The sequence below is a fragment of the Amblyraja radiata genome, chromosome 27, assembly GCF_010909765.2.
Source record: "Amblyraja radiata isolate CabotCenter1 chromosome 27, sAmbRad1.1.pri, whole genome shotgun sequence".
Classification (NCBI taxonomy): Eukaryota; Metazoa; Chordata; class Chondrichthyes; order Rajiformes; family Rajidae; genus Amblyraja; species Amblyraja radiata.
The window spans coordinates 2,040,759-2,112,185 of record NC_045982.1 but is presented as its reverse complement, the minus strand read 5'-3'; the positions used below and the strand labels follow the sequence as shown (position 1 = coordinate 2,112,185).

General features: G+C 48.6%; 2 protein-coding genes across 3 annotated transcripts; one reads left to right on the top strand and one right to left on the bottom strand.

Annotated features, from left to right (window-relative positions):
- The first annotated feature begins 25,653 nt into the window (after window positions 1-25,653).
- ctps1 (CTP synthase 1) lies at window positions 25,654-61,307 on the top strand. 2 transcript variants are annotated; one of them, XM_033044873.1, is made up of 20 exons: window positions 25,654-25,887; window positions 32,609-32,788; window positions 34,668-34,838; window positions 36,149-36,249; window positions 36,909-37,025; window positions 38,867-38,893; window positions 41,091-41,174; window positions 42,316-42,396; window positions 43,407-43,558; window positions 45,095-45,227; window positions 45,642-45,730; window positions 47,061-47,155; window positions 48,851-48,913; window positions 50,205-50,248; window positions 51,466-51,562; window positions 52,456-52,511; window positions 53,867-53,963; window positions 55,938-56,082; window positions 58,966-59,059; window positions 60,531-61,307. In XM_033044873.1, exons 1-19 carry the CDS (start codon window positions 25,725-25,727, stop codon window positions 59,051-59,053), a joined length of 1,983 nt encoding a protein of 660 aa, XP_032900764.1. In that variant the 5' UTR covers window positions 25,654-25,724; the 3' UTR covers window positions 59,054-59,059; window positions 60,531-61,307. The 2 variants fall into 2 exon arrangements, with proteins under 2 accessions (XP_032900764.1, XP_032900765.1); XM_033044874.1 differs by lacking the exon at window positions 38,867-38,893 and having other exon boundaries at window positions 25,673-25,887.
- Window positions 61,308-62,131: 824 nt separating this feature from the next.
- On the bottom strand, window positions 62,132-66,851 carry slfnl1 (schlafen like 1). Its single transcript, XM_033044759.1, is given in 4 exon segments — window positions 62,132-62,686; window positions 63,553-63,687; window positions 63,689-64,231; window positions 66,516-66,851. Coding segments are annotated over 4 exon segments (1,200 nt in total). The 3' UTR covers window positions 62,132-62,500.
- Window positions 66,852-71,427: the final 4,576 nt, after the last annotated feature.

The following is a 71,427-nucleotide window of genomic DNA, read 5'->3' as shown; positions in this document are numbered from 1 at the left end:
AGATGTATAACCGCTGTTCCAGGTGTGGGCTCCTATATATCGGCAGGACCAGGCCATCGTTTCGCTGAACACCTCCGCTCTGTCCGCCTTAACCTGCCTGATCTCCCGGTTGCCCAACACTTCAACTCCCCCTCCCATTCCCACACTGACCTTTCTGTCCTGGGCCTCCTCCACTGTCAGAGTGAGGCCCAGCGCAAATTGGAGGAACAGCACCTCATATTTCGCTTGGGCAGCTTACACCCCAGCGGTATGAACATTGACTTCTCTAACTTCAAGTGGCCCTTGTACCTTGCCCCTTCTGAAGAGTCCACCGGGGACTATACTGGAATGTGGACAATTTTATACAGGATAATTAAAAACATTTTTTTTTACATTTACCAAGCCAATTAACATACAAACCTGCACGTCTTTGGAGTGTGGGAGGAAACCGAAGATCTCGGAGAAAACCCACGCAGGTCACGCGGAGAACGTGCAAACTCCGTACAGACAGCGTCCGTAGTCGGGATCGAACCCGGGTCTCAGGCACTGCATTCGCTGTAAGGCAGCAACTCTACCGCTGCGCCACCCTGACTGCCTCTCTGTCCACTCCTCCCCTTCCCAGTTCTCCGACCAGTCTGACCGCCCCCGATTACATTTTATCTCTCTTTGCTTTGTTGTCATCTTACTGTTTTCACATCTTACCGTTCCGTATCTCTGTGTCTCCCTCTCCCCTGACATCAGTCTGAGGAAGGGTCTCGACCCGAAACGTCACCCTTGCCTTTTCTCCACAGATGCTGCCTGTCGCGCTGAGTTACAATAGACAATAGACTATAGGTGCAGGAGTAGGCCATTCGGCCCTTCGAGCCAGCACCGCCATCCAATGTGATCATGCCTGATCATCCCCAATCAGTACCCCGTTCCTGCCTTCTCCCCATATCCCCTGACTCCGCTATCTTTAAGAGCCCTATCTAGCTCTCTCTTGAAAGTATCCAGAGAACCGGCCTCCACCGCCCTCTCCAGCATTACTCCAGCATTTTGTGTCTATTTTCGGTGTAAACCAGCATCTGCAGTTCCTTCCTACACGTAAGCCATTGGATCTAACTTGCATTTTAAAGAATATCCCAATTAATCTCTCACTAATCTAAACGACGCTGCCTATTTCTGCAGCTTTCTCCGGCTCTTGAAAGTGCAGAACAGTGACAATTAATTTCCACAACCAGGATGTGAGAATAATTATCAATGTGGCTCCAAAGCAGGCTGTCAAAAGGAATTAATTCTGACGTGCAGAAGATATGCGGACTGCTGCAACATGCATAGACTACCTCCAGTTCCCCTCCCCTCTACATTAAGTCTGAAGAAGGGTCCCGACCCGAAATGTCATCCATCCTTTTTAGTTTAGTTTAGTTTAGAGGTGGGTGCAGCATGGAAATAGGCCCTTCGGCCCACCAAATACAGCGGTAGAGTTACTGCCTCACAGCGCCAGAGACCCGGGTTCGATCCTGACTACGGGCGCTGTCTGTAGGGAGTTTGTACTTTAACCAACAAATCTGTACGTCTTTTGAGTTTGGGAGGAAACCGAAGATCTGGGAGAAAACCCACGCAGGTCACGGGGAGAAGGTACAAACTCCGTACAGACAGCACCCGTAGTCGGGATCGAACCCGGGTCTCTGGCGCTGTGAGGCAGCAACTCTACCGCTGCGCCACTGTGCCACCCACAATTCCATCCACTCATCATTACACTCATGCTTTTGCATATACACCAACTGCAGTGCTGAACTGCCTTCTCTGAATTTTTGACTCATAAAGTTGATGGGATGCCAGGTATCTTGTCTCTCTGGTTACATGCTGTCACCTGTTCACACAAACAGCGTTGATACCAGACACCCCCAACTTATATATTGTTCCCCGTCTGACAACGGGAAAGATATATGATGCTACATGTTTTATTTCATGCTTCAATTAACAGTTGAAATATCTTAATTTGCCAAAAGAAAACATGCACCATCTTACTTACACCAGGGTCTTGATATAGCTTGTGTTGGAAGGAGCTGCAGATGCTGGAGTATTGTGTGCAGTTTTGGTCCCCTAATTTGAGGAAGGACATTCTTGCTATTGAGGGAGTGCAGCGTAGGTTTACAAGGTTAATTCCCAGGATGGTGGGACTGTCATATGCTGGGCTTGTACACTCTGGAGTTTAGGAGGATGAGAGGAGATCTTATTGAAACAAATTAGATTATGAGGGGTTTGGACAAGCTAGAGGCAGGAAACATGTTCCCGATGTTGGGGGAGTCCAGAATCAGGGGCCACAGTTTAAGACTAAGGGGTAAGTCATTTAGAACGGAGACGAGGAAACACTTTTTCACACAGAGAGTTGTGAGTCTGTGGAATTCTCTGCTTCAGAGGGCGGTGGAGGCCGGTTCTCTGGATACTTTCAAGGGAGAGCCAGATAGGGCTCTTAAAGATAGCGGAGTCAGGGGATATGGGGAGAAGGCAGGAACGGGGTACTGATTGTGGATGATCAGCCATGATCACATTGAATGGCGGTGCTGGCTCGGAGGGCCGAATGGCCTACTCCTGCACCTATTGTCTATTGTAACTCAGCGGGTCAGGCAGCATCTCTGGAGAAAAAGGATGGGTGACATTTAGGGTCGGGACCCTGCTTCAGACTGAAACAGAAGACGGGTGCCGACCCAAAACGTCACCTATTCCTTCTCTCCAGTGACGTTGCCTGACCCGCTGAGTTACTCCAGCACTTTTTGTCTAACTTCAGTATAAACCAGCATCTGCAGTTCTTTTCTATGCCCGTAGTTTATGGGTGTGTTCAGCTTTGAACAGATTACGTGAGAAATGCCACCTTGTTACGTGTTGACCCACATTGTGTAGGTGAAGCTCAACCAGGGCTAAACTGCTCAGGTTCAGTAATGATGTGATCACATTCTGAAGAATCCATCAGGTAATAACTGCAGTAACGGTGTGATAATTGTATTCAGATTTAGACCTGTCCTGTGCTGTCAGTATCTATCCCACTGATACATTAATGATAAGTATTAAATACTGTGCCAGGCAATTAATCTTCTCGAAGTTTGAGGAGCAGATTCAGTTCAAGGTCCCTCTTCCTCTGTTGCATGTTCAAAGAAAAATGGAGTAGCGTTGGAACTGCAACTCTTAAAACTTACAATGGCGTGCGGCACGGTGGCGCAGCGGTAGAGTTGCTGCCTCACAGCGCCAGGGACCCGGGTTCCATCCTGACTACAGGTGCTGTCTGTACGGAGTTTGTACGTTCTCCCTGTGAATTCTATTTATTGATGTGTGTATATTTTTATACAATGGTATATGGACACACTGATCTGTTCTGTATTCATGTCTACTATGTTCTGTTGTGCTGAAGCAAAGCAAGAATTTCATTGTCCTATCTGGGACACATGACAATAAACTCTCTTGAATCTTGAATCTTGACCTGTGTGGGTTTTCTCCGGCTTTAACCTTGCACTAAACGCTATTCCCTTTATCCTGTATCTGTACACTGTGGACGGCTCGATTGTAATCATGTCTTTGTCTTTCCGCTGACTGGATAGCACACAACAAAAGCTTTTCACTGTACCCCGGTACAAGTGACAATTAACTAAAGCAACTAACCATGACATTTCCACCTTGGGAATAAGATAGTAAGATTAAACGAGAACTTACCAGTTTGAAGTTTGATCTGTATTTTATGAGGAGTTACGATGAGGGATTACGTGAAGAACCCGCTCAGTGCGCAGGCGCGGCATACTTCCAAGCAGCGGTGTGGAATCACAGATAGACACAGTTATTTTGAAGTAAACATAGTAAAGATAAGGAGACATCAATTTATTAGTTTGATCCATATAATGAGGGTGGGAGCGGAGGGCACGTAATCCCTCATCGTAACTCCTCATAAAATACAGATCAAACTTCAAACTGGTAAGTTCTCGTTTAATCTTACTATTTTACTTCGGAGTCACGTGAGTGACTACGTGAAGATTTCAAAGCTCTGTGATTTCAAACCGTGTAACAGTTTCATTTCACTCACTGCCGAAGTTCTTGAGGGAGGAAGTGTTATCGTAATGAACCAATGAGTCTATTTGTAGAAAAACACAATGGTATTTTTTAAACAATAACAACAAAGAATTAAGTTGCTCCCCTGGGCTTAAATTAAATATTTGCAGTTCGTAAATCTTTACTGCAAATAAACCAGGTTTTGCCAACGGCTTATTATAAAATTTCTGAACGGTCTTTTCCCTTCCCACCATCCTGCTGTAGCCAGGATGTGGTGTATAGGCATGTCCATTCTTTAGCCGTCGACATGGATGCTGCCCTGGTGGAATAAAATTTGTACATGTTAGTGTTTATCCCAGCAGTTTCTAGCACCTGCTTGAGCCATCTCGCAATGGTTTGGCTCGTACCCCACCATAAGGTTTTTGTGACTGACCCACAAGGCTTTTCATCTCCCTCGAATATTCTGGTTGTGTCTATGTAGGATAGTAGGTAGGTCATGGCACATAACCGTGGTTCTGGTGGGTAAGCCACGACTGGATTAGGTGTTCCTGGTCTGCTCTGTTTGACCAGTCGCTGGATAACGACAGATCTGGTCTGGAGCTGTGATCATGTTGTCCAGTCGCAATAGGTGTAGTGACTGGACCCTCTGAGCAGATACAAGTGCCATCAACCTAAGCGTCTTTAGTGTAGCTTGCTCGAGGCCGGGGGATCTGGCTGGTGGCCATTCCCTGAGATATGTCAGGACCACACTGATATCCCAAATATGGGTATACCTGGGCTTAGGGCTTGATATTGTAAATGCCCTTCATCAGTTTTACCACCAGTGGATGGGATCCCATCGCCTGTTGTCCTGCCGCTGGTTTGAGATAAGCAGAAAGAGCACTGCGCTGTGTTGATGGCACTGTAGCTGATCCCTACATCGTGGTGTAGATGGCCAGGAACTCCAGTATGTTGGTGGCTGTAGCTGTTGCGTATGTTGTCCATGTTTCCTGGCAGTACTTCTCCCTTTTTTGATGCTGGTTAAGTACTGCCTCTTGGTGGATGTTCGAAGGGATGCCGACATGGTGGTGATGGTTTGTTTGGACAATCCCAGTTCCAGGTAAGGTCTGTTCAAACTTGCAACCCAGACGTTTAATTTTCTCATGGCATGGGTGTTTAGCTTACCTGGTAGGTAAGTAGCTGATAGCCAAATATGTCTTTCGACATACCATTGCCAAATCATGTTGACCAATTTGTCGCATGATAACGATTTTATGCCACCCATATGGTTAATATAAGCCATCACCGTAGTATTTATCAATTTGTAACCGAACATGCAAGTGCTGCATATTAGATACATATGCTTTTAAACCATAAAAGGCGCCCAACATCTCTAGATAGTTAATGCCCAGTGTAAGTAGTAATGATGACTCTAGTTTAGTCCATCTACCACTTGTGCTGGATATGGAGTTAGTCGCTCCCCAGCCTTGAGCACTGGCATCTGTTTGAATAACTAAAGTAGGGTTAGTGATAAAGATAGGGCTGAAACTATGCCAAACGTTTTCTGCCCACCACTGTAGCTCTGATATAGCTTCAGTGGGTAAGTTCATGACACGATCATAGTGACCTGTATGTCGTTTTATTGCCCGTACCTTTGCTCTCTGTAAATTTTTTGATAGTGCAAAGGTCCGAATTGTGTAGCCGGAAATGCTGCTACCATTTCCCCAATTACTCTTGCTACTTGTCGAATAGTTGGTCGCTCGTTGACCATTAATTTGTTGCATGATTGTGCTAATTCAACCATTTTTGCCTTTGGCAAGGTAACAGTCATATGGACTGAGTTAATTGTGAAGCCCAGGTAGTCCATGATAGTGGATGGCTTCAACTTAGATTTATCTGGATGTAGGACGAACCCCAGAGTTTCGAGGAGCTGTTTTGTAGCTGATACTGCTGCCACAGCCAATTCCATCGTTTTACCTACTATGAGAATATCCTCCAGATATGCCATGACAATATGTTTTTGTTTTCTTAGTATTGCCATGGCTGGGTTCAATATTTTGGTGAATAATCTTGGGCTGAAGTTCGCCCATAGGGCAATGCTTTGTACCATCCAGATAAATTTTAGGTATCTGCGATGATCCTTGTATATGGGTACTAGATAGTAAGCATCTTTAAGATAAATGCTTGCCATGAAGTGTCCTTTGGAATTCAGTTGTTTGGCAGTAACATATGTCTCCATTTTGAAATGTATATACTTAACAAATTTGTTTAGTGATGTTAAGTCAATGATGATGCGACAGACACCATCTTTTTTGGTTTTAGTGAATATATTCGATACAATTTCCAAAGGTTCATGTTTGGTCTTTTCGATGACCCCCTTTGTGATAAGTCTCACCAGTTCAGCTTGTCCCTCACGTTTCTCTTTGACGGAGAAATACCCTTTGGGGCCATTGTTGAACTGGCGGCGTTTTTTCTGACATGAATTGTATTTTATATCCTGTAATGTTGTTGAGTATATACTTGTCACTCGTGACCATACCCCATGCTTCTTTAAACAAGTGTAATCTCCCCCCTGTTAATAAAGCACCCTTATTCTCTATATGCTGGTAGCGACCAGACCCACCTACCTCCATGGTTATTGGCGATTCTGTTTCTTCATTTTCCTGAAGATTTTGTTCTGACGTGCTGGCGATGTTGGGGGGAGGCGCATTTTCCAGAGGGTCCGCTGCGGGCCCTGATCTGAAAGATCTTTGGGGATAATGTGCGGACCCCAAGCGTTCACCAGTCCCATATTGCGGACGTCGATGGTGGATGCCGTGGGGTGCTGCCACTTGGGTATCGGAGGTCTTGGTTTGCTCGTCCCGGGGCCTGCCCTCATTAGGCCGAAGGTTTTTGATGCTTCCTGCATCTCCTTCAGTTTTTATTGAAATCTTTCCCAAATAGCAGCGCGTCCGTCTCCGCAGCTGGGGCTTTACACAAGCCAGCAAATTTGGGATTGAGGGCAGGTCTTATGTTTCCCTCCGGAGATTGTTGATCTCAAATTGTGTGGTACACATTAATGCCAGCACATCCTGCTGGCAGGTATCCATCTCCGTGGTCTCCACGGAACGAGCAAAGGCTGTGATGGCTGACGTCAGGAGCCTTAGGATCCGCTGTAGCTTGAGTTCTTGGGTCTGTATGTGTGACCCACATGCCCCCAGATTTGGCTGTTGACACTTTTTACTTTGAGGGCCTCACCGTTTTCTGGTGCTGTGTTGTTTCAGCACCTCAGCGAGCACCTTTTCCAGTAATGGTTGATGCTGGCCGCCATTCTTGGTTCCAGCGGTGCTCCAGCCCGTGGGGTTGCTACAAGCGGTCCATCACACCCAACAGCTCTTCATGTTCCTGCACCCCTGGCATACTCCCGAATTCGTCCGCCTGCCCCTGTTCCAGACCAGCCCAGCCCTGGTCACCAATGCTAGCCTCCAGTAATGAGGGAGCAGAGGGCAGTGCATGAGGCACTGTGGAGGGGGTGCCTGACCTCCCTCCGCGAGAGCGCTCTTTCTGCGCATCTCGCTGGAGCTGCTCCAATTGCTGTTGGATGCAGCTCAGGCGGCTGTCTCTCCTCCATTTAGGTGGAGACATGTCCCCGTCCGACGAATCGGACGCCACCGGCCGGATGCCTGTTCGGATGGCTAGACATCCAGCCCGCAGTTCAGGCACTAGCGGGACTGGGCTCGGCGCGGTGATGGGGATAGCGGGGCGACCGGTAATTGTTCCTACCGCCTGTTGCTGCCCCCCTTGCAATGGAACGCTCCTCCGCTGGAGTCGAGCGGGGGACAGGTTCTTCTGGAGCTTTTGTGCCTTGTGTAGCGAGAGCGCCCCTCAAGCAGCGCGTCTCGCAGGCACTGCTCCGAGAGCCGCTCCAGCGGCTCAGGCGGCTCTCTCTCCCCCCGTGCGGGGGGAGAGACGTCCCGTCCGACATTGGGAAACACCTGCCGGATGCCTCTCGAGTGGCTATGCGTCCAGCCCGCTGCTTCAGGTACTAGCGGGCTGGCCTCGGCACGGTGTCGGGGAATTACGGAACACCGGGTAACGCTCCTACCGCCTGTTGCTGCCCCCCTCCCCAACGGGAAAACGGGGGACAGTTTTATCCAGAGCCTTTTTCTCTGCCTGTAAAACACAAGCAGAAAAAGGCTCACCTGTAAAGAAAACCCGACCTCAGGATACTCACCTGACGGTCCGGTTCATCCTGTAACGGGACAGCCTAACTCCCGTGGCAGCCGCTGTTGCACTGCTGGCGTAATGCCGCGCCTGCGCACTGAGCGGGTTCTTCACGTAGTCACTCACGTGACTCCGAAGTAAAATTCTGACTGTCTATTATGTCCATGTTTACCCTGAATGTGGACAAGAGAGCTGGTGGAATTCCTTCTTAAATGTCTTCAATTCATATTCCAAATCTTCCTCTGAGCAAGATAGAAATTTACCATTATTGCCTCATTAGAATTCAGAGATACAGCGCGGAAACAGGCCCTTCGCCAACCGAGTCCGCGCTGACCTGCGATCAGGTAATAAGATTGAATTTCCCGCCATTCTCTTTCCCACTGTTGCGAGCGATGTAACTATGGAACTAAAATATTTAACAGATTATGATTAATATCTCATCTCAGTTCAGTTTAGTTTCAGTTCCATTTATTGCCATGGTCTATTGTTGATCTGGGCCCAATCCTTGGCTTTTGTGAAATGCAACCAAGCTAGGTTTTAGATGGACACAAAATGCTGGGAGTAACTCAGCGGGTCAGGCAGCATCTCTGGAGAGAAAGAATGGGTGACGTTTCGGGTCAAGACCATTCATCAGACCCATTCCTTCTCCCCAGAGATGCTGCCTGTCCCACTGAGCTACTCCAGCATGCTGTATCTATCTTCGATTTAAACCAGCATCTGCAGTTCCTTCCTACACAAATCGGGTTTTAGTTCACTACTGGGCCCGGCAATATATTTCTGTTCTACAACACGTAAATACATTTGCAAAATCCACAATGCGGTTACATTAAAGGCACTTGTTTATATCTCCCCACACCTCGGTTCCTATACTTTAAAGACAGTAACAGGAGCCCCCTGAGATTTTTGCCAGGAACATCAGTGACTTCTGTCAACATTTAGATGTCTCAAGAACCGGGCTCGGCAAATAGATACTAATTGTGTGAAACGGCCTTTTATGTACCTGAAGCCTGCGTTGTTTTTTTGATCAGTTTGAAGCCGCTCGCTGCAGACTATTGAAAGGAACTCTGGCTGTAAGATAGGAAGGGAGGACACTACATCAATTGTACCTCTTCAACACACAGAGTACACAGTCACTCACATCAAAGCAGAGAGAGCTTAAGGTGGAATCTAGAGAATGGCGATCATTGAGTTTGCTTCAGGGGAGAAGAGGCTTGCTGTGGATCAATGAATAGCGAGAGTAATTGATTGTTCTACGCAACCTCGTAACGTCATAGATTGGTTTAAATCAATGATACATCTGCGCCTTCTTTTAAAATTCCATCAACTAATGGTGATCTTTCCAGAGACGAACATTAAATGTTTAAAATCTGCGTTTTGTAGTGAGACCAGGCAGGTTGAGCGAAATATTCTTTATTAACACAAACAAATGCTCGAAACACCGTGTACCTAGCCTAGAACTAACACTGTGTATCTAGTCTAGAACTAACACGGCGTATCTAGTCTAGAACTAACACCGTGTACCTAGTCTAGAACTAACACTGTGTATCTAGTCTAGAACTAACACGGTGTGCCTAGTCTAGAACTAACACTGTGTGCCTAGTCTAGAACTAACACTGCGTGTCTAGTCTAGAACTAACACTGTGTGCCTAGTCTAGAACTAACACTGTGTATCTAGTCTAGAACTAACACTGTGTGCCTAGTCTAGAACTAACACTGTGTACCTAGTCTAGAACTAGCACTGTGTGCCTAGTCTAGAACTAACACTGTGTGCCTAGTCTAGAACTAACACTGCGTACCTAGTCTAGAACTAACACTGTGTACATAGTCTAAAACCAACACCACGTATCTAGTCTAGAACTAACGATCACAGCTCGTGTCGATGCGAGGAGCGCTAACTAATGATTACTCGCAAAAGCCCGCGAATGAACCCCCGGTCACCTGACCAATGACGAGGGTTCTGAACACCTAGCCCCACCACTAGGTGCCACCGCAGTTTGTTATTTTTGATCTGGTTGGTCCACATCCACCATCTCCCTTGCCCACTGGACATGCTGCCGTGTAAACACGAGCAACAGCGTTTGCTAGTTTATCAAAGTAGATACAAACTCAGTGGGTCAGGTAGCAGAAGTTGATAAGTGATAGGAGCAGAAGTAGGCCATTCGGCCCATCAAGTCTACTCCGCCATTCAATCATGGCTGATCTATCTCTCCCTCCTAACCCCATTCTCCTGCCTTCTCCCCGTACTGATCCACAGTGTGGGCCAAAGGGCCTGTTCCTGTTCTGTACTATTCTATGTGTGGGAAGGAACTGCAGACGCTGGTTTAAACCAAAAGATAGACACAAAAAGCTGGAGTAACTCAAAGGGTGGTGGGTGCATGGAACGAGCTGCCGGAGGAGGTGGTTGAGGCTGGGACTATCCCAATGTTTAAGAAGCATTTAGACAGGTACATGGATAGGACAGGTTTAGAGGGATATGGGGCAAACGCAGGCAGGTGGGACTAGTGTAGCTGGGGCATGATGGTCGGTGTGGGCAAGTTGGGCTGCAGGGCCTGTTTCCACACTGTATCGCTCTATAACTCTATGGGTTCATGAATCTGGTGGTACGTGAGTGAACGCTGTTGTATCTTTTGCTCGACAACAGATGGGTGAAGAGGGAATGGTTGGGGTGAAAATGGTCCTTGATGATGTTGAATCAAGATGCTACTTAACACAAAAGGACAGAGAGAAGAAGTGAAGGTAGACACAGAATGCTGGAGTAACTCAGCGGGACAGGCAGCATCTCTGGAGAAAAGGAATGGGTGACGTTTCAGGTCGAGACCCTTCTTCAGACTGATTTACTGCAGATGCTGGTTTACACCGAAGATAGACACAAAAGGCTGGAGTAACTCAGCGGGACAGGCAGCATCTCTGGAGAGAAGGAATGGGTGATGTTTCAGGTCAAGACGGGTCTGAAGAAGGGTCTCGACCCAAAACGTTACCGTTCCGTCTCTCCGGAGATACTGCCTGTCCCGCTGAGTCACTCCAACTTTTTGTGTCTATCTTGCAATCCCTTATCATCGATCAATCAAGCTCCTGTCATCTCTGATGTTCTTATCAAACGCTGCACTGATGGTGCAAGTCGCAACTGCCAGCCGCCAAAGTCTATCTGGAGATTGTCAACAGCGGGGATTAAAATGTACACCCGCCCCAGTGGATCATCAGCGAGTCAGCTAATCACCGGCAGGCATTTACTCAAACGCCTTGTCACATCTACAATCATTCCGCATCCCAAGATGTGAGGATTGACACTGGAGAAAACAAATAAAAGAGAGATCTCTGTGCCAGAAGACATTTAAATTTCATGAAACAGATCCGTGTCTCGCACGTTAACCAACTCTGGACAAACAGTAGCGTCCAGTCCTTGCAGAGGGACCCTTTCTGGCTTAAGTCCTCCATCCACCACCAGTTTAAATTCCAAGCTTATTGCATAGTAGACTGAAACTACACAACCGTGGCAAAGTTGTGCTGTAAAAAGCACAGATTTCTTGGCCTGGAGATGCGATACGGCCTCATTGTAACTAAAGACTGCGATTATGGGAGTCCCACTTTTTTCTGGAGGGGCGGGAGGGAAAATTGACTGTTTATTAGTTTCCCTGTTTCTCTTTAATTTACAGATATATTTGTATTTAATGCATTTATTTTTCTTTAAAAAAAAAACGAAATCCTGAGGTTGACTATTGGTCCAAATACACAAAAATGCTGGAGAAACTCAGCGGGTGCAGCGGCATCTATGGAGCGAAGGAAATAGGCAACGTTTCGGGACGAAACCCTTCAGGAAGGAAATAGGTAACGTTTCGGGCCGAAACCCTTCCGGGTTTCGGCCCGAAACGTTGCCTATTTCCTTCGCTCCATAGATGCTGCTGCACCCGCTGAGTTTCTCCAGCATTTTTGTCTACCTTTGATTTTCCAGCATCTGCAGTTCCTTCTTAAACAAGATGACTTTGAAGCCAGTAAAACGACATTGATGGGGGAGAGACGGAGAGAGAGGGGAAATCAATATTCATATCGCTGGGTTGTAAGCTGCCCATAATGATATGAGCTGTTATATTAAGCATTCAGTGCAGAGACAAAGTGGGTCTGATGGTTCGGTTTCATGATATTGCCTATTTCCAGAAGGGTTTCGGTCCGAAACGTTGCCTATTTCCTTCGCTCCATAGATGCTGCAGCACCCGCTGAGTTTCTCCAGCATTTTGTGTCTGTCTTCAGTATAAGCCAGCATCTGCAGTTCCTTCCTACCCATTATATTTTAACTGGGGACATAATTATTGGTCTGTTGTGGCATCTGCTATCTTGTTATGTTTTGCAAATACAATTTGTTATTCTTGCTTTTTGCATATCTTTCATTTCTTTGTCCTAAGTTCCGTCCCGCAGAATTACTCCACCATTTTTGTGTCTATCTTAACTACGATCTACCTCGCTGGAGATCTTCGGACTCTCCTTGATCGGACTTTGCTGGCTTTACCTTGCACTAAACGTTATTCCCTTATCATGTATCTGTACACTGTGGACGGCTCGATTGTAATCGCGTGTTGTCTTTTCGCTGACTGGTTAGCGCGCAACAAAAGCTTTTCACTGTACCTCGGTACACGTGATAATACACTAAACTTACGGGCGGGCACAGTGGCGCAGCGGTAGAGTTGCTGCCTTACTGCGAATGCAGCACCGGAGGCCCAGGTTTGATCCCGGCTGCGGGCGCTGCCTGTACGGAGTTTGCACGTTCTCCCCGTGACCTGCGTGGGTTTTTTCCGAGATCTTTAAGGATAAGGGGAAATCTTTTAGGACCGAGATGAGAAAAACATTTTTCACACAGAGAGTGGTGAATCTGTGGAAATCTCTGCCACAGAAGGTAGTTGAGGCCAGTTCATTGGCTATATTTAAGAGGGAGTTAGATGTGGCCCTTGTGGCTAAAGGGATCAGGGGGTACGGAGAGAAGGCAGGTACAGGATACTGAGTTGGATGATCAGCCATGATCATTTCGAATGGCGGTGCAGGCTCGAAGGGCCGAATGGCCTACTCCTGCACCTATTTTCTATGTTTCTATGTTTCTATCTTCAGTTTCCTTTCACACACCAAAGACGTACAGGTTTGTAGGTTAATTGGCTTGGTGTACATGTAAAAAACAAAATTGTCCCTAGTGGGTGTGGGATAGTGTCAGTGTGCGGGGATCGCTGGTCGGCACGGACCCAGTGGGCCGAAGGGCCTGTTTCCGCGCTGTATCTCTCCAAACTAAACTAAACTGAAGTGAAACAGGATACACCTCTCCCTCCAACAAGGGTTAAAAAACAGGAGGTTTGTACCATTTGTCCCTTTTTTTGGGGGATATTTGTCGAATTCGGGAATGAAATCACCAGTGTCAGTGATTATATATAGAGAGTACAGAGGAGATTTACTAGAATGTTGCCTGGGTTTCAACAACTAAGTTACAGAGATAGGTTGAATAAGTTAGGTCTTTATTCTCTGGAGCGCAGAAGGTTAAGGGGGGACTTGATAGAGGTCTTTAAAATGATGAGAGGGATAGACAGAGTTGATGTGATCAAGCTTTTCCCTTTGAGAATAGGGAAGATTCAAACAAGAGGACATGACTTCAGAATTAAGGGACAGAAGTTTAGGGGTAACATGAGGGGGAACTTCTTTACTCAGAGAGTGGTAGCGGTGTGGAATGAGCTTCCAGTGGAAGTGGTGGAGGCAGGTTCGTTGGTATCATTTGAAAATAAATTGGATAGGCACATGGATGAGAAGGGAATGGAGGGTTATGGTATGAGTGCAGGCAGGTGGGACTAAGGGTAAAAAGTTGTTCGGCACGGACTTGTAGGGCCGAGATGGCCTGTTTCCGTGCTGTAATTGTTATATGGTTATATGGTTATATTAAGTTGGAAAAGACGGATCATGTACAAGTTTGAGGAATAATTGTCTGTGCATGTTTCAAACAAGACACCTTGAGGGATTTTTTGCAACAGAGCTGGAATCTTAATTGGCTGCTAACTTTAGCACCAATTCACAGAGCAGCTTTTTCAGACTGACTGCGCAGAGTAAAGCACCAGCATGTCATTTTCAGATGGAATCAATTTGGGAGGATTCATGCAACAGTAATTGACCCTGAGAATGAAATATCATGATACCGAACCATCAGGCCCACTTTGTCTCTGCACTGAATGCTTAATATAACAGCCCATATCATTATGGGCAGCTTACAACCCAGCGGTATGAATATTGATTTCTCTAACTTCAAGTAACTCTTGCATCCCCTCTCTCTCCGTCTCTCCCCCATCAGTGTTGTTTTACTGGCTTCAAAGTCATCTTGTTTAAGAAGGAACTGCAGATGCTGGAAAATCGAAGGTAGACAAAAATGCTGGAGAAACTGGCCTAGAAACAAAGTTACACAAAAGTGCTGGAGAAACTCAGCGGGTGCAGCAGCATCTATGGAGCGAAGGAAATAGGCAACGTTTCGGGCCGAAACCCTTCCGGGTTTCGGCCCGAAACGTTACCTATTTCGTTCCTGAAGGGTTTCGGCCCGAAACATAGAAACATAGAAATTAGGTGCAGGAGTAGGCCATTCGGCCCTTCGAGCCTGCACCGCCATTCAATATGATCATGGCTGATCATCCAACTCAGTATCCTGTACCTGCCTTCTCTCCATACCCTCTGATCCCCTTAGCCACAAGGGCCACATCTAACTCCCTCTTAAATATAGCCAATGAACTGGCCTCGACTACCCTCTGTGGCAGAGAGTTCCAGAGATTCACCACTCTCTGTGTGAAAAAAGTTCTTCTCATCTCGGTTTTAAAGGATTTCCCCCTTATCCTTTAAGCTGTGACCCCTTGTCCTGGACGTCCCCAACATCGGGAGCAATCTTCCTGCATCTAGCCTGTCCAACCCCTTAAGAATTTTATAAGTTTCTATAAGATCCCCTCTCAATCTCCTATATTCTAGAGAGTATAAACCAAGTCTATCCAGTCTTTCTTCATAAGACAGTCCTGACATCCCAGGAATCAGTCTGGTGAAACGTTGCCTATTTCCTTCCCTCCATAGATGCTGCTGCACCCGCTGAGTTTCTCCAGCATTTTTGTCTACCTTCAAAGTCATCTTGTTGAGTCTCATTATCTGTAACTCCTTTTCACCTAGCTCACAGCTAACATTGCCCTGTTTCCTTTATCATTGCTCCATTTTTGCATATCTTTCATTCATTTGCTCTATATCTCTCTACATCATCGTCTCCATCTCCCGTTTCCATTTCCCCCTGATGCACAGTCCGGAGAAGGGTCTCGACCCGACCTATTCCTTTTCTCTGGGCAAGAGACTCTGTGTGCGTCTACCCAACCTGTTCCCCTCATGATTTTGTACACCTCTAGAAGATCACCCACCCCCTCATCCTCCTGCGCTCCAAGGAGTAGCGTCCCAGCCTGCTCAACCTCTCCCTGTAGCTCAGGCCCTCGAGTCCTGGCAACATCCCGGTAAATCTTCTCTGCGCCCTTTCCAGCTTGACGACATCTTTCCAATAAGTTCCGTTTATTGGCACTTGTACCGAGGTACAGTGAAAAGCTTGTTGTTGCGTGCTAACCAGTCAGCGGAAAGACAATACATAGACAATAGAAAGCGAATGGTATGTTAGCATTCATAGCAAAAGGATTTGAGTATAGGAGCAGGGAGATTCTACTGCAGTTGTACAGGGTGTTGGTGAGACCACACCTGGAGTATTGCGTACAGTTTTGGTCTCCCAATCTGAGGAAAGACATTCTTGCCATAGAGGGAGTACAGAGAAGGTTCACCAGACTGATTCCTGGGATGTCAAGACTTTCATATGAAGAAAGACTGGATAGACTCGGTTTGTACTCGCTAGAATTTAGAAGATTGAGGGGGGATCTTATAGAAACTTACAAAATTCTTAAGGGGTTGGACAGGGTAGATGCAGGAAGATTGTTCCCGATGTTGGGCAAGTCCAGGACAAGGGGTCACAGTTTAAGGATAAAGGGGAAATCCTTTAGGACCGAGATGAGAAAAACATTTTTCACGCAGAGAGTGGTGAATCTCTGGAATTCTCTGCCACAGAAGGTAGTTGAGGCCAGTTCATTGGCTATATTTAAGAGGTAGTTAGACGTGGCCCTTGTGGCTAAAGGGATCAGGGGGGATGGAGAGAAGGCAGGTACAGGATACTGAGTTGGATGATCAGCCATGATCATATTGAATGGCGGTGCAGGCTCGAAGGGCCGAATGGCCTATTCCTGCACCTATTTTCTATGTTTCTATGTTTCCACATGATTACAATCGAGCCGTCCACAGTGTACAGATACATGATGAGGGAATAATGTTTCGTGCAAAAGAATAATGAATTATTTCCTATCACCCTACTCAGTACATCTGTGGCTGTTTGCGTTTACTGCTCGTTGCATATGTATCAATTTGAGTAGCGAAGACAAATTTCTATCCATGTCTCAAATTACCGTATTTAAAGGGATATTTTCTGAAATAAATCTATCTGATTTACGTTTTAATGAATCAATGCTAATCACTTGCATTGTCTGCCTGTTCGATCTATTTTATAGATTGCCCTTTCACTCAGCGAATATCATGACTGCTGATTAGTAATGAGATTTGCCCTGGCCTCACCATTACTTCCGATAATTGACTCCATTATTATACTTGGAATTAAAGCAAGACGAACGGCTCTTTAATTGCCTTCAGCGAAAGGTGGGATTTACCCCGAGTTCCTTAAAAAAAAATTCTCTTCCGGAACAAAGACGGCTCGGTGGCGCAGCGGTAGAGTTGCTGCCTCACAGCGCCACAGACCCGGGTTCGATCCTGACTACGGGTGCTGTCTGTACAGAGTTTGCACTTTCTCCCTGTGGTGGATGGTGTATGGATCGAGCTGCCAGAGGAGGTAGTTGAGGCCAGGACTATCCCAACGTTTAAGAAACAGTTAGACAGGTACATGGATAGGACGGGTTTGGAGGGATATGGACCAAACGTGGGCAGGTGGGACGAGTGCAGATGGGACATGTTGGCCGGTGTGGTCAAGTTGGGCCTGTTTCCACACTGTATCATTCTATGAGTCTATGACCTGCGTGGGTTTTCTCCAGGTGCTCTGGTTTCCTCCCACACTCCAAAGACGTGCAGGTTTGTAGGTTAATTGGCTTCTGTAAATTGTCCCCAGTGTGTAAGGTAGTGTTAGTGTATGGGGTGATCACTGGTCAGCACAGACTCAATGGGCCGAAGGGGCTGTATCCACGCTGAAGACACAAGAAACTGCAGGCATTGGTATGTTGTGCAGAACACAAAAGGAACTCAGCGGGTCAGGCAGCATTTGTGGAGGGAGTAGGCAGATGACGTTTCATTGACTAATCGAAAAATATAGCATGAAAACAGGCCCTTCGGCCCACCGAGTCCATGCCAACAATTGAAGGAACTCGGGGTAAATCCCACCTTTCCCTGCTGATCTATCTTTCCCTTTCAACCACATTATCCTGCCTTCTCCCCATAACCCCTGACATCCGTACTAATCAAGAATCTGGCAATCCCCGCCTTAAAACAGATTCACCACCCTCTGACTAAAGAAATTAATCTATTCCCCCCCCCCCCCCCCCCCGGCCCCCCCCACCACCACATTCCTTCCTTTCTCACACTTTTTTTTTTCTCACCTCTGGTTTTGTGCATCTGCCAGAGATGCTGCCTGTCCCGCTGAGTTACTCCAGCATTATATGTCGATCTCACTCACTGTGGGACCCAGAGGCTGGGGAGATGCTGTTTCATTGCCTTGTATCCGACTGCCACCTGCTGGAAATTATTTTCCACAGCAAGTGTCCGCAAGCTGCAGGACAAAGAACATAGGCCAGTACAGCACAAGGACAGGCCCTTCGGCTCACAATGTCTGTGCCGAACATGATGCCATAGGATAGACACAAAACGCTGGAGTTACACAGTGTGTCAGGCAGCATCTCATAGAGTCGTACAGTGATACAGTGTGGAAACAGGCCCTTCGGCCCAACTTGCCCACAACGGCCAACATGACCCAGCCTCACTAGTCTCATCTGAGAGGGAGAGAGAAGGAGAATGAACCTGCCTCCACTGCCCGCTGAGGCAGAGAATTCCACAGACTCACCATTCTCTGTGAGAAAAAGTGTTTCCTCGTCTCCATTCTAAATGGCTTACTCCTTATTCTTAAACTGTGGGCCCTGGTTCTGGACTCCCCCAACATCGGGAACATGTTTCCTGCCTCTAGCGTGTCCAAGCCCTTCCCAATCTTATATGTTTCAATGAGATATCCTCTCATCCTTCTAAACTCCAGAGTGTACAAGCCCAGCTGCTCCATTCTCTCAGCATATGACAGTCCCGCCATCCCAGGAATCAACCTTGTAAACCTACGCTGCACTCTCTCAATAGCAAGAATGTCCTTCCTCAAATTAGGGGACCAAAACTGCACACAATGCTCCAGGTGTGGTCTCACTAGGGAAATAGAGAGAGAGAGAGACCCGAAACTTCACCCATTCCTTCTCTCCAGCAATAAACAAAATGCTGGAGGAACTTAGAGGAACAGAATCTGTGGGAAGGAACTGCAGATCCTGGTTTACACTGACCATAGACACAATGTGCTGGAGTAACTCAGTGGGTTAAGCAACATCTCTGGAGGATAAAGGAATAGGTGACATGAGTTTCAATGAGGACCCCCCCTCCATTTATAAAATGAAGACTCATTCGATTGAAATATATCTAAATCTATCCGTGCAAACTGCGTTCAAGCAAGGAATTCAAAGGATTGCTATAAGTACAGGGCGGCACGGTGGCGCAGCGGTAGAGTTGCTGCCTCACAGCGCCAGAGCCCCGGGTTCGATCCTGACTACGGGCGCTGTCTTTACGGAGTTTGCACGTTCTCCCCGTGACCGCGTGGGTTTTCTCCAGGAGCTCCGGTTCCCTCCCACACTCCAAAGCCCTACAAGTTTGTAGGTTAGACAAAATTGCTGGAGAAACTCAGCGGGTACGGCAGCATCTATGGAGCGAAGGAAATAGGCAACGTTTCGGGACGAAACCCAAAGGGTTTCGGCCCGAAACGTTGCCTATTTCCTTAAGGGTTTCGGCCCGAAACGTTGCCAATTTCCTTCGCTCCATAGATGCTGCCGCACCCGCTGAGTTTCTCCAGCAATTTTGTCCACCTTTGATTTTCCAGCATCTGCAGTTCCTTCCTGAAAAAGTGTGTAGGTTAATTGGCTTTGGTATCATTGTAAATTGTCCCTACAGTTTCAGTTTAGTTTATTGTCGCGTGTACCGAGGTACAGTGAAAACTTTTATTGCGCGCTAACCAGTCAGCGGAAAGACAACACATGATTACTACCGAGCCATTTGTACTGATAAGCGGTTAACGTTTAGTGCAAGGTAAAGCCAGCAAAGTCCGATCAAGGATAGTCCGAAGGTCCCACCAATGACGTAGATAGTCAAGGGCCTGTCCCACTTACGTGATTTTTTCGGCGACTTGCCGGCACCCGTTATAGTCTCAGCAGGTGGCCGAAAATTTTCAACATGTTGAAAATCCAGAAAAAGGTACAACTCCTTGGGCGACTACTCACGACTACTCACCCCACGTAGTCGCCCGAAGAGTCGTACGTTTTTCTAGTCGCCGCTGGATTTTCAAAATGTTTGAAAATTTTCGGCAACCTGCCGCGACCGTGATGTGTACCGACAAGTCGCCGAAAATATCGCGTAAGTGGGACAGGCCTTTTAGTTTGTAGGACAGTGTTACTGCACGGGGGGGGGGGGGGGGGGTTCGCTGGTCGGTTCGCCGAGGGGCCTGTTTCCGCGCTGTATCTCTAATCTAAACTAAACATTTGTGAATAGTGTACCTTGTTGAAAAGACATGAATCACACTCCTCACTGGGAGATCAGAGAACAGGGAGCTAACGTCAATGGTACACAAAAATGCTGGAGAAACTCAGCGGGTGCAGCAGCATATATGGAGCGAAGGAGATAGGCAACGTTTCGGCCCAAAACCCTTCTGGAAATAGGCAACGTTTCGGGCCGAAACCCGGAAGGGTTTCGTCCCGAAACGTTGCCTATTTCCTTAGCTCCATAGATGCTGCTGCGCCCGCTGAGTTTCTCCAGCATTTTTGTCTACCTTCGATTTTCCAGCATCTGCAGTCCCTTCTTAAACAAGCCAATGTCAATGGTCGCTATGCGAATGTATTTATGTTGTACGCGTTGGCATGCGTGGCAGTCATAACTCTGTAGTCAATACTTCTTTAAAAATAGATTTGTGTGTCAGGCCAACAATTTGGGATTCCAACACGACCCTGACATTAAAACAAGACTATTATCGCGAGCAGCAATTTCGAATTAATTCTTGACAGCTAATGATGCATCAATTTGGACTAGAAATGAAAAAGTGCGATTTCAACGCCAGTAAGTATTATTGCTGTGACTAAATATGGAACCAATTAAACTCAGGTTTAAGAAGTTAATCACTTTGCAAAATGGCTCGCGCAAACAAATGAAAGCAGCTAAACGCAGCTGAAAGCGAGCAGAGCACTAAAACTCCACTTTACATTGCCAGCCTTAGCATTAAATGAATCAATGAAAATAAGTCATAAAGAAATCCCAGGCCGAGTGGTGAGATGAAAAAAGCTGACTAAATATATGATCAACTATATAGGTGTGGCACGGTGGCGCAGCAGTAGAGGTGCTCGCTGCATTAGGTCATGAGTGGTAGGAGCAGAATTAGGCCATTCGGCCCATCAAGTCGACTCCGCCATTCTATCATGGCCGATCTATCTCTCCCTCCTAACCCCATTCTCCTGCCTTAGTCATGGAGTCTCAGTCATAGAGTAATACAGTGTGGAAACAGGCCCTTCGGCCCAACTTGCCCACACCAGCCAACATGTCCCAGCTACACTAGTCCCACCTGTCTACCTTTGGCCCATATCCCTCCAAACCTGTCCTATCCATGTACCTGTCTAAATGTTTCTTAAAAGTCGCGATAGTCCCAGCCTCAACTACCTCCTCTGGCAGCTCGTTCCATACACCCACCACCCTTTGTGTGAAAAAGTTACGCCTCAGATTCCTATTAAATCTTTTTCCCTTCACCTTGAACCTATGTCCTCTGGTCCTCGATTCCCCTACTCAGGGTAAGAGACTCTGTGCATCTACCCGATCTATTCCTCTCATGATTTTATACGTCTCTCTTCTCCCCATAACCCCTGACACCCGCACAAACACTCTGCAAACCACTCATTGCAAGGCTGATCAAATTGGATGTAGCTTCCAAATGACAGCACCTCGAACAAGAGGACACTCCCAAAATCAAGTAGTTGGGGCCTGGAGGCAATTTTATTTTCTGACACTAATCCAAGCTGGCATGTTAGCACAAAGAAATATGATTAGCATAAGAATTATTATATTGCTGATGCAACTGCCTTGCTTTGAACAAACACATATGGAAATGTTTCATATTCAGGGCAATCTGTTGGCCATTTGGCACGGTGGTGCTGCCTCACAGCGCCTGAGACCCGGGTTTGATCCTGACTACGGGTTCTGCCTGTACGGAGTGTGCAGGGTGATCGCTGGTCAGCGCGGACTCGGTGGGCCGAAGGGCTTGTCTCCGCACTGTATGTCTGACCTAAACAAAATCCCCCAAAACACACGCTGTTATTCTTACGTTTGTACAATCTGCTTTCAAGGGCATGGCTAAGATCGTTACAAGGTGCAGGTAAGCAGAGCTCATTCTCAACAGATCTCCAGGGATCAACATGACAAGCATCACGAGGCCCTTTGATGATTGCTGGCGGAGCTCTCTAGCAGAATGACCTTCGTCCCATTACGACAATGTCATCTTTGTACAAGAGGCTTAACCGGTTTTGAAGAGTAGAATTTATTGCCTTATGTCTGCTGCTTTCTCAGAGTTTTGATCACAAAGACATATGTTTTATTGTCACGTGTACCGAGGTGCAGTGAAAAGTTTTTGCTGCGCGCTAACCAGTCAGCGGAAAGACAACACATGATTACAATCGAGCCGTCCACAGTGTACAGATACATGGTAAAGGGAATGACGTTTAATGCAAGCTAACGTCCAGTAAAGTCTAATTAAAGATAGTCCGAGGGTCCCCAGACAGGGGATTCACGGTGGCGCAGCGGTAGAGTTGCTGCCTTACAGCGCTTGCAGCGCCAGAGACCCGGGTTCGATCCCAACTACAGGTGCTGTCTGTACAGAGTTTGTACATCCTCCCCGTGACCTGCGTGGGTTTTCTCTGAGATCCTCGCTTTCCTCCCACACTCCAAAGACGTGCAGGCTTGCAGGTTAATTGGCTTGGTATAAATGTTTATCAAGCCAATTTTATACTTGATAAAATTGTCCAATGTCCAAAGTTGACAAAAATGCTGGAGAAACTCAGTGGGTGCAGCAGCATCTATGGAGCGAAGGAAATAGGCAACATTTCGGGCCGAAACCCTTCTTCAGACTGCACCCGCTGAGTTTCTAAAGCACTTTTGTATACCTTCGATTTTCCAGCATCTGCAGTTCCTTCTTAAACAAGGATGAGGAGGCGCCTGGTGTGGTGAAGCTGGAGGGAAGGATGGTAGCGGGCATCGAGGGAGGTGAGCGAGGGAGGGAGATAAAAGTGAAATGGGTGGCTCATGGAGGTGGGAGTGAGATTATGGCAGAAGTGAAAGGAGTGGAGTCCAACATTGTTCTCCATACAATTCCCATAGACTCTCCCGCACACACAAGGGGTCGGCCATTTAGGACATTTTCACCCAGAGAGTTGTGAATTTGTGGAATTCTCTGCCACAGAAGGCAGTGGAGGCCAATTCACTGGATGTTTTCAAGAGATAATACTGCGGCTCTTGGGGCTAACGGAATCGAGGGGTATGGGGAGAAAGCAGGAACGGGGTACTGATTTTAGATGGTCAGCCATGATCATATTGAATGGCGGTGCTGGCTCGAAGGGCCGAATGGCCTACTCCTGCACCTATTTTCTATGTTTCAATGTGTCTTTGTTTCTTGCATACAAGGTTCAATTTACAATGAAGATCAGCTTGCCACCTGGCATGCTATTTAGTATAAATACAGCTGACCGAGCACATTTAACTGAAGTGCATACTTCATATCATTTAAACCAACTCATTTTGCTGCTTGTTTTTCACCTGGAAGTGTTAATTAGAAGCACAAATTTTTGTTTAGTTTAGTTTAGAGATACAGTGCGATAACAGGCCCCTTTGGCTCACCTGCTCCTCGCCGACCAGTGATCCCCGCGCACATTTAACACTTTCCCACACACACTAGGGACAATTTAACATTTTTTTAAACCGTTGGAGTGTGGGCGGAAACCAGAGCACCCGGGGAAAACCCACTAGGTCACGGGGAGAACGTACAAACTCTGTACAGACAGCACCCATGGTCAGGATCGAACCCGGGTCTCTTGCGCTGTGAGGCAGCGACTCTACAGCTGCACCACCGTGCCGGCCTGAAAACGGTGTTGAGAAACGGTGCTTTTTTAACGATATTTTGCTGCAGATTCCATTAACAGCCACCAACAGTTCATATTACATTTGGAATCTTAATCTCGTCGTGTTCCATCGCAATCGAATATACGTGTGATTGGCAGACAAGGAACAGCTTTGTAGATTCTGATTACATTCCTTTCCACAAAGGTGTGACAGCACAGTGGCATAGCAGGCAGATCTGCTGCCCCGATTCGATCCTGACCTCGAGTGCTGTCGGTGTGGAGTTTGCACGTCCTCCCCGTGACCGCGTGGGTTTCCTCCGGGTGCTCCGGTCTCATCCCATATCCCAAAGACACGCGGGTTTGTGGGTTAATTGGCCCTCTGTAAATTGCACCTCGTGTGTGGGAAGTGGATGAGATAGTGGGATAATGTAGACAAGTGGCATAACATACATACTCCACCGGGTGGCGCCAGCAATGGCTGCCTCGCCAACAGTCTGTCTGTCCCTTCCTTCTCTGTTGTTTTATAGTACGTGCTAAATGCATGTTTTAGTGTTCTTTAGTTTGTTTTATGTGTGGGAGGAGGGGGATACTTTTTTTAATCTCTTACCTCAATGGGGATGCAATTTTTCCCGCTATTTCTACATTACATCATTTCTCATCCACTCCCTACACACTAGGAACACAGAAAATAGGTGCAGGAGTCGGCCATTCGGCCCATCGATCAGCACCGCCATTCACTATGATCATGACTGGTCGTCCAACATCAGTACCCCGTTCCTGCTTTCTCCCCATATCCCTTGATTCCGTTAGCCCTAAGAGCTAAATCTAACTCTCTCTTGAATACATTCGAAGGGCCAAAGGGCCTACTCCTGCGCCTATTGTCTATCCAGTATCTTCTGTGGCAGAAAATTCCACAGATTCACATCTCTCTGGGTCAATGTTTCAGACAATTCCACAGATTCAAAACTCTCTGGGTTAATGTTTCCTCATCTCAGACCTAAATGACCGACCCCTTATTCTTAAACTGTGACCATGTAACCAAGCTCACCATCACCTCATGTACTGCGTGTGTCTGGTCAATGTTTGGGATCTGACCCACTACAGTGGTGTCATCTGCAAACCTGTCAATGGAGTTTGAGTGAATTTGGCTGCACAGTTGTGGGTGTGCGTTGTGCACCTTGCACCTTGCACTTTGCACCTTGCACCGTGTACCTTGCACCTTGCACTGTGCCCCGTGCACCTTGCACCTTGCACTTTGCACCGTGCACCTTGCACCTAACCACCGAAAAGTCCATACTGGAAGTTGGACAGTTTTATACTGGACAATTTTTACATTTACCAAGCCAATCAACCTACAAAACCTGCAGGCAGTGTATCAAGGGGCTGGGAATGCAGCTTTGTGGAACACTGAAAGATACAGCATGGAAAGAGGCCCTTCGGCCCACCGAGCCCATGCCGCCCCTGTAGGTGACGTCAGGGGGCGGGATAGGGGGCAGCGAGGGGGCGGGGCCTAAGGTTGACGTCTGGGGCCGGGTCCTGTATGTGACGTCTGGGGGCGGGGTTGAAGTGGTTGATTGACAGATGATGCGCCCGGGCCCGGGGCTGCCGTGAGGGGCGGGTGACGTCGGGGGGCGGGTCCTTGGTTTGACGTCAAGGCGGGGGCAGGGGGCGGGGTTGAGGTGGTTGATTGACAGCCGGCCCGGGGCTGCCGTGAGGGGCGGGGCATGGGGACGTCAGGGGGCGGAGTTGAGGTGGTTGATTGACAGCCCGCCCGGGCCCGGGGCTGCCGTGAGGGGCGGGTGACGTCAGGGTGCGGGATCGGGGGGCGGGTCCTTGGTTTGACGTCAAGGCGGGGGCAGGGGGCGGGGTTGAGGTGGTTGATTGACAGCGGGCCCGGGACTGCCGTGAGGGGCGGGGTATGGTGACGTCAGGGGGCGGGGTTGAGGTGGTTGATTGACAGCCCGCCCGGGCCCGGGGCATGGTGACGTCACGGGGCGGGGTTGGGGTGGTTGATTGACAGCCCGCCCGGGCCCGGGGCCGCCGCTGCCGCCGCGTGCTACTGTTGCTACTACAGTGTGGGTGCAGCCGATGCGCCGCTCGCTGCCGCTGCTGCAGCTGCTCAGTAGCCCGGCCCTCGGCACCATCGCCCCGGCCTGTTGCAGCACCCGTCCCCTCTGCACCACCACCCGTGCCCTCTGCACCAGCGCCCCGGCCCGTTGTATCACCGCCCCGGCCCGCAGCCTGCGGAGCGGTGAGTTCCCGCGTTGTTGCTGCAGCTGCGGGATAGCGCGGGGCCCGCAGTGGGTTAGAGGGAGGGAGGGTGGGGGTGCAATAACCAGGGTGGGGGTGCAATAACTAGGGTGGGGGTGCAATAACCAGGGTGGGGGTGCAATAACCAGGGTGGGGGTGCAATAACCAGGGTGGGGGTGCAATAACCAGGGTGGGGGTGCATGGGCCAATTGACGGGGGAGCCAGAGCATCCGTGATGACTTTTGGGTGCATCTGCAATAATCGAGGGGGTGTCAGGATCGGGGGGGGGGGGGGGGGCTGTGTGTAATGTTTGGGGGTGCATGCAATCATTTGAATAGGGAGATGCCTGTAATAATGTGGAAAGGTGTCTACTATTTATTTCATTCCCCTTACATGTTTTTCCTCTACATGCTCAATTTTTGTAACGTGTCCTTGAGACTCTTGAAAGGCGCCCATAAATAAAATTTATTATTATTATTACATGCGATGAAGGGGCGCCGGCAATAATTTGTGGATGGGGAGGGGGGGGGGGGGTTTGAGACGTACTGGCCTGGGACAGGAGGAACATGGTAGGAAAAGAAAGATCCCGGGAGTATTGGGATTGGGGAAAGCATTCATAGAAACATGTACAATAGGTGCAGGAGTAGGCCATTCGGCCCTTCGAGCCAGCACCACCATTCATCAGTACCCTGTTCCTGCCTTCTCCCCATATCCCCTGACTCCTTTAGCCCTAAGAGCTAAATCTCTCCAGTAAACATTAGGAAGGAGGGGGGGGGGGGGGGGGAGAGAAGAGGCTGTGGAATTTTGGGGGGGTTTTCAATGTCTGAAGACTGGTCTCGAGTCCGACCCAAAACGTCTGAGTAGACTTGATGGGCCGAATGGCCTAATTCTGCTCCTGCCTCTTCAGGCAAAAACATATGCAAGGAAGAGAGACACGAAATGCCGGAGTAACTCAGTGGGACAGGCAGCATCTCTAGAGAGAAGGAACGGGTGATGTTTTGGGTTGAGACCCTTCATCAGACCCGAAACATCACCCATTCCTTCTCTCCAGAGATGCTGGTTGTCCCGCTGAGTTACTCCAGCCTTTTGTGTCGATCTTGGGTTTTTGACTCTTAGAAACATAGAAAATAGGTGCTGGAGGAGGCCATTCGGCCCTTTGAGCCAGTACCGCCATTCATTGTGATCATGGCTGATCTTGATTGTGGGAGGGGGGGGGTCCAGGTATTATTTTGGGGTGCAGGGTGTGTGAACGACCAGGGGAGTGGAGGGAAAGGAGGGTTCATGGGGGATTGGGGTAGTTGAGTTCAGTTTGATTTATTGTCACGTGTACCGAGATACAGTGAAAACCTTTTATTGCTTCCAGTCAGTGCAAGGACAATACATTATTACAATTGTGCCATACACCTGATAAGGGAATAACGTTTAGTACAAGGTAACGCCAGTAAAGTCTGATCAAGGATAGTCCGAGGGTCAACAAGGTAGATCGTAGTTCTCTGGTTGTGGTAGGATGGTTCAGTTGCCTGATGTGTGCGTTTGTTTTCACACTTCTGTACCTCTTGCCCGAGGGGAGAGGGGAGAAGGGAGAAGAGGGAGTGACCGGGGTGAGACTGGTCCTTGATGATGCTGCTGGCCTTGCCGAGGCAGCGTGAGGTGTAGATGGAGTCGATTGGAGGGAGGTTGGTTTGTGTGACGGTCTGGGCTGCCTCCACAATTCGCTGCAATTTCTTGCGATTTTGGATGGACGGAGCTGTTCCCAAACCGTGCTGTGATTCATCGTGGACACTGTCCTAGAAGGATGGATGCTAACAGATTTGCTAACTCACGAAGTACTCCTAAATACATGTACTTGTGGTCATTCCAGAGTCAATACAATGGTGTAACAGATACGGGACCACCAAGTACAACAATATCCACACACAGTCCGCCAGATGGTGCTTAACAAAAAATTAAAATGCAAAAAAACCCAGCAGATGTTGGAAGTCTGAAATACAAATAATGGTGGAAACACTCGCCCACAGGTCAGGCAGTATCAGTGGTCAGACTCATCATGCAACGGTGAAAACAACAGGTGTCCTAAATTTTCTGAGGCGCAACTTTCATCATTGTTCAACTTCTGTCAAGGAGAAGCTATACTTCACCCTCGTTAGACCTCATTTGGACTACGCAGATGCAGCATGGGACCCATACAGTTGTGTTCAATTTTGGTCACCCATTCAACAGGAACGATGCTATTAAGCTGGAAAGTGTGCAGGAAGGAACTGCAGACGCTGGTTTACACCTGATGATAGACACAAAATGCTGGAGTAAGTCAGCGGGTCAGGCAGCATCTCTGGGGAGTAGGAATGGGTGATGTCTCTGGTCGAGACCCTTCTTGGGAAGGAATACTAAGTTGGATGATCAGCCATGATCATATTGAATGGCGGTGCAGGCTCGAAGGGCCGAATAGCCTACTCCTGCACCTATTTTCTATGTTTCTATGAATGTCACCCATTGCTTTGCCTCAAGGGTGCAGGGAAAATTTCCGAGGATGTTGCCAGGTGGCCCGTGTCATGGGGAGGGGTTGGGCAGGCTAGGACCTTATCCCGCGGAACGCAAGAGGCTGAGGGGTGATCTTATAGAGGCGGATGAAATCAGGAGGGGAATTGATAAGGGTGAATGCAGAATTCCTCCCACACTGTTGAGAACAGAAACGTTCGGGACGAAACGTTGCCTATTTCTTTCGCTCCATAGATGCTGCTGCACCCGCTGAGTTTCTCCAGCACTTTTGTCTACCTTTGATTTTCCAGCATCTGCAGTTCCTTCTTAAACACCTATGGTCCTTTCAAACCTTCTCTGTCTTCCGTGAAGACCATGAGCGATCATATGCTTCCAGTAATTCAAGTTTTCCTCAGAATTAGCCTGAGGTTAAAAGGGCGTACCTTTAGAAAGGAGATGAGGAGGAATTTCTTTAGTCAAAGGGTGATGAATCTGGAATTCATTGCCACAGACGGCTGGAGGCCAAGTCAATGAATATTTTTAAGGCGGAGATTGACAGATTCTTGATCAATCAGGGTGTCAGGGGTTATAGGGAGAAGGCAGGAGAATGGGGCTGAGAGGGAGAGATTGAATGGCAGAGTAGACATGATGGGCCGAATGGCCCAATTCTGCTCCTATGATCTATCAACCATCCAGTCAGAGGAAGCAGACCTCCGCTCTGTGCTGTCAAACTCCCAGATTGGTGAATAATTTAAAGAGGTAACCTCTTCCCAAGTTCCACGTCTGGAGGCCAATCTTACTCTCTCCACATTCTCCCACCGCTCCCCGAAGTTGGAGAGTCTACACTGCACCACTTTAAGACAAGTATGTCCTACCGTTCGGTTCAAAGACAACGAGCGCACACGCATCTACGCACAAGCACATACGCACACGATGCCCCAGAGTTCAGTAGGTTGCACTGAAGGGCCTGTCCCTAATTTGAGGAAGGACATTCTTGCTATTGAGGGAGTGCAGCGTAGGTTTACAAGGTTAATTCCCGGGATGGCGGGACTGTCATATGCTGAGAGAATGGAGCAGCTGGGCTTGTACACTCTGGAGTTTATGGCGGGACTGTCATATGCTGAGAGAATGGAGCAGCTGGGCTTGTACACTCTGGAGTTTACAAGGATGAGAGGGAATCTCATTGAAATATATAAGATTGTTAAGGGCTTGGACACGCTAGGGGCAGGAAACATGTTCCCGATGTTGGGGGGAGTCCAGAACCAGGGGCCACAGTTTAAGAATAAGGAGTAAGCCATTTAGAACGGAGACGAGGAAACACTTTTTCTCACAGAGAGTTGTGAGTCTGTGGAATTCTCTGCCTCAGAGGGCGGTGGAGGCCGGTTCTCTGGATGCTTTCAAGAGAGAGCTAGATAGGGCTCTTAAAGATAGCGGAGTCAGGGGATATGGGAAGGGCAGGAACGGGGTACTGATTGGGGATGATCAGCCATGATCACATTGAATGGCAGTGCTGGCTCGAAGGGCCGAATGGCCTACTCCTGCACCTATTGTCTATTGGCTAGTGTCCCACTTGGCGATTTTTTTCGGCGACTGCCGGCATCATTGACTGACGTATCAGGTCACTGAAACTTTTGAGGCGTGATGACGTATCGACGCGCGGTGTTTTTTCAAGTGTCGCAACATTTTTTTTGCCGCCGCTGGGTTTTGAAATGCTCGAAATCGTTTGGCGACACCGATATGACGCCGGCAGTCGCCGATAAAAATCGCCAAGTGGGACAGGCCCTTGACTGTACCTGGTATTTGGAGAAAGGAATAGAGCCACACCTTTAAAAGTTCTCAAGGTTCGTTAAAATATCCCAAGGCTATGCTAAACCTGTTGGGGTAGAATGAAGTGTAAAATGGCGACACGGGGAACAGCAGATGCTGGTTCAAACCGAAGACAGACACTAACAGCTGGAGCAACTCAGCGGGTCAGGCAGCATCTGTGCAGAAGGTACACAAAATTGCTGGGGAAACTCAGCGGGTGCAGCAGCATCTATGGAGCGAAGGAAATAGGCGATGTTTCGGGCCGAAACCCTTCTTCAGACTGATGGGGGGTGGGGAAAGAAAGAAGGAAAAGGGGAGGAGGAAGAGGAGCCCGAGGGCGGGCGGATGGGAGGGTGGGAGGAGACAGCTAGAGGGTTAAGGAAGGGGAGGAGACAGCACGGGCTAGCAAAATTGGGAGAATTCAATGTTAATGCCATACGGACGCAAGGTCCCCAGACGGAATATGAGGTGCTGTTCCTCCAATTTCCGCTGTTGCTCACTCTGGCAATGGAGGAGACCCAGGACAGAGAGGTCGGATTGGGAATGGGAGGGGGAGTTGAAGTGCTGAGCCACCGGGAGTTCAGGTAGGTTATTGCGGACTGAGCGGAGGTGTTCGGTGAAACGATCGCCCAACCTACGCTTGGTCTCCCCGATGTAAATCAGCTGACATCTAGAGCAGCGGATGCAGTAGATGAGGTTGGAGGAGATACAGGTGAACCTTTGTCGCACCTGGAACGTTCTCGTAAACATCCTTGTAAACTCCAGAGTGTACAAAATTCTCCCAATTTTGCTAGCCCTTGCTGTCTCCTCCCCTTCCTTAACCCTCTAGCTGTCTCCTCCCACCCTCCCATCCGCCCGCCCTCGGGCTCCTCTTCCTCCTCCCCTTTTCCTTCTTTCTCCCCACCCCCCATCAGTCTGAAGAAGGGTTTAGGCCCGAAACGTCGCCTATTTCCTTCGCTCCATAGATGCTGCTGCACCCGCTGAGTTTCTCCAGCAATTTTGTGTACCTTCGATATTCCAGCATCTGCAGTTCCCTTTTGAACACAGCATCTGTGCAGAGGTAGGTCTGAAGAAGGGTCTCGACCTGAAACGTCACCCGTCCCTTCTCTCCGGAGATGCTGCCTGTCCCGCTGAGTTGCTCCAGCTTCGGTTTGAACCCCGCATCTGAAGTTTCTTCCTACACATATTCCTTTTTGAGTCGGCTTGCTGTCTGTCCCGCTGAGTTACTCCAGATTTTTGTGTTTATCTTCTGTGGAGAAGGGTCCAGACCCGTAACGTCACCCATCCCTTCCCTCCACAGATGTTGCCTGACCTGCTGAGTGTAGCCTTTATTCTGTTCGTACAATACGTTGAAGAGAAAACGTCGAGGTTGCTGGGGTTTTTCAGTTTAGTTTATTTTCCCGTGTACCGAGGTACATTGAAATTTTTTTTTTGATGCGTGCTATCCAGTCAGCGGTAAGACAGATTACAATCGAGCCGTCAAGAGTGTGCAGATGAAGGGAATAACGTTTAGTGCAAGGTAAAGTCCGATTAAATATAGTCCGAGGGTCTCCAAAGAGGTAGATCGTAGTTCAGGACCGCTCTCTAGTTGGTGAGAGGATGGTTCAGTTGCCTGATAACAGCCGGGAAGAAACTGTCCCTGACTCTGGAGGTGTGCATTTGTTTTCACACTTCTGTACCTCTTGCCCGATGGGAGAGGGGAGAAGAGGGAGTGGCCGGGGTGAGACTGGTCCTTGATGATGCTGCTGGCCTTGCCGAGGCAGCGTGAGGTGTAGATGGAGTCGATGGAAGGGAGGTTGGTTTGTGTGATGGTCTGGGCTGCGTCTCTAAGTTCTCTAAGAGGGTGTGACAGGGATGGGCGATGATTTCTGCCACAGACGGCAGTGAAGATTGGGTGTGGAGAGGGTGTTTACACTTGTGGGAGAGTCCAGGACTAGAGGTCACAGCCTCAGAATTAAAGGTTGTTCTTTTACGAAGGAGATGAGGAGAAATTTCTTTAGTCAGAGGGTGATGAATCTGTGGAATTCTTGGCTGCAGAGGGCTGTGGAGGCCAAGTCAGTCAGAGATAGACAGATTCTTGAATAGTGCGGGTGTCGGGTTACGGTGAGAATAGTCAATAGGTGCAGGAGTAGGCCATTCGGCCCTTTGAGCCAGCACCACCATTCAATGTGATCATGGCTGATCATCCCCAATCAGTACCCCGTTCCTGCCTTCTCCCCATATCCCTTGACTCCGCTATATTTAAGAGCCCTATCTAGCTCTCTGTTGAAAGCATCCGGAGAACTGGCCTCCACCGCCCTCTGAGGCAGAGAAGGCAGGAGAATGGGATTGGGAGGGAGATATAGACCAGCCACGATTGAATGGGGGAGAGGACTCGATGGGCCGAATGGCCTAATTCTGCCGCTATCACTAGTTGTGTTGCCCTCTTGTTTTGCTCCTAGGTTCCAGAGGACCAATGAAGTACATTTTGGTGACGGGCGGGGTGATCTCGGGCATCGGCAAAGGCATTATTGCCAGCAGCATCGGCACCATCCTGAAGTCCTGTGGCCTCCGTGTGACTGCGATCAAGATCGACCCCTATATCAACATCGATGCGGGCACATTCTCACCCTACGAACATGGTACGGTATTGGCAAGAGTCAAGAGAGTTTATTGTCATGTGTCCCTTTTAGGACAATGAAATTCTTGCTTTGCTTCAGCACACCAGAACATAGTAGGCATTGACAACAAAACAGATCAGTGTGTCCATATACCATTATATACGTAAATACACACATGAATAAATAAACTGATAAAGTGCAAATAACTGATAATGGGCTATTAATGTTCAGAGTTTTGTCCGAGCCGAGTTTAATAGCCTGATGGCTGTGGGGAAGTAGCCAATCCTGAACCTGGTCGTTGCAGTCTTCAGGCTCCTGTACCTTCTACCTGAAGGTAGCGGGGAGATGAGTGTGTGGCCAGGATGCTGTGGGTCCTTGATGATATTGCCAGCCTTTTTGAGGCAGCGACTGGCCATCTCGAATCGCCACTGTGTATGGAACAGAGGACTTTGATGCACATAGTCTCTTGCCCAGAGTAGGGGAATCGAGGGCCAGAGGATGTAGGTTTAAGGTGAAGGGGAAAAGATTTAATAAGAGTCTGAGGGGTAACATTTTCACACAAAGGGTGGTGGGTGTATGGAACGAGCTGCCGGAGGAGGTAGTTGAGGCTGGGACTATGTCAAACTTAAAAGACATTTGGACAGGTACAGTGCCCTCCATAATGTTTGGGACAAAGACCCATCATTTATTTATTTGCCTCTGTACTCCACAATTTGAGATTCGTGATTTAAAAAAATCACATGTGGTTAAAGTGCATATTGTCAGATTTTATTAAAGGGTATTTTTATACATTTTGGTTTCACCATGTAGAAATTACAGCTGTGTTTATACATACCTCATGGGCACCATAATGTTTGGGACACGTGGCTTCACAGGTGTTTGTAATTGCTCAGGTGTGTTTAATTGCCTCCTTAATGCAGGTATAAGAGAGCTCTCAGCACCTAGTCTTTCCTCCAGTCTTTCCATCACCTTTGGAAACTTTTATTGCTGTTTATCAACACGAGGACCAAAGTTGTGCCAATGAAAGTCAAAGAAGCCATTATGAGCCTGAGAAACAAGAATAAATCCAAACGCAGGCAGGTGGGACTAGTGTAGATGGGACATGTTGGTCGGCGTGGGCAGGTTGGGCTGAAGGGCCTGTTTCCACGCCGTATGCCTACACGGGGTGGACAGAAAGTGCTGGAGTAACTCAGCGGGTCGGGCAGCATCTCTGGAGATCGTGAATAGATCAGTCTGAAGGGCTTCGACCCAAAACGTCACCCTTTCCTTCCCTCCAGAGATGCTGCCTGTCCCGCTGAGTTACTCCAGCATTTTGTGCTTATCTATGGACAGGGATGGTTTGGAGTGATGTGTCCATCTTTGATTTAAACCAACATCTGCACAGTTCCTAACTCCTCCTGCTCTCTCTCGGAAGCCGCGGTCTCCGGTAGGAAAGTGCCGATTTGGGCGCTCCAAGCCGCGGAGTGTGTTCGACCGTCCCAACCTCAGAGTTTGGATCATCCCGACGAGAGGGCCTGTACATCCTGCCGTCCGTATCGGAAACTGCGGAGGGTCTATGGCCCTGACCACGGATGAACAAAGGAGGAGGACTGACTGAACTTTGTTGCCTTCCGCCACAGTGAAGAAAGCTGTGGTGGATTTATTTTTTTAAATTTCAAAATAGACTTTATTCAAGTAATAAATATAGACAATACCTGAACCGTGCGAAAAATTCATCAACATTTTCGGAGGCTCTACAAATTGGTCAATAAAGTTTATACATCTTTATGCTGTGGTGGATGTTTGTGTTAAATCCTATTGTGTATTGTGTGTCCTTTTTTTAAGTGTATCGCTGCTGGCAAATTCATTTCACTGCACCTTCGGGTGCATGTGACGAATAAATTTGACGTTGACTTTGCAGGTGAGGTGTTCGTGTTGGACGACGGAGGGGAGGTGGACCTGGACCTGGGAAACTACGAGCGTTTCCTTGACATCCGCCTGACCCGCGACAACAACATCACCACCGGGAAGATCTATCAGTGGGTCATCAACAAGGAACGCAAAGGGGACTACCTGGGCAAGACGGTGCAAGGTACAGGCAACTTTTAAATGATGAGAGGGATAGACAGAGTTGATGTGGATAAGCATTTTCCATTGAGAGTAGGGAAGATTCAAACGACATGATTTGAGAATTAAGGGACAAAAGTTTAGGGGGAACTTCTTTACCCAGAGAGTGGTAGCTGTGTGGAATGAGCTTCCAGTGGAAGTGGTGGAAGCAGGTTCGTTTTTATCATTTAAAAATAAATTGGATAGGTATATGGACGGGAAAGGAATGGAGGGTTATGGTCTGAGTGCAGGTAGATGGGACTAGGTGGAAGTAAGTGTTCGGCACGGACTAGAAGGGCCAAGATGGCCTGTTTCCGTGCTGTAATTGTTATATGGTTATTTGACTGGGGGACCTCGCATCACTTACAGCTGAACTGATGCCTGGACCTGCGTTGGAGTCATGGAGTGACACAGGGCGGGAACAGGCCCTTCGGCCCAACTTGCCCACCCATTCTCTCTGATCAAATATTAGGGGCGGCACAAGGTCAAGTTGCTCTCTGTATAAGGTCACAAGTGATAGGAGCAGAGTTGGGCCATTCAGCCCATCAAGTCTATATCACCAATCTATCATGGCTGATCTATCTCTCCCTCCTACCCATTCTCCTGCCTTCTCCCCATAACCCCTGACACCCGTACTAATCAAGAATCTGTCTATCTCTGCCTTAAAAATATCCACTGACGGCCTCCACAGCTGCCTTCTGCCTTAGTCATGGAGTCATAGTCACAGAGTGATACAGCGTGGAAACAGACCCTTCGGCCCAACTTGCCCACTCCGGCCAACATGTCCCAGCTGCACTAGTCCCACCTGCCTATGTTTGGTCCATATCCCTGCAAACCTGCCCTATCCATGTGCCTGTCTAACTGTTTCTTCAACGTTGGGATAATCCCAGCCTCAACTACCTCCTCTGGCAGCTTGTTCCATACGCCCACCACCCTCTGTGTGAAAAAGTTACCCCTCAGATTCCTCAGTTTAATGGCATCTGTTGAAGCTTCAGCAAGTTTGTACGTTCTCCCCGTGACCGCGTGGGTTTTCTCCGGGTGCTCCGGTTTCCTTCCACACTCCAAAGACGTGCAGGTTTGTAGGTTAATTGCTTCGGTAAAGATTGTGAATTGTCCCTAGTGTGGGTAGGATAGTGCGGGGATCGCTGGTCGGCGCGGACACGGTGGGCCGAGGGCCTTTTTCCGTGCTGTTTATCTGGAGTGTAGCGGTGTAAAGTGGTTTGGTGCGCAGTGGGGGGCGGGGGGATTGGCTGGACGCGGGCAGTGTGACTGATCTATCCCGTTGTCCACGTGCAGTGGTCCCACACATCACGGATGCGATCCAGGAGTGGGTGTTACGCCAAGCCCGTATCCCCGTCGACAGCGATGGGGTGGAGCCCGAAGTCTGCGTTATCGAGGTAAACCGCGACCACTTTGTGTGGTCTTCAATTAACCCTTGCATTCCCCCCCCCCCACCCCTCTCGCCCTCTCTGTCCCTCCCCCTTCCCAGTTCTCCCACCAGCCTTACTGTTTCTGACTACGTGTTATTTCTGTACTTCCCTGACATCAGTCTGAAGAAGGGTCTCGACCTGCAACGTCACCCATTCCTTCTCTCCAGAGATGCTGCCAGTCCCGATGAGTTACTCCAGGTTTTTGTGTCTGTCTTCGATTTAAACCAGCATCTGCAGTTCCTTCCTGCACATTTTGCCTCCCCCATCCTGCTAGTTCCACGGTTCGTAGCCCTATGTTATCACCTCCTCCACTGCCAACAATGGACCATTGTGGCCTCCACCTTATCTGGGCCACAGCCCGCCCCCCCCCCAACCGTCCGCGCCACCCTCTACGCTCCAGAGCACCCGGAGTAAGCCCACGCAGGTCACGGGGAGAACGTACAAACTCCGTACAGACAGCACCCGTAGTCAGGATTGAACCTGGGTCTCTGGCGCTGAGAGGCAGCGACTCTACCTAAATGATAGGAGCAGAATTTGGCCGTTCGGCCCCTCTTGTGTGAAGGTTAGACACACACCGCCAGTACCCCCATTCAATGTGCAACGTTTTTTATCTTCTGTGTTCTCAGCTGGGCGGAACTGTGGGTGACATCGAGAGCATGCCTTTCATTGAAGCATTTCGCCAGTTCCAGTTTAAAGTTAAACGAGAGAACTTCTGCAATATTCACGTCAGTTTGGTGCCGCTGGTGAGTAGTCCTCGCTTTGCGTTCTCCGTTTCCCCTTAAACATTGTCTCCCAACCGCTGACAACTGGTCACAGAGTGCTGGAGTAACTCAACGGGTCAGGCAGCATCTGTGGAGAACATGGATAGGTGAAGCTTCGGGTCGGGACAACTTCATCGGAAGAAACGTCACCTTTCCATGTTCAGGCTGAAGAAAGGTCTCGACCCGAATCCTTACCCATTCCTTCTCTCCAGAGATGCTGCCTGACCCGCTGAGTTCCTCCAGCATTTTGTGTCTTATCTTCGGTGTAAAGCAGCACCTGCAGTTCCTCCCTGCACATTTTAGCTTATCTGTCGCTGTCTGTCGTGTTGTCAGTTGCGGGCGGAGCACCAAGGCAAATTCCTTGTATGTGAATACTTGGCCAATAAACCCATTCATTCATTTTTAGCCAGCCGTGACAAAGAATTCTTACTGAACGACACCGAGTCTGAACCAGCTAATTCAGTGTCTAATGATGCCATGGCCAATGTTACCTATCTGTACATAATCCATTTCCCACACATCCATGTGCCTATCCACAAGTCTCTCAAACGCCACGACCCTATCTGCCTCTAGCACAAGCCCTGGCCTTGTGTTACAGGGACCCACCAGCCTCTGTGTTAAAAAAACAAAGTGCCCTGCACATTCTTAAAGTTCGCAAGAGTTCTCTCGTGCTCATCAAGTGAATTAAAGGGTGCCAACATGGATTAAGTTAGTGTGGGTTTAATGAAAACACACAAGATGTTTTGGTCACCCTATTATAGGAAAGAAGTCGTTAAGTTAGATAGGGCTCTTAAAGATAGCGGAGTCAGGGGATATGGGGAGAAGGGGTACTGATTGGGGATGATCAGCCATGATCACATTGAATGGCGGTGCTGGCTCGAAGGGCCGAATGGCCTACTCCTGCACCTTTTATCGATTGTCTAAGTTGGAAATGGTGCTGGGAAAAATTACGAGGATGTCGCCAGGACTCGAGGGCCTGAGCTACAGGGAGAGGTTGGGACTTCTACAGGGAGAGGTTGAGCAGGCTGGGACTTTATTCCTTGGAGTGCAGGAGTGTATGGGCAGATTTTATTGAGGTGTGTAAACTCATGAGGGGAATAGTTAGGGTGAATTACCCAGAGTTGGGAATCCAGAGCAAGAGGACATAGATTTAAGAATAAGGAGGAAGGCAGATTACTATCGAAATGGTGGTCCAGTTGGGGAAAAGGGGATGTACAACGGGATCTGGGGGTCCTTGTACATCAGTCTATGAAAGTAAGCATGCAGGTACAGCAGGCAGTGAAGAAAGTGAATGGCATGTTGGCTTTTATAACAAGAGGAATCGAATATGGGGAGAAGGCAGGAACGGGGTACTGATTGGGGATGATCAGCCATGATCACATTGAATGGCGGTGCTGGCTCGAAAGGACAAATGGCCGACTCCTGCACCTATTGTCTATTGTCTATGCAATATGGACAATTTTACCGAAACTAATTAACCTACAAACCTGTGCGTCTTTGGAGTGCGGGAGGAAACCGGAGCACCCGGAGAAAACCCACGCAGATCACAAACTCCACACAGACAGCGGCCGTAGTCAGGATCAAACCCGGGTCTCTGGCACAGTGAGGCAGCAACTCTACCGCTGCCCCGCCCCAAGATTTGTTGTGTAACTTTGAGTGTTAAGTCTATCATTAGCATTAAAAAAAAAAACAGCCCAATCTGCTATCGGCCAGAACGGTTTAATGTGCTAGGGAATTTTACACTTTTCAGTGAGGTTTATAACGTGTCTTTTCCTTCCCGCACACTGTCCCTGACTGACTGAGAATGGGCAATCTATTTCCAGGTTCCTGGCAGTGCCTCTCTGAAACAGGTAGGGCCTATAGCCGGGAGGTTTCTCTAACCTACGGGAACTTTATAAATCCTGTCTTCCCACTAATGTGTTGCAAAGCATCTCGCCGAACTGCAGAGCAAATTAGACGTAAAACTCCTAACGTCAAAGGTGACGGGAGCAGAATTAGGCCCAACCGGTCTACTCCGCCATTCAATCACGGCCGATCCCCTCTCAAGACCATTCTCCTGCCTTCTCCCCGTAACCCCTGACACCCGTACTAATCAAGAACACACAAAAGCAACAAAACAGTCTGCTGGATCATCGCGGGAGGGCGGGTTCTTCCCCTGATTTCCTCCAGCATTGCACGTTGCTCCCGACTCCAGCATCTGGACGTTTCCACTAGTGGGAGAGTCTAGGACTAGAGGTCACAGCCTCAGAATTAAAGGTCGTTCTTTCAGGAAGGAGATGAGGAGGAATTTCTATAATCGGAGGGTGGTGAATCTGTGGAATTCATTGCCACAGAAGGCTGTGGAGGCCAAGTCAATGGATATATTTAAGGCAGAGATAGATAGATTCTTGGTTAGTACGGGTGTCAGGGCTTATGGGGGGAAGGCAGGAGAATGGGGTTAGGAGGGAGAGATAGATCAGCCATGAGGGGCCGAATGGCCTAATTCTGCTCCTATCATTTATGACCTTATGATCGGCAGTCTACTATCTCCTCAAACCCACAAAGAACATTTTCTTGCAATTAATTTCCTCCCTAGTATTTGTTATTGACGTTTTGTTTTGCAGAGTTTCCCCCTCCTCTTAACCCTCCCATCATTGATTATAAGGCTGGTGTTCACAAGTTGTAGCAGCAGAATTAGGCCATTCGGCCCATCGAGTCTACTCCGCCATTCAATCATGGCTGATCTATCCTTCCCTCTCAACCCCATTCTCCTGCCTTCTCCCCGTAACCCCTGACACCCGTACTACTCAGGGGTCTGGCCTCCACAGCCATCTGTGGCACAAAAAAAAACACAGATTCAATAGACAATAGGTGCAGGAATAGGCCATTCGGCCCTTCGAGCCAGCGCCGCCATTCAATATGATCATGGCTGATCGTCCACAATCAGTACCCTGTTCACCACCCTCTGACGAAAGAAATTCCTCCTCATCACCTTTGTTAAGGTACGTCCTTTAATCTGAGACTGTGACCTCTGGTCTTGTGGAAACATTCTCTCCACATCCACTCTATCCAGGCCCTCTGTCCATGGCTAGTGTGCCCGGCATGTGGGACCTACCCTCCTGCTCCTTGCCCTTTTAAATAGCCGCCTCCTCAATCTGAACTACGAAGCCCGTCTAGCTTGGTCATGCTACCTATTGGTGGGAAAGCTGGTGACAAGTTGGGGCAGTCTGCCGCCTTGAAAGAAACGGAAATGTTATTTGGGGGGGGGGGGGGGTTGATGGGAACAGGAGCGGAACTATTTGCAGTTTTACCCCTCCTCTCAAGGTGACCAAGGCCTCACGATTAACTCGCCCAATGAAACACAAGTGACTCAAAACGGGGTTGCTTCTAATGTTCTCTGGAATGTGACCTCTGAATCTTGTGGATGCACCAGGGCCTTGCTGGAGGGGATGTAAAACTCGTTACGCTCCTGTGATGTTTCAGTACTAACCGTCCAAGTAATCGTTGCCCCTGTTATACCACCCAGCCCCACCGGCTGGTCTGTGAATCTTTCTAAAGGGCCTGTCCCATTTGCATGCGATTGTGTGCGTTTGGCGCGACCAAACGGAAGCGCAGTTCGCGCGTGACGTCATTTGCGTTAAGCTTACCAATCAGCTGGGCAGGAGGCGGGCCGACTGAATTTGGGCGTCGGGCGGTGATGTCATCACGCAACGCCATGCCAGGCGGTGACATCATCGCACAACGCCACGCGCTAGGCGTACGCCGTCAAGACGCTGCGTACGACCGCAATGCGCCTGCGTGCTGACAGGCCGTTGGCGCACGAAGATTTCGGCCACTGTCAGAATTTCGGAGCCCCGCGCGATGTCGGGACCAGCCCCCGCACAACTCCATACCCCTCTGCGCTTCTAAGTGGGACCGGCCCCGCGCGGCCATAAGGTGCCCGTACGCCTCAAGCGACCACGAGGTCGCGTAATTTGCGAGCCAAGGACGTGTAAGTGGGACAGGCCCTTAAGTTGCTCTTGTGTAGAAGATCCAAATCCCGATCCTCGTCTCTCCTTTATATTTCAGCCAAGTACCACCGGAGAGCAGAAGACCAAACCAACGCAGAATAGCGTTCGAGAACTTCGTGGCCTCGGCTTGTCGCCAGACTTGGTAAGCGTGGAGTGATCCCAAAGCCCGAGCGATAGAACGTTGGAGTCAAACACAGCGTGGAAACGGGACCTCCAGCCTAACTTGCCCAGGCCGACCAACATGTCCCATCTACGCCACTCCCACCTGCCCGCGTTTGTTCATCAATTCATAAGTGATAGGAGCAGAATTGGGCCATTAGAGTCATACAGCGTGGAAACAGGCCCCTCGGCCCAACTTGCCCACACCAACCAACATGCCCCATCTACACTAGTCCTACCTGCCTGCGTTTGGCCCATATCCCTCCATACCTGTCTAATTGCTTCTTAAATGTTGCAATAGTCCCAGCCTCAACTACCTCCTCCGGCAGCTCGTTCCATACACCCACCACCCTTTGCATGATCAAGTTACCCCTCAGATTCCTATAAAATCTTTCCCCCTTCACCTTAAATCTAAGCCCTCTGGTTCTCTGATTCCCCCACTTTGGGCAAGAGACACTGTGCATCCACCCAATCTATTCCTCTCATGACTTTATACACCTCAATAAGTTTGTCCCTAGTCTGGATCGAACCCGGATCTCTGGCGCTGTAAGGCAGCAGCTGTGGCATGGCAATAGACAATAGGTGCAGGAGTAGGCCATTCGGCCCTTCGAGCCAGCACCGCCACTAAATGTGATCATGGCTGATCATCCCCAATCAGTACCCCGTTCCTGCCATCTCCCCATATCCCCTGACTCCGCTATTTTTAAGAGCCCTATCTAGCTCTCACTTGAAAGTATCCAGAGAACCGGCCTCCACCGCCCTCCGAGGCAGAGAATTCCACAGACTCACCACTCTGTGAGAAAAAGTGTTTCCTCGTCTCCGTTCTAAATGGCTTACCCCTTATTCTTAAACTGTGTGTGGCCCCTGGTTCTGGACTCCCCCAACATCGGGAACATGTTTCCTGCCTCTAGCGTGTCCAAGCCCTTACAATCTTATATGTTTCAATGAGATCCCCCTCATCCTTCTAAACTCCAGAATGTACAAGCCCAGCTGCTCCATTCTCTCAGCATATGACAGTCCCACCATCCCGGGAATTAACCTTGTAAACCTACGCTGCACTCCCTCAATAGCAAGAATGTCCTTCCTCAAATTATGTTGAGTGATGTTTCGAACTGTCTGTGCAGATTGTGTGCCGGTGTACCACCCCCATGGAGAAGGCCGTCAAGGAGAAGATCTCAATGTTCTGCCACGTGGAACCGGAGCAGGTAAGCGAGCATCTTACCCTGGGTTTAACGGCTGGGGTTGTGCCGCGCTTTGGTTGGCGTGCGGTGACCAGTGCCTCCGTGCCGGGCGACGCGGTGCGGACGGAGTTCGTCGGTGATCGGAGCAGAATTGCTGACTAGAAGAACCATTGGACTGAAGTCTGGCACTTTGTTATGCAGCCCCTTGGTTTTATCGACATCAAATGTTTTAGGAGCAGCGTTTAGGCCATTTGGCCCATCAAGTCTACTCTGCCATCCAATCATGGCTGATCTATCGAAGGTGGACAAAAATGCTGGAGAAACTCAGCGGGACAGGCAGCATTTCTGGAGAGAAGGAATGGGTGACGTTTCGGGTCGAGACCCTTCTTCAGACCCGACTCAAAACGTCGCCCATTCGTTCTCTCCATAGATGCTGCCCGACCCGCTGATTTACTCCAGCATTTTGTGTCTATCTTCGGTTTAAACCAGAATCTGCAGTTCCATCCTCCACATTATTATTTCTGGAATGGCTTATAGACAATAGATGCAGGAGTAGGCCATGCGGCCCTTCGAGCCAGCACCGCCATTCAATGTGATCATGGCTGATCATCCCCAATCAGTACCCCGTTCCTGCCTTCTCCCCATATCCCCTGACTCCGCTGTCTTTAAGAGCTATATCTAGCTTTCTCTTGAACGCATCCAGAGAACCGGCCCCCACCGCCCTCTGAGGCAGAGAATTCCACAGACTCACAACTCTCTGTGAGAAAAAGTGTTTCCTCATCTCCGTTCTAAATGGCTTACCCCTTATTCTTAAACTGTGGCCCCTGTTTCTGGACTCCCCCAACATCGGGAACATGTTTCCTGCCTCTAGCGTGTCCAAACCCTTAATAATCTTATATGTTTCAATAAGATTCCCTCTCATCCTTCTAAACTCCAGAGCATACAAGCCCAGCCGTTCCATTCTCTCAGCATATGACAGTGCCGCCATCCCGGGAACTAACCTGGTAAACCTACGCATTTGTGTTTGACTGCAGGTTATCTGTGTGTACGACGTTTGTTCCCTTTACCGAGTTCCCCTGTTGCTGGAAGCGGAAGGCGTTGTCGGCTATTTTAAGGGAAGACTCAATCTCAATTATGAAGCTAAACCAAGAAAGCTTCTCAGCAAGTGGAGGGAAATGGCAGACAGGTATGTAGTCACTCTGACTGGCTCTTGTGTGGGCATCAGACATCCTGGGTCATTGGTCCTTTGCGGAGACCCGGGTTCGATCCTGACCGCGGGTGCTGTCAGCACGGAGTTTGTACCTTCTCCCCGTGGGTTTTCTCCGAGCGCTCAGGTTTCCTCCCACATTCCAACGACGTGCAGGTTTGTAGGTTAACTGGCTTGGTATAATTGTAAATTGATCCTAGTGTGTGTAGAATAGTGTTAGTGTGCGGGGATCGCTGGTCAGTACAGACTCGGTGGGCCGAAGGGCCAGTTCCGAGCTGTATCTCTAAACTAAACTCTCACGCTGCCTCGAGTGAACAAAGTTGAGTATTTTCCATAAAAAAATAATTTCAGGGTTATTGATTGAATGTTTCCCATTGATTGGAAATGGTTATTTGATTAGTCAGGCTGTGTGCTGCGCTCGGAAGCTCGGTAATTTGAGTTGTGTGAACTTTCCACCATTTGATGATAGACACAAAAAGCTGGAGTAACTCAGCAGGTCAGTCAGCATCTCTGAAGAAAGAGAATAGGTGATGTTTCGGGTCCAGACCCTTCTTTAGACCAAAGATCTCCAGAGATGCTGCCTGACCCGCTGAGTTACTCCAGCTTTTTGTGTCTATCTTCAGTTTAGTTTAGAGATACAGCACGAAAACAGGCCCTTCGGCCCACTGGGTCCGTGCCGACCAGCGATCCCCACACATTAACACTATCCTACACCCACTAGGGACAATTTTTACATCTACGAAGCCAATTAACCTACAAACCTGTACGTCTTTGGAGTGGGAGGAAACCGATGATTTCTGGAGAAAACCCACTCGGGTCACGGGGAGAACGTGCAAACTCCGCACAGACAGCACTTGTAGCGGGGTCGAATCCGGGTCTCTGGCGCTGAATTCGCTGTAAGGCAGCAACTCTACCGCTGCACCACCGACATTTGTAGTTCCTTCCTACACATTCCACCATTTGAAGATAGGTTTACAATCCCTCTGTTAAGGTGATAAATTTGTCATTTAATTGCAAGTGGTTGTATGGCAGGAACTCTACTGCATTTCAATTCTGCCTTGTGTTCTCAGAGTGATACAGTGTGGAAACAGGCCCTTCGGCCCAACTTGCCCATGCCCACCAACATATCCCAGCTACCCTCGCCCCACCTGCCTGCGTTTGGTCCATATGCCTACAAACCTGTCCTATCCATGTACCTGTCTAACTGATTCATAAATGTTGGGATAGTCCCTGCCTCAACCACCTCCTCAGGCAGCTCGTTCCATACACCTATGGCAAATCTTTTCCCCTTCACCTTAAACCTCTGTCCTCTGGTCTGCGATTCACCTCCTCTGGGCAAGAGATCTGGGCGTCTACCCGATCTATTCCTCTCATGATTTTATACATCTCTGTGAGAAGCCCCCTCATCCTCCTGCCTTCTCCTTGTGTCAGCGATTGATCAGTTCACACAGCTTTGCCTGAGAATAATTACTGTTCTGCTCTCTCCTTCTCCCTTGTCGAAACAACCAACTCCAGGTATGATCGCACGTTGGAGATTTGTTCCATTGCATTGGTGGGGAAGTACACCAAGCTGTCCGACTCCTACGCCTCTGTGATCAAGGCTTTGGAACACTCCGCACTAGCCATTCATCAGAAGCTGGAGGTGAAGGTAAGCCTGAGACTTACACTTGGACACTACATCTCTAAACCAGGGGCCACAGTTTCAGAATAAGGGGTAAGCCATTTACAACGGAGATGAGGAAACACTTTTACACACAGAGAGTTGTGAATTCTCTGCCTCAGAGGGCGGTGGAGGCAGGTTCTCTGGATGCTTTCAAGAGAGAGATAGATAGGGCTCTTGAAGATAGCGGAGTCAGGGGATATGGGGAGAAGGCAGCAACGGGGTACTGATTGGGGATGATCATCCATGATCACATTGAATGGCGGTGCTGGCTCGAAGGGCCGAATGGCCTACTCCTGCATCTATTGTCTATAAACTGAACTAATCTAAAACTATTGGACTTTTGCCATCTCGTGCGTGTGTGCAGAGCCGGTGAAATGTTTTTGGTGTTTTTCTCGGCAGTATATCGACTCAGCGGACCTGGAGCTGGCTAGACAGGAGGAAGATCCGGTGAAATACCACGAGGCGTGGCAGAACCTGTGCAGTGCCAAGTAAGTCCCCAACCATCCCTCCGCGCCAAAATCCCTGGTCACGGCATAAATACGGCACAGAAGTGTGTATTAAATCCTTAAATCCTTACATTGGCTCCCTGTATGTCAGAGAATTGATTTTAAAATCCTGCTGCTCACCTATAAATCACTACATGGTTTAGCGCCAAAGTATATCACTGACATGCTTCCACTATATAAGCCTTCTAGACCGCTAAGATCTTCTGAAACCAATCTGCTAGTGATTCCCAGAGTAAATACAAAACATGGGAAAGCAGGATTTAGTTACTATGCAACAAATAGCTGGAATAAACTTCCTGAAGATTTAAGACTTGCCTCAACTTTGACCACTTTTAAAACAAGACTGAAAACTTTTATGTTTACTTTAGCTTTCAGCTAAATCTTAACTACAGTGCACTTTTAACTTTTGCACTTTTTATAATGCATTTTTAATTTTGCTTTTCTTTTCTTTTAGTTCTTCTATTTTATTTCATTTTATTATTTCACTTATTGTATGACATGTTTTTATGTGAAGCACTTTGAGTCTGCCTCGTGTATGAAATGTGCTATATAAATAAAGTTGCCTTGCCTTGCCTATTAATATTAATGTTTTATGTGTCATTCTTATGCAGTGTTGTTACTTGCGAGTGGAGCACCAAGGCAAATTCCTTGTATGTCAATATACTTGGCCAATAAACTTATTCATTCATTCATTCAAGTGTGAAAACACACACCTCCAGATTCAGGGACAGTTTCTTCCCAGCTGTTATCAGGCAACTGAACCATCCTACCACAACCAGAGAGCGGTCCTGAACTACCATCTACCTCATTGGTGACCCTCGGAGTCCAGAACCAGGGGCCACAGTTTAAGAATAAGGATAAAACCATTTAGAACGGAGACGAGGAAACACTTTTTCTCACAGAGAGTTGTGAGTCTGTGGAAGTTCTCTGGATGCTTTCAAGAGAGAGCTAGATAGGACTCTTAAAAATAGTGGAGTCAGGGGATATGGGGTGAAGGCAGGAACGAGGTACTGATTGTGGATGATCAGCCATGATCACATTGAATGGTGGTGCTGGCTCGAAGGGCCGAATGGCCTACTCCTGCACCTATTGTCTATTGTCCTAGTTTGGGCTTTGCTGGTTTTACCTTGCCATAAACGTTATTCCCTTATCATGTATCTGTACACTTTGACTGGCTTGGTTGTAATCATGTGTTGTCTTTCCGCTGACTGGTTAGCACGCAACAAAAGCTTTTCACTGTACCTCGGTACACATGACAGTAAACACGACGTGTACTGCCAGATGCACTCAGTGTCTGCGGTTTCTCTTGCAGTGGAGTTCTGGTGCCTGGAGGTTTCGGTGTTCGTGGGACAGAGGGAAAGATTCTCGCCATTGCCTGGGCAAGAAAACAGAAGAAGCCATTTCTGGGTGAGTGCGTTCATCTCCAGCGCTGTGTTCCCTGCCTTAATCATGAACGGCAACTAGTGGGTGTGCAGAACTGCTCGATGACTTAAACAAAACACAGAGGCTAGAGATTAGTAGGGGTGTCAGGGGTTATGGGGAGAAGGCTGGAGAATGGGGGGTAGGAGGGAGAGATAGATCAGCCATGATTGAATGGCGGAGTGGACTTGATGGGCCGAATGGCTTAATTCCACTGCTATTTCTCATGACCTTATAAGACAAAGTGCTGAAGTAACTTGGATAGGGTGGATGTGGAGAGGATGTTTCCACTAGTGGGAGAGTCTAGGACCAGAGGGCACAGCCTCAGAATTAAAGGACGGACCTTTAGGAAGGAGATGAGGAGGAATTTCTTTACTCAGAGGGTGGTGAATCTGTGGGATTCTTTGTCGCTGAAGGCTGCAGAGACCAAGTCAGTGGATATAGTTGAGGCAGAGATAGATAGATTGCGGGTGTCAGCGGTTATGGGGAGAAGGCAGGAGAATGGGGTTAGGAGGGAGAGATAGATCAGCCATGATTGAATGGCAGAGTAGACTTGATGGGCCGATTGGCCTAATTTTGCTCCGATCACTTATGATCTTATGAACTCAGCGGGTCAGGCAGCATCTCTGGAGAACATGCATAGAATCATATAGCGTGGAAACAGGCCCTTCGGCCCAACTTGCGCGCACTAACCAATGGGTCCCATAGGTGGCGTTTTGGGTTGGGGCCCTTCAGACTGGACCCGAGTCTGAGGAAAGGTCCCTACCCGAAACGTCACTCTGTCCTTTTTCTCCAGAGATGCTGCCTGACCTGCTGAGTTACTCCAGCTCTGTGAGTCTATCTCTTGTCATCTATTCTTGAGCAGTGTGTCTTGTAGACACAAAGGTGCCAGTGAGCATCTTTAATAAATGTGTCTCATGGCCGGTAACTGAACCAATAGTATTTTAGAGGTGAGAGTATGGTGCGTTGTTGCAAGTAAAGTCTTTAGTGGCTTTGTGTCCGATTTTGTTCAATAGGTGCAGGAATAGGCCATTCGAGCCAGCACCGCCATTCAATGTCATCACGGCTGATCATCCCCAATCAGTACCCCGTTCTAGCCCTATCTAGCTCTTTCTTGAAAGCATCCAGAGAACCTGCCTCCACCGCCCTCTGAGGCAGAGAATTCCACAGATTCACAACTCTCTGTGAGAAAAAGTGACTTAGTCCGGCATGGTGGCGCAGCGGTAGAGTTGCTGCCTCACAGCGCCAGAGACCCGGGTTCGATCCTGACTACGGGCGCTGTCTGTACGGAGTTTGTACGTTCTCCCCGTGACCTGAGTGGGTTTTCACCGGGTGCTCCGGTTTCCTCCCACACTTCAAAGACGTACAGGTTTGTCGGTTAATTGGCTTCGGTGAAAGTTGTAAATTGTCCCGAGTGTGTGTAGGATAGTGGTAGCATGCGGGGTGATCGGCGTGGACTAGATGGGCCGAAGGGCCTGTCTCCGTGCTGTATCTCTAAAGTCTGCTGAAAGGTCTCGACCCGAAACGTCGCCCATTCCTTCTCTCCATAGATGCTGCCTGTCCCGCTGAGTTACTCCAACATTTTGTGTCTACCTTCTAAAGTCTAAAGACTTGCGTGCGAGATATTCGGTGATGTTTTCCTGTGTTGAAGGGTCCTTGAACCTCATCGTTCTGTTCCTGCAGGTGTGTGTCTCGGCATGCAGCTGGCTGTCGTGGAGTTCGCACGGAATGAGCTGAACTGGTCAGGTACGGGCAACATATTTCCATTGTGCCTTGCCAATCATAGGATATGATTTACACAATCAGTTCCTTCAAAGACACGTGCGCATGCAGAGTCCTTGGCCAAAATATTCAATAGGCAATAGGTGCAGGAGTAGGCCATTCGGCCCTTCGAGCCAGCACCCCCATTCAATGTGATCATGGCTGATCATCCACAATCAGTACCCCGCTCCTGCCTTCTCCCCGTATCCCCTGACTCCACTATCTTTAAGAGCCCTATCTAGCTCTCTCTTGAAAGTATCCAGAGAACCTGCCTCCACCGCCCTCTGAGGCAGAGAATTCCACAAACTCACAACTCTCTGTGAGAAAAAGTGTTTCCTCAGTGTAAGACTTTATTTAGCACCTGTTCCGAGGTCCAGTGACTACGGGCGCTGTCTGTACGGAGTTTGCACGTTCTCCCCATGACCTGCGTGGGTTTTCTCCGGGTGCTCCGGTTTCCTCCCACACTCCCAAGACTTACAGGTGTGTAGGTTAATAGGCTTGGTGTAATTGAAAAGTTGTCCCTAGCGGGTAGGATAGTGCGAGTGTGATCGCTGGTCGGCGCGGACTCGACGGGTCGAAGGGCCTGTTCCAGCGCTGTATCTCTTAAGGTCAAACATTCCCCATGCTCATTGTTGCGAACACAGATTTTTCTCGACTATATCATCATTTTAATTCATTTCTGGCAAAGAATTTTCAAAATTACCATTTGAATTATTTACCTTCCCCATTTTCTAATGCGTCAGAATTTAACACGTGGAATGTGTTGTAAACCAGATATTCGCTTTCACCTTTAATATAACCATAAGTAAGTAAGTAAGTTTATTGGCCAAGTATTCACATACAAGGAATTTGCCTTGGTGCTCCGCCCACAAGTAACAACATGACATACAGTGACAGTTACAAATGACTCAGAAAACACTAAACATTAATAATAATAAAACATTAATGATGAAACACCATTGATCAAGCATGTGAACCAACAGATCAAAGGGAGGCTACAGATTTTTGGATGTTGGGTAGAGCAACTACTCGTGGATAAAAGCTGTTTTTATGTCTGGCTGTGGCAGCTTTGACAATCCGGAGTCGCCTTCCAGAGGGAAGTGATTAAAAGAGTTTGTGGCCAGGGTGAGAGGGGTCAGAGATGATCTTGCCCGATCGCTTCCTGGTCCCAATAAGCATTGTGTCTTAAGTTTGTTTTACCCCGGTTAGAAAAATATAACAGTTCCGTTTTATATTTGCTGTGTTTCACAACACATTTTTTTGTTTGCTATTACAGATGCCAATTCTACCGAGTTTGATGCCAACACAAGCTATCCTGTGGTATGTATGTAGCATGTGTAGGAAGGAACTGCAGATGCTGGGTTAAACCAACGATAGACACAAAAAGCTGGAGTAACTCAGCGGGACCGGCAGCATCTCCGGAGAGAAGGAATGGGTGACGTTTCAGGTCGAGACCCTTCTTCAGACTGAGAGTCAGGGGAGAGGGAAACGAGAGATATAGACGGTGATGTAGAGAGATAAAGAACAACGAATGAAAGATATGCAAAAAAGTAACTGTGATAAATGAAACAGGCCATTGTTAGCTGATTGCTGGGTGAGAACGAGAAGCTGGTGCGACTTGGGTGAGGGAGGGATGGAGAGAGAGGGAATGCCGGGGTTACTTGAAGTTCGAGAAATCAACATTCATACCACTGGGCTGTAAGCTGCCCAAGCGAAATATGAGATGCTGTTCCTCCAATTCGCGACTAGCCTCACTGACAATGGAGGAGGTGTTGGACAGAAAGGTCAGTGTGGGAATGGGAAGGAGAATCACTTGGACACTAGTATACACCTAATGAATATTCCTTTATTTTTAATCTGTACTTCAGGGTGATCTGGTTAGATGGTTCCCCTCCTTTTAACTACGACCCGTGAATTCACTGTTGTCGTCTGTCTTGAGACCACGCCTGGAGTATTGTGTGCAGTTTTGGTCCCCTAATTTGAGGAAGGACATTCTTGCTATTGAGAGAGTGCAGCGTAGGTTTACAAGGTTAATTCCCGGGATGGAGGGACTGTCATATGCTGAGAGAATGGAGCAGCTGGGCTTGTACACTCTGGAGTTTAGAAGGATGAGAGGGATTCTCATTGAAACATATAAGATTGTTAAGGGCTTGGACACGCTAGAGGCTGGAAACATGTTCCCGATGTTGGGGGAGTCCAGAACCAGGGGCCACAGTTTATGAATAAGGAGTAAGCCATTTAGAACGGAGACGAGGAAACACTTTCTCTCACAGAGAATGGTGAGTCTGTGGAATTCTCTGCCTCAGAGGGTGGTGGAGGCCGGTTCTCTGGATGCTTTCAAGAGAGAGCTAGATAGGACTCTTAAAAATAGCAGAGTCAGGGGATATGGGGAGAAGGCAGGAACGGGGTACTGATTGGGGATGGTCAGCCATGATCACATTGAATGGCGGTGCTGGCTCGAAGGGCCGAATGGCCTACTCCTGCACCTATTGTCTATTGATGTGTGGATTTTAACATGCGTGTTGTTACTCGTGCAGGTGATCGACATGCCTGAACACAATCCCGGTGACATGGGTGGAACCATGAGGCTTGGCAAACGGACCACCATACTCAAGGACAAGAACTCCGTCCTCTGTAAGTTGCCGGTCGGCTCTCTGCTTTAAGACTGCTTGTCCCTTTCTTTTTCTCCCCCTTGCTTTTCCTCTCCCTCCGTCTCCAAAGCTTTGGCTCTCAGCGAAACAAACGCTTGCGTTAAAGGACTGAGTGTCCATGTCCGAAGACAGACACAAAAAGCTGGAGTAACTCAGCGGGACAGGCAGCATCCCTGGAGAGAAGGAATGGGTGACGTTTCCCTTCTTCAGCCTGAGAGTCGGCAGAGGGAAACGAGGGATGTAGACGCTGAGTTGCCCTTGCATTTTGCGTCTATCTTCAGTTTAAACCAGCAGTTCCTTCCTACAAGTATCCGTGCCCCACAGACAAAGATGGGCCGAAGGGCCTGTTTCCTCGCTCTATGACTAATCCGATTCCCCATTCATTTTCCCTGCAATCTGTTATCCCGAGGCTTTATTCCCCCCCCCCGCCCACACACACATACTCGGGTTGCTTTACATTTGCAAGTTTAGTTTAGAGATACAGCGCGGAAACAGGCCCTTCGGCCCACCGAGTCCACGGCAACCAGCGATCCCCGCACACTAACACTACCCTACACACACACACTGGGGACAATTTACAATTATACCAACCCAATTAACCTGCACGTCTTTGGAGTGTGGGAGGAAACCGGAGCACCCGGAGAAAACCCACGCAGGTCACGGTGAAAACGTGCAAACTCCGTACAGACAGCACCCGTAGTCAGGATGGAACCCGGGTCTCTGGCGCTGTGAGGCAGCAACTCTACCGCTGCGCCACCACTTTAATCACGGGTCTGCTCAATTAACAGAAACCATCACCCTGTGGAGAGTTTGTTTGTCTGTCATCAATGTTGTCGTCTTTCAAAAAAATAGCTCTTTGTTTTCTTTGACTTGTAGGGAAGTTGTACAAGGAATCTGACTCGATAGAGGAAAGACACAGACACCGATACGAGGTACAAACAACTTTAGCTTTCCTTATCACTTATTTGCAATAAAAAGGCACACGACTGCTTTCATGAAAACATACTGCATTTTATTGCACAAATGCAACCTTCAACACAGGAACACTACAGGCCGTTCGGCCCACTGTGTCTGAAGTTGAACATGATGCCAAGTTAAACTAATATCCAAGTTTGGTTTAGAGATGCGGCAGAGAGACAGGCCCTTCGGCCCATCGTGTCCACGCCGACCATCGATCACCCCGTACACTAACACTATCCTACACACACACACACAGTTTTACCGAAGCCAATTAACCTACAAACTTGTACATCTTCGGAGTGTGGGAGGAAACTGGATCACCTGGAGAACGTACAGACTCCGTACAGACAGCACCCGTAGTCAGGATGGAACCCGGGTCCCTGGCGCTGTGAGGCAGCAACTCTACCGCTGTGCCACCGTGCCGGCCTGTTTGTTTGGGTCATATCTACCTCTCAGTTTTCAGAGTTTCAAGCGTGTGTTTTTTAAACTTGCGTGTTCTAATCTCTTCCACTTTATTTTTTCTTACCTTTCATTGAGTGTAAACACTTTTAACATCAGATGTTCCTGATCTAAAAAAACAATAAAACTTAACCATATTAAAGTGATAAAAATTAAAATTAAAAAAAGACACAGAGTGCTGGAGTAACTCAGCGGGTCAGGCAGCATCTGTGGAGAACATGGATAGGTGACGTTTCACAGAGTGCTGGAGTAACTCAGTGGGTGCAGCAGCATCTATGGCGCTAAGGAAATAGGCAACGTTTTGGGTCGAAACCCGTAAGGGTTTCGGCCCAAAACGTTGCCTATTTCCAGAAGGATTTCGGCCCGAAACGTTGCCTATTTCCTTTGCTCCATAGATGCTGCTGCACCATAACTCAGTGGGTCAGGCAGCATCTGTGGAGAACATGGATAGGTGACGTTTCACAGAGTGCTGGAGTAACTCAGCGGGTCAGGCAGCATCTGTGGAGAACATGGATAGGTGACGTTTCACAGAGTGCTGGAGTAACTCAGCGGGTCAGGCAGCATCTGTGGAGAACATGGATAGGTGACGTTTCACAGAGTGCTGGAGTAACTCAGCGGGTCAGGCAGCATCTGTGGAGAACATGGATAGGTGACGTTTCGGGTCGGGGCTCTTTTAGCTCGGTTTAGATTAGAGATACAGCATGGAAACAGGCCCTTCGACCCACCGGATCTGCCCGGACCAGTGGTCCCCGCACATTAACCCTAGCCTACATACACCAGGGACCATTTTTACATTTACCAAGCCCATTAACCTACAAACTTGTACATTGTTCACACAACACTAATCAACAAGGTGCTTGCGTTTCAGGTAAATCCAGAAATGAAGAAAAGTTTTGAAGAGAGGGGATTGCGGTTTGTTGGTCAGGACGTGGAAGGAGAACGTATGGAGATTGTCGAGCTGGATGGTAGGTGAAGAGAGACCGAGCTGTGAGCTGCCCGCGGACCCTCCCCCCTCCCCTCATGTCTTCAACATTAGTGTTAGTTTAGATTATTTTTGTCACCTGTATCGAGGTACAGTGAAAAGCGTTTTGTTTCGTGCTAACCAGTCAGTGAAAAGACTACACAAGATCATAGTTTAAGGATAAGAGGGAAGTCTTTTAGGACGGAGATGAGAAAATCATTTTTTACACAGAGAGTGGTGAATCTGTGGAATTCTCTGCTACAGAAGGTAGTTGAGGCCACAGTTCATTGGCTATATTTAAGAGGGAGTTAGATGTGGCCCTTGTGGCTAAAGGGATCAGGGGGTATGGAGAGAAGGCAGGTACAGGATACTGAGTTGGATGATCAGCTATGATCATATTGAATGGCGGTGCAGGCTCGAAGGGCCGAATGGCCTCTACTCCTGCACCTATTTTCTATGTTTCTATAATAATAATACTTTATTAGCCAACGGTGTTTTGCAACATGCGAGGAATTTCATTTGCCAAGTCAGCCATACCAATAAAAGCAACAGAACACACAAAACACATTTTAACATGAACATCCACCACCGTGACTCTCCACATTCCCCACTGTGATGGAAGGCGAAAAAACAAGTTCCATCTCTTCCCGTCTTTGTTCTCCCGTGGTCGGGGTCCTCGAGCCTCCCGTTGACGAGACGATCTTGGCTCCCGTAGCCGGCGGTCGAACCCTCCTCGTTGGGGCGATCAAACTCCTGCATCAGGGGGGGGGGGAATCTGAGCTCCCCGCGCCGGGCGATCGGACCCCAGGTCGGGGCTCGACCAAGTGGTGTTGATTTAATCCTTTAAATTTCCACCACTTTAATCTTCACTCCTCTCACCTTAAAGCTACGCCTTCTAGTCTCTGGCATTTCCACTCTGCGCGAAAAGGTTCTGACCATCGGTCTAAACCTCGTGGTTTTATAAACTTCCATTTGGACCCCCCCCCCCCCCCCCCCTCAACCTCCAATGTTGCAGAGGAAACAATCTGGTTGGTTGGAGAATAACTGAGATGAGATGAAGCTAGCCTTTGCTGACTTTGACTGGGGTGGAGGTGAATCGGAAACTACCCGAGCTTACGGAAGGACCCTCCAGAAGCCCGATGACAGAACTTAACAAATCATGAGAGGAATAGATCGGGTAGATGCACCGTCTTGCCCACAGTATGTGAATCGAGGACATAGAGGTGAAGGGGAAATTATTTAATAAGAACCTGAGGGGTAACTTTTTCACACAGAGGGTAGTGGATATATGGAACGAGCTGCCAGAGGAGGTAGTTGAGGCCGGGACTATCCTAACGTTTAAGAAACAGTTAGACAGGTACATGGATAGGACAGGTTTGGAGGGATATGGACCAAACGCCAGCAGGTGGGACTGATGTAGATGGGACATGTTGGCCGGTGTGGGCAAGTTGGGCCAAACGCAGGCAGGTGGGACTAGTATAGCCAGGACGAGTTCTTGGTTTCTTGGTCCTCCAAAATATTCCAAATGGAATTTAAACTGGAGGTGGTGAAGGGAGGGCTTAAGCCAGAAAGGGTTATTGGGAAGAAAGAGCTACTTTAAATGTAGTTGCATCTGGTTGGGTAACTATAGTTGGGTGGAGATTATTCCGTGCTTTAATTGTGCGGGGGAAGAACGAATTGTTGTACACATCTGTCTTTGTAGCTGGGATCACATATTGGATCGAATGCCCTCGTCTGCTCCTAATTGGTTTGGGTTTGGTGTAGGTCTTGTAATCTATGTTGAGCTGACCATTTAACATTTTGTAAAAACAGGTCAAACGGTGAGCTTCACGTCTGTCTTGGAGAGGGTTGGGCCGAAGGGCCTGTTTCCACGCTGTATGACTTTGACTGAATTGTTTTTAACAAGGCACAGACTGATCGCATGGACTAGTCCGTGTCTGTTCAAGAGTATAATTTAGTCTGCTTTTCTCCCTTGCAGATCACCCCTACTTTGTGGGGGTCCAGTACCACCCTGAGTTCACCTCCAGACCCATGAAGCCATCGCCACCATACTTTGGTCTCGCCCTAGCGGCTGCAGGAAGGTTGCAGTGTTACCTGGAGAAGGGCTGCAGGTTGTCCCCCAGGTACCCTGATGCATTTGTCTGTCTCACCCTCCTGTTGTTGTGTGCGAGAGGACCCACTCTGAACCCCGAGAAGGCAGGAGAATGGGGTTAGGAGGCAGAGATATATCAGCCACAATTGAGTAACAGCGGGGCAGGCAGCATATCTGGAGACCATTCTTCAGGCTGCCTGTCCCGTTGAGTTGCTCCAGCATTTTGTGTCTATCTTTGATTTAAACCAGCATCTGCAGTTCTTTGTGTTTAAGAAGGAACTGCAGATGCTGGAAAATCGAAGGTTCACAAAAATGCTGGAGAAACTCAGCGGGTGCAGCAGCATCTATGGAGCGAAGGAAATAGGCAACGTTTCGGGGTCACAGTTTAAGGATAAGGGGGAAATCGTTTAGGACCGAGATGAGGAAAACATTTTTCACACACAGAGTGGTGAATCTCTGGAATTCTCTGCCACAGAGGGTAATTTAGGCCAATTCATTGGCTATATTTAAGAGGGAGTTAGATGTGGCCCTTGTGGCTAAAGGGATCAGGGGGTATGGAGAGAAGGCAGGTACAGGATACTGAGTTGGATGATCAGCCATGATCATATTGAATGGCGGTGCTGGCTCGAAGGGCTGAATGGCCTACTCCTGCACCTATTTTCTATGTTCTATGAAACGTTGCCTATTTCCTTCGCTCCATAGATGCTGCTGCACCCGCTGAGTTTCTCCAGCATTTTTGTGTACCTTCTGCAGTTCGTTCCTAGCCATGATTGAACGGCAGAGTAGACTCGAAGGGCCGAATGGCCCGATTCTATTCCTATCAATTATCACCACATCAGTTTGTCCATATTTCAATCAGTTCTTCTGCTGTTCCCTGATAGCCAGCTGCTGAGATTGTTCCTCAGTTTGTAGTTTCCATAAGACATAGCAGAATTTGGCCATTCGGCCCATCGGGTGTACACTGCCAAAAAGAAGGGACTTTAAACTCCCCAAGAGTTTTGCACAGATATGTTTCAAAAAAATCCTGAAGTCAATGAAGTACATTTGAAATGTTGGCACTAATGTTCCACAAACTCCTATTCATAAGTTAATCATATTGTATAGGTACATGATAAAGGGAATAACGTTTAGTGCAAGGTTCATAAGTGATAGGAGCAAAATTAGGTCATTCAGCCCATCAAGTCTATCATGGCTGATCTATCTTTCCCTCTCAACCCCTGACACCCATACTAATCAAGAACCTGTCGACCCCGCTTTGAAATAACCCAATGACTTGGCCTTGACAGCCAATTAATTCAGATAATATTACGTCAATAATACCATATCTATATTAATTCAGATAATACTGTACATAAATGCAATCAAGACAAACTCCAGTACAACAGGTGGAGCAGAGGGGAAGATACAGAGTGCAGTTCTCAGCATTGTAGCATCAGTTCCACAGACAAAGTCCAATGTCTGCAATGGGGTAGAGGTGAATCGGACAGTGCCCTAGCTTATGGAAGGACCGTTCAGAAGCCTGATTACAGAATATGACAAAATGTTTACTTCATTGCTTTTTAAAAGGTAAAAACTGAACAAATATCCAGCCCATTGTGGGGGGAAAGACTTAATGGGAACCTGAGGGGTAACCTTTTTACACAAAGGGTGGATGGAACGAGCTGCCGCAGGAACTATCGCAACGTCTAAAGGGCCGGTCCCACATGGTGATTTTTTCGGCGACTGTCGGCATCATTGACTGACGTATCAGGTCACCGAAAAATTTGCGGAGTGACGACGTATGGACGCGCGGTGTTTTTTCAAGTGTCGCAACATTTTTTTTTAGCCGCTGGATTTTGAAATGTTCAAAATCTTTCGGCAACACTGATCTGACGCCGGCAGTTGCAACGTTTAATAAACATTTGGACAGGTACATGGATAGGACAGGTTTAGAGGTGAGTGATGTGTGTGAGTGATTGGTGGTGGTCGGAGGGGCCGTAGGCGCAGATTGGCAGCCACGCTTCCGTCAGTCTGCCCCAGGGCAGCTGTGGCTACAGAAGTAGCTTACCACCACCGAGTGTGACTGAGGAGTGAATGAATAATGCGATGTAAAGCGCCTTGAGTATTAGAAAGGCGCTATATAAATCCCATCCATTATTATTATTATTATTATATGGGCCAAATGCAGGCAGGTGGGATTAGTGTAGCTGGGACATTGTTGGTCGGTGTGGGCAAGTTGGGCCGAAGGGCCTGTTTCTACACTGTGACTCGTGTAGGATCGGGGCATTCACATGGGTGTTTCCCTAATCATTTGTCTGCCTTCTGCTGTGCAGTTTCTCTCCCCCCCCCCCCCAGACAGTCGGGGTTTGGGGGTGGCTCTGCAGAACTGCCCTGGAAAAAAATCTCGCAGGGTCCTAATCTTTGACGCCACTGGGCCTGTACTCGCTGGAGTTTAGAAGGATGAGGGGGCACCCTCATTGAAACGTACAGAATAGTGAAAGGCCTGGATAGAGTGGATGTGGAGAGGATGTTTCCACTAGTGGGAGAGTCTAGGACCAGAGGGCACAGCCTCAGAATTAAAGGACGTTCCTTTAGGAAGGAGATGAGGAGGAATTCCTTTAGTCAGAGGGTGATGAATCTGTGGAATTCATTGCCACAGACGGCTGTGGAGGCCAAATTAGTGGATATTTTTAAGGTAGAGATTGATAGATTCTTGATTAGTGCGGGTGTCGGGTTATGGGGAGAAGGCAGGAGAATGGGGTTAGGGGGGAGAGATAGATCAGCCGTGATGGAGTAGACTTGATGGGCCGAAAGGCCTAATTCTGCTCCTAGAACTTCTGATCATTTGCTGTCGGGATAAAGCTTTGTGTGCATGAACTGGCGAGAGTTTCTCCAAATGCCAGCATGTTAACACTTGTGCTTCTCTTTCCCCCAGGGACACCTACAGTGACCACAGTGGCAGCAGCTCCCCAGATTCTGAGATTGTTGACATGAAGCTGCCGACTAACCTAACACACGTGTAATAAGCGGTAAGTTATGTAACTTGGTGCGGCGCGGTGGGTAGAGTTACTGCCTTGCGGCGTCGGAGTCCCGGGTCCGATCCCGACTACGGGTGCTGTCTGTACGGAGTTTGCACGTTCTCCCCGTGACCTGCGTGGGTTTTCTCCCGAGATCTTCGTTTTCCTCCCACACTCCAAAGACGTACGGGTTTGTGGGTTAATTGGCTTGGTGTAAATGTGTAAATTGGCCCTAGTCTGTGTAGGATAGTGTTAATGTGCGGGGATCGCTGGTCGGCACGGACTCGGTGGGCCGAAGGGCCTGTTTCCACGCTGTATCTCCTAACTAAGCTCAACTAAACTTCCCTGCAGCCTTTTACATTGTGTGATTCAGTGGGACGTGTTGGTCGGTATGGGCAAGTTGGGCCGAAGGGCCTGTTTCCACGCTCTATGGGTCCATCATTTTAGGACTAGCCCCTTATTTAAAGAAGGTTGCATCTTCACAGTGTGCATGGATTGACGAGAATTAACATGGTGCAGAATACAGCTCTCAGCATTGTAGCGCTTCAGCTCCAGAGACAAAATCCAATGTCCGCAACGGGGGCGAGGTGAATCGGACAGTACCCTAGCTTATGGAAGGACCGTTCAGAAGCCTGATAACAGAGGGGAAGAAGCTGTGAGGGCAGACACAAAATGCTGGAGTAACTCTTCGAGTCAGGCAGCATCTCTGGAGAGAAGGAATGGGTGACGTTTCGGGTCGTGACCCTGCTTCAGAGGGGAAGAGGCTGTCCCTAACAGAGTGAATGGCAGGGTAGGGGAACCGAATGCTAGAGTTTAGGGTGAGAGGGGAAAGGTTTCATCGATTTCACTCGGGGTGGTGGGAATATGGAATCTGCTTCCAGAGGAGGTTGTTGAGGGGGGCCCCAGTCACAACATGTACTAGACATTTGGACGGGTATTTGGATAGGAAAGATTTAGAGAGATATGGGCCAAACTCGGGCAAATAGGACTAGCTTAGATGGGCCAATAGACAATAGGTGCAGGAGTAGGCCATTCGGCCCTTCGAGCCAGCACTGCCATTCAATGTGATCGTGGCTGATCATCCCCAATCAGTACCCCGTTCCTGCCTTCTCCCCATATCCACTGACTCCGCTATCTTTAAGAGCCCTATCTAGCTCTCTCTTGAAAGTATCCAGAGAACTGGCCTCCACCGCCCTCTGAGGCAGAGAATTCCACAGACTCACAACTCTCTGAAGGCCATGATAGCATAGATGAGTTGGGCCGAAGGGCTTGTTTCCGTGCTCTGAGACCTAATGACTATTCCAGAGACACTCAAATTCTGTCATTCGTAAAAAAAAGGTCATGTTCTTACTTGCGGGCGGAGCAGCAAGGCAAATTCCTTGTATGTGAATACTTGGCCAATAAACGTACTTATTCCTGATGCCTAAACTAGCGACTGCCTCCTAATCCTAGCGTTAAATATCTATATTTGTTTCCCACGCAGGTATCGATTATTTGATCAGAACTCGGACACCTGATGCCTCGCCTGCAACATCTTTTTATTTTTGCAGTATTAACATGATGGTCTATTGGCTTCATATTGTTGGGGGGAGGGGGTGGGGGGGGTCATTTGTTTATCTGTGCGCATATATATATATGTGTGTGTGTGTTTTCCTTTTGCTCATTGTAGAGGTTGAATCTTTTTTAACGAATGGGTCTGTAGGCTGCGTCTATTATTAATCCGTCATTTTCTACTGCTGTGTGGCGTTAGAAACATGGAACGAGGACTGGAGTTGGAAGAGACCGCTGACTAAAATACTCCAGTTTAAGAAGGAACTGCGGATGCTGGAAAAATCGGAGGTAGACAAAAATGCTGGAGAAACTCAGCATCTATGGAGCGAAGGAAATAGGTCTCGGGACGAGACTTCTTCTTCAAAATATTCCAGTTCCTGGTTAAATTGTTCAAACTCGTCAGTTTTACTCAGCACTACCTCGGAGGGGATACGAGCATCTATGTAACGCAACGCTCTGTTTTACTTCAGCTGCTTGACCTGTCTCAGGCCATCTCTCTCGTCTCTCACCCGCGTGACTGGGGTGGAAGCGGGGAAGCCATGCGATTGTCCTGTTCGACTCGTGCCAAAAACACTTGGTGTAAACCTACGGGTCAGCCGATGAAAAGCTAATTTATATTTTACATACTGGGGTGAAAATATTTGATTTTTGTCTACAAAACGCAAGTAAAGGCCGATTGCTCAAAGGAGACTTTGGTGCACTTCCAGAGCTAGTGGTGTGTTTTATTTCTTCCTGTGTTTCTATTCCATGGAAGAGCCATGGAATGTTGAACAAGATTAATGACGGGAAGGATGTGTAGGAAGGAACTGCAGGTGCTGGGTTGAAACCGCAGATGGACACAAAGTGCTGGAGTAACTCAGCAGGTCAGGCAGCATCTGTGGAGAACATGGATAGACGACGTTTCACAAAATGCTGGAGTAACTCAGCGGGTCAGGCAGCATCTGTGGAGAACATGGATAGGTGACGTTTCACAGAGTGCTGGAGTAACTCAGCGGGTCAGGCAGCATCTGTGGAGAACATGGATAGGTGACGTTTCACAGAGTGCTGGAGTAACTCAGCGGGTGCAGCAGCATCTATGGAGCTAAGGAAATAGGCAACGTTTCGGGCCGAAACCCTTCCGGGTTTCGTCCCGAAACGTTGCCTATTTCCAGAAGGGTTTCGGCCCGAAACATTGCCTATTTCCTTAGCTCCATAGATGCTGCTGCACCATAACTTAGTGGGTCAGGCAGCATGTGTGGAGAACATGGATAGGTGACGTTTCACAGAGTGCTGGAGTAACTCAGCGGGTCAGGCAGCATCTGTGGAGAACATGGATAGGTGACGTTTCACAGAGTGCTGGAGTAACTCAGCGGGTCAGGCAGCATCTGTGGAGAACATGGATAGGTGACGTTTCACAGAGTGCTGGAGTAACTCAGCGGGTCAGGCAGCATCTGTGGGGAACATGGATGGGTGACGTTTCACAGAGTGCTGGAGTAACTCTGGGACAGGCAGCATCTGGAGAGAAGGAATGGGTGATGTTTCAAATCGAGACCCTTCAGACAGAGTCAGGGGAGAGGGAAACGAGAGATATCGACGGTCTTGTAGAGAGAGATCTCCGACCTACGATCTATGTATCTCGTTTCCCTCCGTGTTTGTGTTGCGGGGATCGCTGGTCGGAGCGGACCCACTGGGCCTGTTTCCCCGCTGTAATCTCTAAACTAAAAACTATCGTGAACAGGAGATAGATAGTGAGCATGGATTGGGTGGGCCGAATGGCCACATCTGTCAATGTATGGATTGTCCGAGCCCGATTGAGAATTTCAGGACTGCGTGAGAGCGTTTATTAATGCACTGTTGTCGAGCTGCTAAGATGTTTTCCCAGCCGGGACCCCCATAGTCAGCCTCCCGTGGGCCGGCCTGGGGTCAGATGACGCAGCAGAGGTTGGACATGGCTGCACGCTCGGAGTGCACTGACTGCAGCTCGTGTTGCAGATGCTGCAGTTCCTGGATGGACTGTTGTTGCTGCCGCAGCTCCTGTTGCAGATGATGCTCCTCCTTAACCAAGGTGTCGATCGTATCCTGGAGCTTCTTGATCTCTGCTGTCCATTTCTGAGGAGAGAGAGCGTGCAGTGAGTATGTGATGGGGGGGGGGACACAACGAGGCCTGACATCTAGGACGGGGGGCCGGCAACCTACGGCCCAGGGGCCGGATCAGGCTCGCAACCCACGGCCCAGGGGCCGGATCAGGCCCGCAACCCAAAATCATCCGGCCCGCAGGCAGTTTTTTCCCCCCAATTAGTTTTCGAGACCTGGGAACTGCAGCCAGTCCCGGGGCACACAGGCGACATGGGACTGGCTGTAACGCCCGGGTCACCAAACATGGGTGGGATTGTCCCCGTCTCTCAGAACATTGGGGGGGGGGGGGGGGGGGGAGGAACAGACCCCCCCAGGTTAATGTCTAGTCTCATGTAGTTTAGTCTTGTGTTATAGTTTAGTGTAGCGTAACTTAATGTCGTTTAGTCTAGTTTAATGTAGCATAGCTTAGACAATAGGTGCAGGAGTAGGCCATTCAGCCCTTCGAGCCAGCACCGCCATTCAATGTGATCATCCGATCATCCCCAATCAGTACCCCGTTCCTGCCTTCTCCCCATATCCCCTGACTCCGCTATCTTTAAGCGCCATATCTATCTCTCTCTTGAAAGCATCCAGAGAACCTGCCTCCACTGAGGCAGAGAATTCCACAGACTCACAACTCTCTGGGTGAAAATGTGTTTCCTCGTCTGTTCTAAATGGCCGACCCCTTATTCTTAAACTGTGTGTGGCCCCTGGTTCTGGACTCCCCCAACACCGGGAACATGTTTCCTGCCTCTAGCGTGTCCAAGCCCTTAATAATCTTGTATGTTTCAATGAGATGCCCTCTCATCCTTCTAAACTCCAGAGTGTACAAGCCCAGCCGCTCCATTCTATCAACATACCTGCCTACACCACTCCTGGATGGAACTTCCGGATAGTGGGCCCTGGACGCTGCCGTCCCTGCGTATGTACACTTCGCCCTGGTCAGTCTCGTAGAGTAGTATCTCGCCGTCCTTGCCGGGAGTGCGGACGGTCAGGCCGAACCACCTTGAGGAACAAGCCCGTGTCGCCGTCCTTGATGACGGGAAGGAAGGAGATGGAGTAGGAGTTGGGGAAGAGAGGCGGTTTGAACCCTTTGAGGATGGAGTCGATGAGGAGTCTAACGCGGTCCTCGTCCTTGTGGTTGCACTCCACCCCGCACACCGTTCCGTCGTCGTTCACCCCCACAAACAGGCTGCCGCCCTCGCTGTTCAGGAAGGCGCACACGTACTTACGGACGTGGCCCTTCAGGGTCATGTTGAGGTACTCGCCGCCCCCTCGCTTGAACTCCACGTTCCTCGTCTCGCTGCCCATCAGAGCCCCGTAGAAGAGCCGGTGCTGTCCAACGATCTCGCCGCCGATGATAGCGCTGTCCGACTTGGTCCCGCTCAGAGGGGTGGTCAGGTACTCCACCACCGTCAGGCCCTTCTGGCCACATTTCCCACCGGACCATCCCGATGTTTCCTGGATTGGATCCAGTCTCCTCTTCTCCTTGTGTGGCTGGCCCTGGGATTCCTCCTTCAATGGATCTGAAGAACTACTCTGGGGAAATTCAAAATGCACAGGTAAGTTCTTGCCCCTCGTCTGCCTGACCTGAAGTAGACACAGAGTGCTGGAGTAACTCAGCGGGTCAGGCAGCATCTGTGGAGAACATGGATAGGTGACGTTTCACAGAGTGCTGGAGTAACTCAGCGGGTCAGGCAGCATCTGTGGAGAACATGGATAGGTGACGTTTCACAGAGTGCTGGAGTAACTCAGCGGGTCAGGCAGCATCTGTGGAGAACATGGATAGGTGACGTTTCACAGAGTGCTGGAGTAACTCAGCGGGTCAGGCAGCATCTGTGGAGAACATGGATAGGTGACGCTTCACAGAGTGCTGGAGTAACCCAGTGGGTCAGGCAGCATCTGTGGAGAACATTGATAGGTGACATTTCACAGAGTGCTGGAGTAACTCGGCGAGCCTGACCCACTAAGTTACCCCAGCACTTTTCCTCTGTCTTTCGTATAAATCAGCATCTGCAGTTCATCTTTATTATATTTAGTTGTTGTTTAGTTTGGAGATACAGCACGGAAACAGGCCCTTCGGCCCACTGAGACCGCGTCGACCAGCGATCACCCCGTACACTCGTTCTATCCCACACACTAGGGGCAATTTGCAGAAGCCAATTAACCTACAAACCTGTATGCCTTTGTTATGTGTGGGAGGAAACCGGAGCACCCGGAGATAACCCACGTGGTCACCGGGAGAACGTACAAACTCCACACAGACAGGATCGAACCTTAAATCTGTTGCATACGCTTCTATCAGGCCTGCCCTCAACCCCCGACACTGCAGAGAAAACAACGCCCGTTTGTCCAACCTCCTTGGAGGTAAAACCCTGTAATCCGGGCAGTCAATAGACAATAGGTGCAGGAGTAGGCCATTCGGCCCTTCGAGCCAGCACCGCCATTCAATGTGATCATGGCTGATCATCCCCAATCAGTACCACATTCCTGCCTTCTCCCCACATCCCCTGACTCAGCTATTTTTAAGAGCCATATCTAGCTCTCTCTTGAAAGCATCCAGAGAACCTGCCTCCACCACCCTCTGAGGCAGAGAATTCCACAGACTCACCACTCTCTGTGAGAAAAAGTGTTTCCTTGTCTACGTTCTAAATGGCCTACTCCTTATTCTTGAACTGTGGCCCCTGGTTCTGGACTCCCCCAACACTGGGAACATGTTTCCTGCCTCTAGCGTGTCCAAGCCCTGAACAATCTTATATGTTTCAATGAGACATCCTCTCATCCTTCTAAACTCCAGAGTGTACAAGCCCAGCTGCTCCATTCTCTCAGCATATGACAGTCCCGCCATCCCGGGAATTAACCTTGTAAACCTACGCTAACACTCGTGTTAGTGTGCGGGGATCGCTGGGCGGTGGGGGCCGAAGGGCCTGTTTCCGTGCTGTATCTCTAAACTAAACTAAACTAAACTAAACTATACCCTCTAGCCTCAAGAAGCTGTCGGTCTCCGCTTTCAAGTTCAAGTGAGTTTATTGTTGTGTGCAGTTGTACAGGGTCTTGGTGAGACCACACCTGGAGTATTGCGTACAGTTTTGGTCTCCTACTCTGAGGAAAAACATTCTTGCCATAGAGGGAGTACAGAGAAGGTTCACCAGACTGATTCCTGGGATGTCAGGGCTTTCATATGAAGAAAGACTGGATAGACTCGGCTTGTACTCGCTAGAATTTAGAAGATTGAGGGGGGATCTTATAGAAACTTACAAAATTCTTAAGGGGTTGGACAGGCTAGATGCAGGAAGATTATTCCCGATGTTGGGGGAAGTCAAGAACTAGGGGTCACAGTTTAAGGATAAGGGGGAAGTCTTTTAGGACCGAGGTGAGAAGATCATTTTTTACACAGAGAGTGGTGAATCTGTGGAATTCTCTGCCACAGAAGTTAGTTGAGGCCAGTTCTTTGGCTATATTTAAGAGGGAGTTAGATGTGGCCCTTGTGGCTAAAGGGATCAGAGGGTATGGAGAGAAGGCAGGGATGGGATACTGAGTTGGATGATCAGCCATGATCATATTGAATGGCGAATGGTGCAGGCTCGAAGGGCCGAATGGCCTACTCCTGCACCTATTTTCTATGTTTCTATGTGTCCCTGTATAGGACAATGAAATTCTTGCTTTGCTTCAGCACACAGGACATAGTAGGCATTTACTACAAATGCCCCAATGACTTGTCCTCCACAGCCGTGTGTGTGTACTCCACACTCCACGACTCCCGATGTCCCAAACAGAATGTAACAAATGCAAAGGGAAAAGAAGAGCGCGATATTTTCTTTACCTTTTCGGGGCTGGTTTCTGCAAAGTCCCGAATATCCTTGGCGACTTTCAATGTTTTCCCTTTGATCACTAACGCCTTCATATCGCTCTGCTCCAAAATGCCAGGGTCTAGCAACTGCTCGAGGACGTTAAGAACCTCGCTGTCAGTTTTCAACCGGATAAACGCGTGCGCTCGCTTGTGTTTCTTGAAGACCTCGATGTCGTGCCGTTGCAGAGTAACGTCAATGGTGGCGAGTAAATCCTTCAGCTTGTAGCTCAGCAGCTCCTTGGAGTAATCTGGGTTTAAGTTACCCACAAACAGCGACAAGCAAGGAACCTTAACAGCCTCATCTTCCATCGCCTCACCAAAAAAGCATCTTCTGGACTTGGTGGAGGTTGGAACAAACCTTCACATCTTCGGTGTCGTGTGCGATGCCTCCATTGTCCCACAAGATATGACGGTTGATTTACCTTGTTGAGACTTATCCCCCAGTTAAGGGCAGAAATCCTCTTTCTGCAAGAGAAGAGGCAGAATTCACACTCCAAATACGTACAGGTTTGTAGGTTAATTGGCTTGGTAAAATTGTAAATTGTCCCCAGCTCATGAATAGTAGTAGAATTAAGCCATTCGGCCCATCAAGTCTACTACAACATTCAACCATGGCTGATCTATCTCTCCCTCCTAACCCCATTCTCCTGCCTTCTCCCCATAACCTCTGACACCCGTACTAATCAAGAATCTATCTATCTCTGCCATACAAATATCCACTGGCGGCCCCAGTAAAGACCAGCAACTATGTACGTAAGGAACTGCAGATGCTGGGTTACAAATAAAAACCACAGTGCTGGAGTAACGCAGCGGCTCAGGCAGCATCTCCGGAGAACATGGCCAGGCAACGTGGTAGAGACATAGAACTGCAGATGCTTAGTTTAGTTTGGAGCTGTAGCACCGAGTCCGCGCCGACCAGCGATCACCCCGCACACTAGCACAATCGTACACACACACCAGAGACAATTTACAAACCTGCACGTCTTTGGATTGTGGGCGGAAACCGGAGCACCCGGAGAAAACCCACGCAGGTCACGGGGAGAACGTACAAACTCCGTACAGACGGCACCCGTATTCAGGATCGAACCCGGGTCTCTGGCGATGTGAGGCAGCAACTCTACCCGCTGCGCCTCCATAATTAATTAACAACTCCTTTGAGAAGCAAGGAGAATGAAGAATTACATTTCATGTATTTCTTCACTGCTTACAACGCTGTGTACAGCAGTGATCACAACTTCTACTGAAGTTGGGCTCGCTAGAAGCTGCCCTTTAATGTGGTTTTCAGAAATCTACATTAATTTAGTCTGAAGAAGGGTCTCGACCCGAAACGTCACCCATTCCTTCTCTCCAGAGATGCTGCCTGTCCCGCTGAGTTACTCCAGCTTTTTGTGTCTATCTTTAGTTTAGTTTAGTACAGAAGTACTGAGTTAAAAGCTATTGATAGCGGGCTACCAGTCTATCCGGAGGAGGTAGTTGAAATGATTAAGAAACAGCACCTGTAGTCAGCATCGAACCCGGATCTCTGGCGCTGTGAGGCAACAACTCTACCTCTGTACCAGTTGTTCCTCCAGCACTTTGTCTTTATCTTCGGTGTAAACCGGCATCTGCAGTTCCTTCCTACACAGATACATGGATAGGACAGGTTTGGAGGGATATGGACCAAGCGCAGGCAGGTGGGACTTGTGTAGCTGGGACATGTTGGCCGGTGTGGGCAAGTTGGGCCAAAGGGCCTGTTTCCATGCTGTGTGACTCTATGACTAACTTGGAGTCATTAATCATTGCCAATTAACCTACTAATTGGTTGCCATGTCACGACTTTACCACTGTGACTACATTGGCAGCTTTGAGCATTGTGAGGTCACAAGGTAGTGGAGTTCCATCATCAGGATCACCTCCCCCAGTGACCCAGGTCACCACTGTTCTTGCTGAGGCATCTCAGTACTAAACCACAAGAGTCATTAATTACTCTGAATTATTATATTCAGAACTAAACGACGTTCTTTTAGGAAGGAGGTGAGGAGAAATTTCTTTAGTCAGGGTGGTGAATGTGTGGAATTCATTGCCACAGACGGCTGTGGAGGCCAAGTCAGTGGATATATTTAAGGCAGAGATGGATAGATTCTTGATTAGTACGGGTGTCAGGGGTTACGGGAAGAAGGCAGGAGAATGGGGTTAGGAGGCAGGGATAGATCAGCCATGATTGAATGGCGGAGTAGACATAATGGGCCGAATGGCCTAATTCTTCTCCTATCCCTTATTAATCAAAACATCACACATCTTTGGGTGGTTGGGTAGTGCAGCGGTAGAGTTGCTGCCTCACAGCGCCAGAGACCCGGGTTCGATCCTGACTACGGGTGCTGTCTGTACGGAGTTTGCACATTCTCCTTGTGACCATGTGGGTTTTCTCCGGGTGCTCCGGTTTCCTCCCACACTCTAAAGATGTGCAGGTTTGTAGGTTAATTGGATTGGTAAATTTGTAAATTATCCCTAGTGTGTGTGGGATAGTGTAAGTGTATGGGGATCGCTGGGCGGCATGGATTTGGTGGGCCGAAGGGCCTATGCTGCATCTCCAAACCTAACATTCACCTATTATTTAAGCTGCGACTTTCAAAACAGTGAAAAGATTTTTAAAAAAGGTAAGTAAATAATTTTCCAAACTTCGACTGAATTAATAATCAATCAATGATAGACACAAAGTGCTGGAGTAACTCAACGGGTCAGGCAGCATCTCTGGGGGGGAAAGGAATAGGTGATATTTTGGGTCGGAACCCTTCTTCAGACTGTCCCAAGCCAAGATGTCACCTATCCTTTTTCTCCAGAGGTGCAGCCTGACCCCCTGAGTTACTCCAGCAAGATAATTAATCTCTCGGGTGGAACTGCAGGTGCTGGTATAAATCGAAGAAAGACACAAAATGCTGAAGTAACTCAGCGGGACAGGCTTCTCTCCACAGATGCTGCCAATTCCGCTGAGTTACTCCGGCATTAATCTCGTTGGTGTCAGTGTTCATCTGAAGTAGTCCGCGTGGCTTTAAAAAGAACAGGTGCCTTGCGGGCGGAGCATCAAGGCAAATTCGTTGTATGTGAATAATTGGCCAATAAACGTATTTATGAGTGATTAGTATTTCAGGAGGTCCACCGGAAACTGTAGATGTTGTTCCTAATAAGCGCGGCACGGTGGCGCATCGGGTAGAGTTGCTGCCTCACAGCAAATGCAGCGCCGAAGACCCGGGTTCGATCCCGACTAAAGGTGCTGTCTGTACGGAGTTTGTACGTTCTCCCCGTGACCTGTGTGGGTTTTCTCCGAGATCTTCGGTTTCCTCCCACACTCCAAAGATGTACAATTAGTTAATTGGTTTGGTAAATGTAAACATTGTCCCCAGTGTGTAGGAGAGTGCTAATGTGCGGGGCACGGACTCGGTGGGCCGAAGGGCCTGTTTCCGCGCTGTTCCTCTAAACTAAACTAAAATGGCATTTAATAGTTAACTACGCTGCCATAAGATCATAAAGTCATAAGTGATAGGAGCAGAATTAGGCCATTCGGCCCATCAAATCTCCGCCATTCCATCGTGGCTGATCTATCTCTCTCCCTCCCAACCTCATTCTCCTGCCTTCTCCCCAAAACTGCTCACACCCGCTGTCTATCTCTGCCTTAAAAATATCCACAGACTTGGCCTCCACAGCATTGTGTGGCAAAGAATTCCACAGATTCACCACCCTCTGACTAAAGAAATTCCTCCTCATCTCTTTCCTAAAGGAACGTCCTTTAATTCCGAGGCTGTGACCTCTGGTCCTAGACTCTCCCACCAGTGGAAACATCCTCTCCACATCCACTCTATCCAGGCCTTTCAATGTTTGTAAAGTTTCAAAGAGGTTCCCCCCCCCCCCCCCCCCCCCCGCCCATCCTTCTAACGTTATAGAGAAGGATCTCCTCTTTAAGGATATCAATGAACCAACAAAAGTCTAATTGCAGAAATGTATCATTTTAAATCTGTTCAATATCGCCAGGTCTTCAGTAATTGAGGGTGTTGGTTTCCCGGAGAACTTCGGTAAACTCCGAGGTTTGCACACCTTCAACATTCAATGGCATTCTTGGGGAAGATTTGTAAACACAGCAATCAGTGGTGTGATTGAAATCCTTGCATTTGGATCACCAGCTCAGGCCAATATGCCACCTTAGTTGGGTTTATTATTGAGGGACAGTGAAATTTGTTTTGTTTTTTTGTTGCACGCTATCCAGTCAGCGGAAAGATTATACATGATTACAATCAAGCCGTCCACAGTGTAGGGATGCAGGATAAAGGGAATAATTCTTTTATGTAAGATTCATAAGTTCAATAGACAATAGGTGCAGGAGTAGGCCATTTGGCCCTTCGAGCCAGCACCGCCATTCAATGTGATCATCCCCATTCAGTACCCTGTTCCTGCCTTCTCCCCATATCCCCTGACTCCGCTATTTTTAAGAGCCCTATCTAGCTCTCTCTTGAAAGCATCCAGAGAACCGGCCTCCACCGCCCTCTGAGGCAGAGAATTCCACAGACTCACAACTCTGTGTGAGAAAAAGTGATGGGAGAAGAGTTAGGCCATTCAGCCCATCAAGTCTTCACCGCAGGTGCAGTAGGAGGCCATTCGGCCCTTCGAGCCAGCACCACCATTCTTTGTGATCATGGCTGATCATCCACAATTGGTACCCCGTGCCTGCCTTCTCCCCATATCCCTTGACTCCACCAGCCCCTAGAGCTCTATCTAACTCTCTTTTAAATTCATCCAGTGACTTGGCCTCCACTGCCCTCTGTGGCAGGGAATTCCACAAATTCACAACTCTCTGGTATAAAAGTTTTTCCCCATCTCAGTTTTAAATGGCCTCCCCTTTATTCTTAGACTGTGG

What these genes read in the sequence shown, in the direction of transcription:
- ctps1 (XM_033044873.1), top strand. Translation starts at nt 25,725, where the DNA reads ATGCGCCGCTCGCTGCCGCTGCTGCAGCTGCTCAGTAGCCCGGCCCTC. An exon ending in GAATGAGCTGAACTGGTCAG is followed by an intron (nt 48,914 to 50,204) that starts GTACGGGCAACA and finishes TTGCTATTACAG; the next exon opens with ATGCCAATTCTACCGAGTTT. An exon ending in GGAGATTGTCGAGCTGGATG is followed by an intron (nt 53,964 to 55,937) that starts GTAGGTGAAGAG and finishes TCTCCCTTGCAG; the next exon opens with ATCACCCCTACTTTGTGGGG.